Source organism: Triticum aestivum, chromosome 1A (assembly GCF_018294505.1).
Source record: "Triticum aestivum cultivar Chinese Spring chromosome 1A, IWGSC CS RefSeq v2.1, whole genome shotgun sequence".
Classification (NCBI taxonomy): domain Eukaryota; kingdom Viridiplantae; phylum Streptophyta; class Magnoliopsida; order Poales; family Poaceae; genus Triticum; species Triticum aestivum.
This window is the reverse complement of record NC_057794.1, coordinates 125,444,805-125,516,893: the sequence shown is the minus strand read 5'-3', so window position 1 is coordinate 125,516,893 and position 72,089 is coordinate 125,444,805.

The following is a 72,089-nucleotide window of genomic DNA, read 5'->3' as shown; positions in this document are numbered from 1 at the left end:
GTGGATCGCAAGTCTACATCAGGCACATGTCATTTTCTGGGACGATCACTTGTATGTTGGTCTTCAAAGAAGCAGAACTATGTATCTCTCTCCAGTGCTGAATCTGAATACATTACTGCTGGATCTTGCTGCGCTCAGCTTCTGTGGATGAAGCAAACACTCAAAGACTATGGCATTCATCTGAAGCAAGTGCCACTCTACTGCGACAAGGAAAGCGCCATCAAGATTGCCAACAACCCAGTTCAGCACTCGAAGACAAAGCACATTGAGATTCGTCATCACTTTCTCAGAGATCATGTTGTGAAGGAAGATATTGATATCATACACGTCAACACTGAAGAGCAATTGGCAGATATCTTCACCAAGCCCTTGGATGAGAAATTTTTTGCAAGTTACGGTGTGAGCTAAATATCTTGGAATCCTCAAATGTCCTGTGATCAAGCACACATCCTAACACTTATGCATAATGATGACTTAGATGTGCAACACACGAAGTAAAGTATATCTTCAATCAATGAAGACATGCATTCTAAGTGTGAATACATTAATGAGGAATTTGACTTCGAACGCCACGATAATTGTGCGCCGTGTCTGGGTCTAATACTTCCTATACGGTGGGTCACGCCACCACCAAATGTTCTGTTTGAAGTGTTTCACTCATGGCGTTACATTTGCTATGTCTTCACATTTGGTTTGGCTTCAATCTCAACATGTCTTCATGATTATCTTCGCTATGATGATTATATATGTATACTAGTGTTCTGTCCTCTACAGGATTCACTTATAGCTATGTCTTCTTGTTGAATCTTTTGAACTAAGTGAATGTGATCGGACCCTAACCTCTCTATGCTTTCTATCTCAAACTCTATCTCTCCAAATCATATGCATTCTTTTGAAACTGTCAAATGTCTTCTCTGCATCCTTGTCAGCAGAAGATACAGAGACAAACATTAAGTCCGCTTTCAATGCTAATTCCTTCACCTGAAACCCGGAGAAGTGGGAACAACCACCCGACAATCCAGGCGTGCGTGGGACGTGGAACAACCTCCGATATGCTGCATGATGGCCACGAGTTCCTCAGATGTGAATCGCCAGGGGCACCTATGTAATAACACTAAGCCGCCCCTGTCCCTATAAATACACGCCACACCACAGTCATTATCTCTTCTTCCACTCTCGCACGAACCCTAGCGCCACCGCTAGCCCTCGACGATGCCGGCGACGAAGCGCTTAGCTGCCGCAACCTCTCCGACGCCGTCTTCACGCCGACCGCGGACATCGTCTTCTCCGCCATCGCCGTAGGTGTCCTCCGTCGCCAAGTTAGGGCACGGACGATCGAACTGCTCGGTCTCCTCTTCCACTCCGTCTAGCAGTTCCTTGTGTGGTAAATAAAAACCTCCTTTTTACGGCCCCTTTGATCCTACAGATTCGTCACTTTCTACCACAAGTGATTTTTGTTCACACATGTTGGATCCACTTCATACTACATCTCATAATATGCCTAGTATATTCACTTATGCTTCACAAAGTAGTTAGATTCCTCACTTGTGCTGATCCGTGGATGCATCCTGAGCAATTGGCGTCAGAGGACGACCAATGCTGATGAGTTCGCTGTGCGTAAGCACAGGCGATGATACCTGTTGGTGCTCGATCTAAGGAAGAACTGCAATATCTTCAACTGTTGATGTGGGAACTAACCCCTCTGCTGAGGATACCACGTCAGTCATTGCTGATGAGAATGCCAGGTTGAAGACACTGCTTGAAACAGGGATGTACAAAAATCTCACGGGCGAAGCCACTGGCTACTGCACCTCCTGAAGACAGTGTGCAGGCTGAAGATTTGTCACACATCTCCAAGCCCCAGAAAGTCAAGATGCCTCTGCCACATACCGGCCAAAAACTGACAACTGCTGCTATTCCGCGCAACGATGCCATCGATCTGTCCAGTGATGAAGATCTTGCAGATGACGCTCTTGAGCAACTGATCAAGAGCAAGGAAGAAGCAGAAATCTTCAATGATCTGCCTCTCTTTGACGTGGCAATCATACACAACTTCATTGATGAGTGGTTTGACACGCCCAACCTCAGCTTCAAAGATCTGCAACTCCCAATTGGCCTCAGTGTCGCCTTCCATGGCGCCATTGCTTCAGAGCTAGCTCTAGCTCAGCGCATCGTCGAACTGAAGCAAAAGATTGACTTTGAGAAAGCTCAGTTCAAGAAGCATATGGCCAAGCTCAGCGTGCAAGAGGTGAAAAACTTCAAGATTATGCTGCACAAGCTCAAAGAAGCCTTTCTCAAGAAACGTGCAGAAGCTCAAGGTTCTCGTGAGCACATGAAGGTCCTGGCTGACAAGAGTGTGCAAGCCTACAATGAGGCTGAGAAGCGCAAGGCCCTTGGTCGTCCTGGCATCGACCCCAGGATGGCTGCAAAGCAGAAGAAGAAGAAGCCCGCTATGGCCGAACCCGACGCACCAAGGCAGGAAGCAGATCTCATTGTCTTCCCAACTAGCATGACTGGCTCGAAGCCAAAAGCCAGGTCTACCGCATTATAACTGAAGAAGACAAGGACTGCTGAGGCTGAAGCCTAAAAGAGGAAACATTCTGAAGCCTCTGATGCTGCTCCCTCCAAGAAGAAGAGGAAGACCAAGAAGGAACAGGCTGCTCCCACAGAGCCCTTAATTGTTGAACCCATCTCCATGGTTCGCCCTGCCACTGAACACCAAGAGCGCCAACTGACTGTCCATGAGCCTGCTTCCACAGAGGCTCATGAAGCTGAAGACTTTCCAGCAGCTGATCCCACCACTGCTGAAGACATTGGTCACCATGACCATGTTGAAGATGATGCACTTCTTCCTCAGATCGAGCACCAACAGGTATCATCGCCTGTGCTTACGCACAGTGAACTCATCAGCATTGGTCGTCCTTTGACACCAATTCCTCAGGATGCATCATGGGCTGATCACCCACAAGCACAAGAGGAAGATGTATTTGAGGCCCAGCCAACTCCAACTCCACAGGCGTCGCCAGCGTTACACAGGCTTCACAAAGGACCAAGGCCTCCAGTCTCCGAGTCTGAAGCTAAATCTGCTGAAGACATTCCGGCTGCATCAGCCGATGAAGCAGAAACCCCAAGAGTTGCTAGACCCCTGTCTCACCAAGAAGCTGTTCTCGAGGAGAATGTGACTATGACCAACCCTCCAGCTCATCAAGTGGAGGTCGAAAATCTTGAGGCTGCCACCACCAACACCAATGAAGCCACTGACGCTGTCATGGCTGAAGCAAATGTGGAGCGCCCACCAACCCAAGAACCAGAAGTCAGTGAAGCAAATGATGCTACTGCTCCTGTTCCTGCGCCTGCTGCTGGTCCTCAGTTTGACTATCATGTTGAGCATAGGCCTCAGGTACAGAAGCCTATTCCAAGGTTGCCTAGGTTTCCAGGTCCTGCATCAGCACCTGGATCCTTCAATATCAACGGCTTCAAAGCAGACAACACTTTCTTCAATAGCTCCAAGAACCCCTACTCAAGGGAAATAATATCTTCTGATCGGTTCTGGAGCTATCCGCAGCGAAGCTATTACTCCTGCATTCTGTACAATCAAGGTCGCATCTTCCCACATAAGCGTCTTGACACAGAAGCCATAGCTGGTCTGCCCTGTCTGGAAGAAGCTCTGGATTGCTTCAAAGAGGTGGATTGTTGTCGTTTGTCACCGACCAAGAGCACTGGAATGAAGAGTTGCTGCTCCAATTCTATGCCACACTTCACATCCGTGGGTACAACAGAGATCCAAAGACTTGGGTCCTGGAGTGGATGACAGGAAATGTTCATCACGAAGCCAAAGTCTTTGGTATCATTGAGCTCACTAGTCTGCCCACTCCTGGCAATCTCTACGAACCTGGCTGTTAGCTTCATAGTGAAGCTATGGAGAGCATCTTTCAGAAGCCTGAACCAAACATGAGCCAGATACTCAGTATGATGAAGCCCTTGCCACAAGATGCTGCATATCCTAAGGAGCTCTTTGTTGAAGACCTTGAGTATCTACCACGGACTATCTATCACATCGTAAGGCGAACTCTCTGGCCTATCAAAGGACATTCTCCCCATGCCAAGCTGGAAGGTGCAATGAAGACTTTGGTCATCCATATTCTTCATGGCAAATGCTTCAATTCACAAGACTTCTTCATCCGCCAACTTGCTGCATCAGGCTCTGATCTTTTTGGCTTGAAGTTCTACGCTCCATGGATAATAAGGCTGATTAAACTCCACTCCGCTATCTCATATCAGCCCTCTGCTCGCAATCATTGGATCTTTCTGCCTGATGTGGATATGTCCGTTGAAGCTATTTATCCTGAGCCTGCCAAGGAGCCTCTTTTTCTTCAGAATGCAGAGCATCATAGTTTCTTTCAGAACATTGAAGGAGTTGAAGAAGTCACTCGTGTTTATCCTTTGGCTGGAACTACACGTGCACCACATCCTGCCCTTACTGAAGCCACCGAAAGCACAGTTGCCCAACGACCCAAGAAGCGCACTCGTGTTCTCAATGACCGAGAGCTTCTAGTGGCTCTTCATCAGAAACAGGATAGGCATCATGACTGGCTGAAGCGCCAAATGCAAAGCCTCTTGGTGGATGTCAACCGCATTCGCAATCTTGCCACCAAGAATGCCTTTGTTGCACATGAAACCTCTTGACGCACATGGAAAGGGCTGACGCTTATGTGCTCTGAAGATGATCTTCAAGAGGATGGCTTCTCTGAACGCTTCAAGTTTGACTCCACACCTCCTCAAAGGGCAGTGCTGCGACGAACTCCATCTCTTGAAGACTCTGAGTTCTCTTCCTCTGCGGCAACTGTGAATGCCAGAGTGACCAAAGACGAAGACGATGCTACTTCACCGCCCCCTCCTTCAGCATGCTTCAACACTGCTCCGAGTTCTTCTGCACCGCCGAACACCACCGACGACCCTGCTGCTTCACCTACTCTTCATGGGAATGAGTAGATGCTCTATGTCTTCAAACCTTTTTGGTCATTACTGACATAAGGGGGAGAAGCATATGAGTTTGATAGTCTTCAAGCGGGTCCCTATGGGCGGTTGCTTTATATTTTGCCTAGTGTTTACAACTCTCATTTTGATACGTTTGGTTCTTTGAGTCGTAACACTTAAACTCGATGGTCGTTTGCTACTTATTTGCTACATTATGATGCGATGATAAATTCCGCATGTGCGACGATAAATTCCGCACTTCGATCATTTTGCAGACGTCCATTTTCCATTATGCATGTCATTATCTTCACATACCTTCACATGCATAATGAATTGTCATCATAAGTTGAAGAGGATCTCCGTACAACCTGCCATGTGCATTTGCATTCCAAAAGCAAATTACTTATATGCACATCTTCAGGGGGAGCCCTTGCAGCTTATGAAGACAATTCCTTATCCTTTTACAATTTCACATATTATATTCCCCGTTGAAAACTTCAACTAGTTTGTCATCAATCACCAAAAAGGGGGAGATTGTAAGTGCATCTAGTGCCACCCCTAGTTGGTTTTGGAGTATTGACGACAGACCTAGCTGAGGGACTAATGTGTTTGTGAGAATTGTAGGATAACACAGGTAGAAGTCCCTCATTGATTCGATTTTCCTACCAGAGATGACCCCTAAAAATGTATGAAGACATTGATGTCAAAGGTGGTATGTGAAGATATTCACATTGAAGACTATGACAAGAGAAGACACCACATGAAGCCTATGGAGCTCGAAGACTTAGATCTTTCCTAGTTCTTTTTCTTTTGTGTTGATTCATAGGAACCACCGTACTGTTAAGTGGGGTCCAAGAGAACCAGTCAGAATGACTGAAGTGATGCCTAACCATAACCTATGTCTTCGAGTGAAGACTATGAGAGCGAATCTTGTCCAGAGTCGGACAAGTCAGCTTTGCTTGTAGCCCAAGTAAAGTTGTCGTGTGAGTTTGAAATCTTACCGTTGGAACACGTGTCAGTTCCTTAGTGACCCAGGGTCATTTCAGACAAATCAGGTTGGGTTGCCAAGTGGCTATAAATAGCCCACCCCCTACAACCATAAACGGTTGGCTGCTCAGATTGAGAGTACGGCTTTGTCGTTTGAGAGCAACCCACCTCGAAGCCTTTGAGAGAGAATTCCTTGAGGATAAAGCCCTAACCACCCAGAGCCAAAGAGAATTAGGCATCACTTAAGTCTTCCTGTCTATGTGATCTGAAGACTTATTACACTTGAGGACTGTGCATCCTCCAGCCGGTTAGGCGTCGCGTTCTGAGCATCCAAGAGACATTGTGGATCGCCGGTGAACGAAGTCTGTGAAGGTTTGGGAGTCTACCTTGAAGACTTACCAGAGTGATTGGGCGAGGTCTGTGTGACCTTAGCTCAAGGGGAATACGGTGAGGACTGGGTGTCCTGAGCTGCGTGTTCAGGACTGGGTGTCCGGGACTGTGTGTCCTAAGGTTTAAATACCTAGCCGCCCCAACCAGATGTACAGTTGTCACAGCAACTGGAACTGGTCTAACAAATCATTGTCTTCAACGAGTCACTGGTTTCATCCTTCCCTTCCCTTTACTTACTGTTGGTCCTTGTGAAGTCATTGTATGATTGCACTATCTTTTGTCTTCACTGAGTGACTGCTTTTTCTGATTGGCTTCATAATATCTTCCTACCTGATCCTTACTACCTAGCTGCTATTAGTCATTGTGCTTTCACTTCATTGAATACTTGACTATGGTTTGCCTAGTGTAGTCTACCTTCCGCTGCATGGTAATAGGTTTATTTCTATTGTTTGTCTTCGAAACTTCCACGTTTTGAAGACTTTCATAAAAATCACCTATTCACCCCCCCTCTAGTCGATATAACGCACTTTCAACATTGATATCTATTGATGGGCATCTCCATAGCCCGTTGATACGCCTAGTTGATGTGAGACTATCTTCCCCTCTTTTTGTCTTCTCCACAACCATCATTCTATTCCACCTATAGTGCTATATCCATGGACCATGCTCATGTATTGCGTGAAGATTGAAAAAGTTAGAGTATGAAACAATTGCTTGATTTGTCATAGGGGTTGTGCCTGATTTAAATATTTTGTGTGGTGAAGATAGAGCATAGCCAGACTATATGATTTTGTAAGGATAACTTTCTTTAGCCATGTTATTTTCAGAAGACATAATTGCTTTGTTAGTATGCTTGAAGTATTTTTTTTATGTCAATATAAACTTTTGTCTTGAATCTTTCTAATCTGAATATTCATATCACAATTAAGAAGATTTGCATTGAAATTATGCCAAGTAGCACTCCGCATCAAAAATTCTCTTTTTATCATTTACCTACTCGTGGACGAGCAGGAATTAAGCTTGGGGATGCCTGATACGTCTCCAACGTATCTATAATTTTTGATTGCTCCATGCTATATTATCTACTGTTTTGGACTATATTGGGCTTTATTTTCCACTTCTATATTATTTTTTGGACTAACCTATTAACCGGAGGCCCAGCCCAAAATTGATGTTTTTTGCCTATTTCAGTGTTTCGAAGAAACGGAATATCAAACGGAGTCCAAACGGAATGAAACCTTCGGGAACGTGATTTTCTCACCGAACGTGATCCAGGAGACTTGAACCCTACGCCAAGGCATCAGAGAGGTAGTCACGAGGGTGGGGGCGCCCCCTAGGGCACGCCCCTGCCTCGTGGGCCTCTCGGAGCTCCACCAACGTACTTCTTCCTCCTATATATACCTATGTACCCCCAAACGATCAGAACAGGAGCCAAAACCCAAATTCCACCGCCGCAACTTTCTGTATCCACGAGATCCCATCTTGAGGCCTGTTCCAGAGCTCCGCCGGAAGAGGGCCGTCATCACGGAGGGCTTCTACATCATCATAGCCTCTCCGATGAAGTGTGAATAGTTTACCTCAGACCTTCGGGTCCATAGTTAGTAGCTAGATGGCTTCTTCTCTCTTTTTGGATCTCAATACAAAGTTCTCCCCCTCTCTCGTGGAGATCTATTTGATGTAATCTTCTTTTTGCAGTGTGTTTGTTGAGACCGATGAATTGTGGGTTTATGGTCAAGTCTATCTATGAATAGTATTTGAATCTTTTCTGTATTCTTTTATGTATGATTGGTTATCTTTGCAAGTCTCTTCGAATTATCTGTTTGGTTTGGCCAACTAGATTGGTAGTTCTTGCCATGGGAGAAGTGCTTAGCTTTGGGTTCGATCTTGCGGTGTCCTTTCCTAGTGACAGAAGGGGCAGCAAGGCACGTATTGCATCGTTGCCATCGAGGATAAGAAGATGGGGTTTATTTCATATTGCATGAATTTATCTCTCTACATCTTGTCATCTTGCTTAAGGCGTTACTCTGTTTTTAACTTAATACTCCAGATGCATGTTGGATAGCGGTCGATGAGTGAAGTAATAGTAGTAGATGCAAAACCGTTTCGGTCTACTTGTCACGGACGTGATGCCTATATACATGATCATGCCTAGATATTCTCATAACTATTCTCAATTCTGTTAATTGCTCAACAGTAATTTGTTCACCCACCGTAGAATACTTATGCTCTTGAGAGAAGCCACTAGTGAAACCTATGGCCCTCGGGTCTACTCTCATCATATCAATCTCCATCACTTTAATCTTGCTTTGCTTTTTTACTTTGCCTTTACTTTTCACTTTGCATCTTTATACCAAAAATACCAAAAATATTATATCTATCATATCTCACTCTCGTAAGTGATCGTGAAGGGATTGACAACCCCTAATCGCGTTGGTTGCGAGTAGCTATCATTTTGTGCAGGTACGAGGGACTTGAGCGTGGCCTCCTACTGGATTGATACCTTGGTTCTCAAAAACTGAGGGAAATACTTACGCTACTCTGCTGCATCATCCTTCCTCTTCGGGGAAATCCAACGCAAGCTCAAGAGGTAGCAATTGTCAACGTATAATTGTAAGTGCATCTAGTGCCACCCCTAGTTGGTTTTGGAGTATTGACGACAAACCTAGTTGAGGGACTAATGTGTTTGTGAGAATTGCAGGATAACACAGGTAGAAGTCCCTCATTGATTTGGTTTTCCTACCAGAGATGACCCCTAAAAATGTATGAAGACATTGATGTCAAAGGTGGTATGTGAAGATATTCATATTGAAGACTATGACAAGAGAAGACATCGCATGAAGCCTATGGAGCTCGAAGACTCAGATCTTTCGTAGTTCTTTTTCTTGTCTATTGAGTCATAGGAACCACCGTACTGTTAAGTGGGGTCCAAGAGAACCAGTCAGAATGACTGAAGTGACGCTTAACCAAAACCTATGTCTTCGAGTGAAGACTATGAGAGCAAATCTTGTCCAGAGTCCGACAAGTCAGCTTTGCTTGTAACCCAAGTAAAGTTGTCGTGTGTGTTTGAAATCTGACCATTGGAACACATGTCAGTTCCTTAGTGACCCAGGGTCATTTCGGACAAATCAGGTCGGGTTGCCTAGTGGCTATAAACGGTTGACTGCTCAGAGTTAAAGTACGACTTTTGTCGTTTGAGAGCAACCCACCTCGAAGCATTTGAGAGAGAATTCCTTGCGAGGATAAAGCCCTAACCACCGAGACCCAAAGAGTGTTAGGCATCACTTAAGTCTTCATGTCTGTGTGATCTGAAGACTTATTACACTTGAGGACTGTGAATCCTCCAGCCGGTTAGGCATCGCGTTCTGAGCATCCAAGAGTCATTGTGGATCGCCGGTGAACGAAATCTGTGAAGGTTTGGGAGTCTACGTTGAAGACTTACGAGAGTGATTGGGCAAGGTATGTGTGACCTTAGCTCAAGGGGAATACGGTGAGGACTGGGTGTCCTCAGCTGCGTGTTCAGGACTGGGTGTCCGGGACTGTGTGTCCTCAGGTTTAAATACCTAGCCGCCCTAACCAGACGTACAGTTGTCACAGCAACTGGAACTGGTCCAACAAATCATTGTCTTCAACGAGTCACTGGTTTCATCCTTCCCTTCCCTTTACTTACTGTTGGTCCTTGTGAAGTCATTGTATGATTGCACTATCTTTTGTCTTCACTGAGTGACTGCGAGTTCTGTTTGGCTTCATAATATCTTCCTACCTGATCCTTACTACCTAGCTGCTATTAGTCATTGTGCTTTCACTTCATTGAATACTTGACTATGGTTTGCCTAGTGTAGTCTACCTTCCGCTACATGGTAATATGTTTATTTCTATTGTTTGTCTTCGAAACTTCCACATTTTGAAGACTTTCATAAAAATTGCCTATTCACCCCCTCTAGTCAATATAACGCACTTTCAATTGGTATCAGAGCAAGGATAATTAAAGTCTCTGCTGCGTGCCCCGTCTTCGATGGAACTGAATATCCCTACTGGAAGAATAAGATGCGCATGCATCTTAAAGCCATTGACGTCGACCTATGGTATGTCGTTAAGAACGGCGTTCCCAAGGCTGGAGAAGGTGTCACTGCTGCTAACGTCAACAAGTTTGTTCAACTGGACTCTACTGCCAAGAATATCATCTGTGGTCATCTGACCAAAGGACAGTATGGCTGCGTGAGTGCTTTGGAAACATCTAAGCTAGTCTGGGACTGGCTCTCCAAGGTCAACGAAGGCGTCTCAACCCAGAGAGATCAGAGAATCAGTGTTCTTCGCAACCTCTTCAACCGCTTCAAGAGAAATGACAATGAGAATGTCCAGCTCACGTTTGATCGACTCACTGACATCACAAATGAGCTTCAAGCTCTCGGCGCCACTGAGATCACCAAGCATGAAGTCGTCAAGACACTCCTGAGATCACTTGACAGCTCGTTTGACACCCTATCCCTGATGATTCAAGAACATCCGGACTTCAAGACACTCGATCCGTCTGACATACTTGAAAGGCTCGACACACACGAGTTTCAGCTTTCTGAGAAAAGAGACATCTACGGTCCCAACTATGGGCAAACTCGTGCCTTGAAGGCAAAAGTTGTCTCCACATCTGAAGAAGAATCTGACAGCAATTCTGATGATCCTGAAGACATTGGAAAGGAGCTTGCTATGCTTGTGAAGAAGTTCCAAAAATTCACCAAGAAGAAAGGCTTCAGAAAGTCTTCATGATCAAGCTCAAGGAATGGTGAAGCTTCTGCTCATGACTACAAGAAAAGATCATGCCACAAGTGCAAGAAACCTGGCCACTACATCTCTGAGTGTCCGCAGTGGGACAATGAGAACAACAAGAAGAAGAAGAAGAGCAAGGAGTATGACTCCGATGACAAGAAGAAGAAGAAATACTCAAAGTCTTCTTCCAAGTCTTCCTCCAAGTCTTCATCACACAAGAAGAGCTCATCTGGCAAGCACGTGCGTTTGTTGGCAAGGAAATGGATTCAGAGGAGGAGTCCGCTTCTGCGGAGGCGGAGGTGGAGTCTGAGGAGGAGTCCGATTCTGGTGTTGCGAGTCTGGCTACAGCATACGTTGCCAAGTCCATCTTCAACACTGAAGACAATGACTCCATCACCGACACCGATGCAAATGACAAGGACTACTCCGCTCCTACCTACTGCTTCATGGCACATGGTGCCAAGGTAAACACACACACTACTCACTATCAAACTTCTAGTGACGATGACTCTGTTTGTGGTTCTAAACCTAGGTACAAAACACTCGCTAAAATTGCAACTGAACAACAGAAAACCATGGAACACATTCAAAAACTGTTAGACAAAAGTGATGATCTGTTAGATGCTGAAATGACTCGATCTCAGTCCTTAATTGAAGACATAAAAAATCTTCACGTTAAGTATGAGGAACTTGAAAGTCGTCATGAAACGCTCTCAACAGCTCATGAAAGGCTTTCCTATGATTATCTTCAACGGAAGCAAGATCTTGAGAAATTGAGAGCGAGTTATGAAGATCTTCAAAAAGAAAACGAGTCACTTCGTGCCAAACAGATCAGTTCAGCTCAGGAAGGATTTGAACCACCATGTCTTAAATGCATTGAGCGTGATAATGCTACTTCTGTTGCTGAATGTTCTACTGCTGCTACTGTTGCAATATCTTCAACTGTTGATGTGGGAACTAACCCCTCTGCTGAGGATACCACTGCTATTGCTGATGAGAATGCTAGGTTGAAGACATTGCTTGAAACAGGGATGTACAAAAGTCTCAAAGGGCATCAGACACTATGTGATGTCCTCAAAAGGCAGATCCTGAACCGAAACCCTAGGAAAGAGGGTGTTGGGTTCGTAAGGAAAATGAATGCTGATGGCTCTTACTGGAAACCTGAGTAGTACCCCAAAACCACATGGGTTGCTGCAAAGGAACCTTCAGCAGATCCATCCACTCTATCTGGCTTCACTTGTGCTAACCCCATTGTCATTGATGAATCCTTTGATGCAAACTATAAACTGTTTAAGGATCAGAATGGTAAAGTGTTTGCCAGGTATATTGGTACTAACTGTAGGAATGGACCGTCTATGAAGAAGATCTGGGTGCCCAAAAAGTGTTTGGAGAATCTTCCTGTGAATGTCATCATGACACCATAGGTGAAGAAGACAAACCCCAGACCACAGGCTTCATATGGTCCAAAGGCTTCATACAGACAGAGGACTCACCGGAGTCAAACTAACGCAAATGTTTTGCAGGGAAGCCATACTCAGGCCTATGAATATGAACGCGGTTCATCAAACCGCCATGTTCATAAGACCAAGAACTATTCTGCTTATTCTTACGAATACTATTGTCCTCCTACAAGACTTTTCGCTAGGGCTGCAAAGCCAAAGTTCTCAGATGCTGCACTTAGACTCATTGCTTCGAAGCCACCCTTGAAGATGTGGGTGGCTAAGAAAGCTTAACTCTCTTTTGCAGGGAAGGGTCTCCAGCAAAAAACCAAAATCGTCTGACGCTATTGCTAGGGACCTTAAACATCTTGTAGGGCACAAGATCAAATGCCCAAATGGTCTTATTATGTACTTCGTTCCTGAATCGCTTGCTACTCGCCCTATCAGTCCAAATCTCGATCTAAGCTTTCATAACCCACTGGTTCGTCAAATGTTTTTGCTTCACAATTCTCTTCGTGAAGCCTATCCCCCTAACTGCACTGTAGGGTAGGACACCAGTAGCTTCAGAATGGATTATTGATAGTGGGTGTACCAATCACATGACTGGTAAGAGAAGCCTTCTTATGGACTCAACCTTACGTCCATCCGACAAGAGTCACATCACATTTGCTGACACTGGTAGAAGTAAGGTATTGGGTCTAGGTAGAGTTGCAATCTCAAAGGATCTACACATGGATAAAGTCATGCTTGTTGAATCCCTTGGTTTCAACTTAATGTTTGTCTCAATGCTTTGCGATTTAAACATGATTGTGATGTTTGGAAAATATCGTTGCCTTGTTCTAATGGAATCTGACAAGTCTCTAGTGTTTGAAGGGTATAGGAAAGATGATTTGTATGTGGTAGATTTCTCAGCAGGACCACAACTTGCCGTATGTCTTCTGGCAAAAGCTTCAGAATGCTGGCTCTGGCATCGGAGGCTAGGGCATGCTGGCATGAGGAACCTACACACCCTTGCAAAGAAGAAGCATGTTATAGGCATCGAGGGCGTCAAGTTCAAGAAAGATCACTTATGTAGTGCCTGTGAAGCAGGAAAGATGACGAGGGCAAAGCATCCCTCAAAGACAATCATGACAAAAACTCGACCCTTCGAACTGCTCCACATGGATCTTTTCGGTCCCACTCATTACTCAACTCTTACTACTACTGCTTGTCTCTATGGCTTTGTCATTGTTGATGATTATTCTAGATATACTTGGGTGCACATAATCCTCTACAAGACTGAAGTGCAGGATGTCTTCAGACGCTTCGCCAATCGAGCAATGAACAACTATGGCGCCAAGATAAAGCACATCAGAAGTGACAATGGCACTGAATTCAAGAACACTGGCCTTGATACATATCTTGATACTTTGGGCATCACACATGAATTCTCAGCTCCGTACACGCCACAGCAGAATGGCATCGTCGAACGCAAGAACAGAACACTCATTGAAATGGCCCGAACGATGCTTGATGAATACAAGACTCCAAGAAAATTCTGGCCTGAAGCCATTGATACTGCATGCCATACAATCAATCGTGTTTATCTTCACAAGCTTCTGAACAAGATATCTTATGAGCTCCTTACTGGCAAGAAGCCAAATGTCAGTTACTTCAGAGTATTTGGCGCCAGGTGCTGGATCAAGGATCCATATCACACTTCAAAATTTGCACCAAAAGAACATGAGGGTTTTATGCTTGGATATGGAAAGGATTCGCACTCCTACAGAGTCTTCAATCTCTTTCATTATAAAGTTGTTGAAACAGTGGATGTGCGGTTCGATGAGACTAACGGTTCACAAAGAGAGCAACTGCCAAATGTGCTAGATGAAGTTCCATCCAGTGAATCAATCAAACTTATGGGAACTGGAGAAATCATACCCTCTGAAGCTCAACCTGAAGAGGAACTTATTATCTCCGCACCTGATCAACCTGAAGACAATGCTCAGCCTGAAGACAATCCCTCTAATAATGACAATGATCAGCAAGAACAAAATCTTCGCCCTGTACATCCTCGTGTTACAAATGAAGTGCAGATTGAGAGAATAATTGATAGCATCAATGCACCCGGTCCGTTCACTCGTTCAAGGGCAACACAGCTAGCAAATTTCTGTGGGCACTTCGCATTCGTCTCAATAACAGAACCCAAGAAAGTTGAAGAAGCCTTCATGGAACTTGAATGGATTCAAGTTATGCAAGAAAAGCTTCAATAGTTTGAGCTGAATAATGTATGGGAACTGGTTAAGCGTCCTGATCCTCGGAAGCACAATATAATAGGCACTAAATGGATATACCGCAACAAGCAAGATGAGCATGTCAAGTTGTCAGAAACAAAGCTCGTCTCGTTGCTCAAGGATATACTCAAGTGGAAGGGATTGACTTCGATGAAACATTTGCTCCCGTGGCTCGACTTGAAGCCATACGCATACTGCTGGCCTATGCAAATCATCATAACATACTTCTATATCAAATGGATGTGAAGAGCGTTTTTCTCAATGGCAAGATTGAAGAAGAAGTGTATGTTGCACAACCGCCTGGCTTTGAAGATCCAAAACATCCTGACATGGTATACAAGCTCAACAAGGCACTGTATGGCCTCAAACAAGCCCCTCGGCTTGGTATGACACACTCAAATACTTCCTGAAGAGCAAAGGCTTCACACCTGGTTCCCTCGACCCCACTCTCTTCACGAAGACATATGATGGTGAACTGTTTGTGTGCCAAATATATGTGGACGACATTATCTTCGACTGCACCAATCAGAAATACAGTGAAGAATTTGGATATATGATGCAAGAGCAATACCAGATGTCCATGATGGGAGAGCTGAAGTTCTTCCTTGGTCTTTTACGACAGCAACGCAACGACATCTTTATATCTCGAGAGAAGTATCTCAAAGATTGCCTGAAGAAGTTCGGTATGCAAGACTGCAAAGGCTTCACGACGCCAATGCCAGCCAAACATCATCTGGGTCCCGACGACAATGGTAAAGAGTTCGATCAAAAGGTATACCGCTCCATGATTGGTTCTTTACTTTATTTATGTGCATCTAGGCCAGATATTATACTTAGTGTTTGCATGTGTGCTCGGTTCCAAGCGGCACCAAAGGAATCGCATCACTTAGCTGTGAAGCGAATTCTTCGATATTTGGCTTACACCCCAACTCTAGGATTATGGTACCCTAAGGGCTCAAAGTTTGATCTAGTTGGATTCTCAGATGCTGATTATGCTAGTGACAAGGTGGATTGCAAGTCTACATCAGGCACATGTCATTTTTTGGGACGATCACTTGTATGTTGGTCTTCAAAGAAGCAGAACTGTGTATCTCTCTCCACTGCTGAATCTGAATACATTGCTGGTGGATCTTGCTGCGCTCAGCTTCTGTGGATGAAGCAAACACTCAAAGACTATGGCATTCAACTGAAGCAAGTGCCACTCTACTGCGACAACAAAAGCGCCATCAAGATTGCCAACAACCCAGTTCAGCACTCGAAGACAAAGCACATTGAGATTCATCATCACTTTCTCAGAGATCATGTTGTGAAGGAAGATATTGATATCATACACGTCAACACTGAAGAGCAATTGGCAGATATCTTCACCAAGCCCTTGGATGAGAAGAGATTTTGCAAGTTACGGTGTGAGCTAAATATCTTGGAATCCTCAAATGTCCCGTGATCAGGCACACATCCTAACACTTATGCATATTGATGACTTAGATGTGCAACACACGAAGTAAAGTATATCTTCAATCAATGAAGACATGCATTCTAAGTGTGAATACATTAATGTGGAATTTGACTTCGGAGCGCCACGATAACTGTGCGCCGTGTCTGGGTCTAATACTTCCTATACGGTGGGTAACGCCACCACCAAATGTTCTATTTGAAGTGTTTCACACATGGCATTGCATTTTCTATGTCTTCACATTTGGTCTGGCTTCAATCTCAACATGTATTCATGATTATCTTCGCCATGTTGATTATATATATATATACTAGTGTCCTATCCTCTACAACATTCACTTATAGCTATGTCTTCTTGTTGAATCTTTTGAACTAAGTGAATGTGATCGGACCCTAACCTCTCTATGCTTTCTATCTCAAACTCTATCTCTCCAAATCATATGCATTCTTTTGAAACTGTCAAATGTCTTCTCTGCATCCTTGTCAGCAGAAGATACAGAGACAAACATTAAGTCCGCTTTCAATGCTAATTCCTTCACCTGAAACCCGGAGAAGTGGGAACGACCACCCGACAATCCAGGCGTGCGTGGGACGTGGAACAACCTCCGATATGATGCATGATGGCCATGTATTCCTCAGATGTGAATCGCCAGGGGCACTGGTGTTATAACACTGTGCCGCCCCTGTCCCTATAAATACACGCCACACCACAGTCATTATCTCTTCTTCCACTCTCGCATGAACCCTAGCGCCACCGCTAGCCCTCGACGACGCCGGCGACGAAGCGCTTAGCTGCCGCAACCTCTCCGACGCCGTCTTCATGCCGACCGCGAACATCGTCTTCTCCGCCGTCACCGTAGGTGTCCTCCGTCGCCAAGTTAGGGCACGGACGATCGAACTGCTCGGCCTCCTCTTCCACTCCGTCTAGCAGTTCCTTGTGTGGTAAATAAAACTTCCTTTTTACGGCCCCTTTGATCCTACAGATTCGTCACTTTCTACCACAAGTGGTTTTTGTTCACACATGTTGGAACCACTTCATACTGCATCTCATAATATGCCTAGTATATTCACTTATGCTTCACAAAGTAGTTAGATTCCTCACTTGTACTGATCCGTGGATTCGTACAAATCTGGAACCAACTCCTTATCTATGAGTGAATGTCTTCGCACGATGAGGTCAATGTCTTCTAAACTGATTTATCTTCAAAATCTTCTGAGAATGCATATGACCTCTTCCCCTTCCCTCGCACCTTAATGCTGTCACAGGTATATGTCCGTGGGAGAATCCCTTGGTTCTCATAGTCTGCATTCATTTGCAGAATTCTTACAGCATCACATAAATTCTCCCGAAGCCAGTTCCTATTTGTCCAGCAAGCGAAAGCCTTTGAAGTCTTTGAACATGTTGAAGCCATTCAGTTTGAAGTTCATGGCTGCAGAGAAATCAGTGAGGAAGGGTGGCAGACAGCGTCGCGGGGGAACATCAAGAGATTTGCCTGATGACCTCTCAGAGCTTTACAATACAGATCCTGAAGAGGATTACAATCAGCGCAAGACCCGAATCCAATGGATTCGAAGATATTGGGCAGAACAATGGTTCAAATACCGGTTTGTGACCCAGGAATATGCTGAGAAAAATACCATCAAGCGACCTTGGGGAGACATCCTATACAAAAATATTCAACCCAGGTCTAGAGATGAAGCCATTGAACAAGGCTTCTATCCCTGCATGGTCCGTGGGCCACAGCCTGCATATGCACACCCATCATCACTACTATGGTGTCGTGACAACAATCTGTTCAAGCGCAACTTCTAGTTTGCCAAGAACTCAGCGAAGCAGAACAAGAAGTCTTTGGGACTAGACTTCAACCCTGGTCCCTCTGCTCCCCGTGCTGATGGAACTCGCGAAGCTGAACCCAATCTTCTTGGGCCCTTCTACAACTTGGAAGGTCTCATCACTAATCGTGGTTCAAGGGACAGCCGTGAATGAGCCTGCTGATGATGCTAAATCAGATGAAGCGCCTGCAGCACCGAAGCCAAAGAAGTTGAAGCAGCCTAAAGCTTCAAAGACTGCCTCTGCACCGAAAATCTCATGGGCGAAGCCACTGGCTACTGCACCTCCTAAAGACAGTGTGCAGTCTGAAGATTTTTCACGCATCTCCAAGCCCCAGAAAGTCAAGATGCCTCTGCCACACACCAGCCAAGAACTGACAGCTGCTGCTATTCTGCGCAACGATGCCATCGATCTGTCCAGTGATGAAATCTTGCAGATGACGCTCTTGAGCAACTGATCAAGAGCAAAGAAGAAGAAGAAATCTTCAATCATCTGCCTCTCTTTGACGTGGCAATAATCCACAACTTCATTGATGAGTGGTTTGACTCGCCCAACCTTAGCTTCGAAGATCTGCAACTTCCAATTGGCCTCAGTGTCGCCTTCGATGGCGCCATTGCTTCAGAGCTAGCTCTAGCTCAGCTCATCGTCGAACTGAAGCCAAAGATTGACTTTGAGAAAGCTCAGTTCAAGAAGCATATGGACAAGCTCAGCGTGCAAGAGCTGAAGAACTTCAAGATTATGCTGCACGAGCTCAAAGAAGCCTTTCTTAAGAAACATGCAGAAGCTCAGGGTTCTCGTGAGCGCATGAAGAGCCTGGCTGACAAGTGTGTGCAAGGCTACAACGAGGCTGAGAAGCGCAAGGCCCTGGGGCGTCCGGGCATTGATCCCAGGATGGCTGCTAAGAGGAAGAAGAAGCCCACTGTGGCCGAACCCAACGCACCAAGGCAGGAAGTAGATCCCATTGTATTCCCAACTAGCATGACTGGCTCGAAGCCAAAAGCCAGGTCTACCGCTTCAGAACTGAAGAAGACGAGGACTGCTGAGGCTGAAGCCAGAAAGAGGAAACATTCTGAAGCCTCTGATGCTGCTCACTCCAAGAAGAAGCGGAAGACCAAGAAAGAATGGGCTGCTCCCACAGAGCCCTTAATTGTTGAACCCATCTCCATGGATCGCCCTGACGCTGAACATCAAGAGCGCCAACTGACTGTCCATGAGCCTGCTTCCACAGAGGCTCATGAAGCCGAAGACTTTCCAACAGCTGATCCCACCGCTGCTGAAGACATTGGTCACCATGACCATGTTGAAGATGATGCACTTCTTCCTCAGATCGAGCACCAACAGGTATAATCGCCTATGCTTACGCACAGCGAACTCATCAGCATTGGTCGTCCTTTGACGCCAATTGCTCAGGATGCATCATGGGCTGATCACCCACAAGCACAAGAGGAAGATGACTTTGAGGCCTAGCCAACTCCAACTCCACAGGCGTCGCCAGCATTGTGCAGGCTTCACAAAGGACCAAGGCCTCCAGTCTCCAAGTCTGAACCTAAAGCTGCTGAAGACATTCCGGCTGCATCAGCCGATGAAGAAGAAACCCCAAGAGTTGCTACACCCCCGTCTCACCAAGAAGCTATTCTCGAGGAGAACGTGACTGTGACCGACCCTCCAGCTCATCAAGTGGAGGTTGAGAATCTTGTGGTTGACACCACCAAAACAAATGAATCCACTGACGCTGTCATGGCTGAAGCAAATGTGGAGCCTACACCAACCCAAGAACCAGAAGTCAGCGAAGCCAATGATGCTACTGCTTCTGTTCCTACGCCTGCTGCTGGTCCTCAGTTTGACCATCATGTTGAGCATAGGCCTCAGGTACAGAAGCCAATTCCAAGGTTGCCCAGGTTTCCAGGTCCTGCATCAGCACCTGGATCCTTCAGTGTCAACGGCTTCCAAGCAGACAACACTTTCTTCAATAGCTCCAAGAACCCCTACTCAAGGGAAAGAATATCTTCTGATCGGTTCTGGAGCTATCCGCATCGAAGCTATTACTCCTGCATTCTGTACAATCAAGGTCGCATCTTCCCACATAAGCGTCTTGACACCGAAGCAATAGCTGGTCTGCCCTATCTGGAAGAAGAATTGGATTGCTTCAAAGAGGTTGGATTGTTGCCGTTTGTCACCGACCAAGAGCACTGGAATGAAGAGTTGCTGCTCCAATTCTATGCCACACTTCACATCCGTGGGTACAACAGATATCCGAAGACTTGGGTCCTAGAGTGGATGACAGGAAATGTTCATCACGAAGGGAAACCCTTTGATATCATTGAGCTCACTAGTCTGCCCACTCCTGGCGATCTCTACGAACCTGGCTGTCAGCTTCACAGTGAAGCTATGGAGAGCATCTTTTAGAAGCCTGAACCAAACACGAGTCAGATGCTCAGTATGATGAAGCCCTTGCCACAAGATGCTGCATATCCTAAGGAGTTCTTTGTTGAAGACCTTGAGTATCTGCCAAGGACTATCTATCACATCATAAGGCGAACTCTCTGGCCCATCAAAGGACATTCTCCACATGCCAAGCTGGAAGGTGCAATGAATACCTTGGTCTTCTATATTCTTCATGGCAAATGCTTCAATGCACAAGACTTCTTCATCCGCCAACTTGCTGCATCAGGCTCTGATCTTTTTGGCTTGAAGTTCTACGCTCCATGGATAATGCGGCTGATTAAACTCCACTCCGCTATCTCATATCAGCCATCTGCTCACAATCATCGGATCTTTCTGCCTGATGTGGATATGTCCGTTGAAGCTATTTATCTTGAGCCTCCCAAGGAGCCGCTTAGTCTTCAGAATGCGGAGCATCAAAGTTTCTCTCAAAACATTGAAGGAGTTGAAGCAGTCACCCATGTTTATCCTCTGGCTAGAAATACACGTGCACCTCATCGTGCCCTTACTGAAACCACCGAAAGCACTATTGCCCAACGACCCAAGAAGTGATCTCGTGTTCTCAACGACCGAGAGCTTCTGGTGGCTTTTCATCAGAAACAGGATAGGCATCATGACTGGCTGAAGCACCAAATGCAAAGCCTCTTGGTGGATGTCAACCGCATTCTTTGTTGCCCATGAAACCTCTCGACGCACATGGAAAGGGCTGACGCTTATGTGCTCTGAAGATGATCTTCAAGAGGATGGCTTCTCTGAATGCTTCAAGTTTGACTCCACACCTCCTCGAAGGGCAGTGCTGCGACGAACTCCATCTCTTGAAGACTCTGAGTTCTCTTCCTCTGCGGCAACTATGAATGCCAGAGTGATCAAGGACGAAGACGATGCTACTTCACCGCCACCTCCTTCAGCATGCTTCGACACTGCTCCAAGTTCTTCTACACTGCCGAACACCACCGACGACCCTGCTGCTTCCCCTACTCTTCATGGGAATGAGTAGATGCTCTATGTCTTCAAACCTTTTTGGTCCTTACTGACAAAAGGGGGAGAAGCATATGAGTTTGATAGTCTTCAAGCGGGTCCACATGGGCGGTTGCTTTATATTTTGCCTAGTGTTTACAACTCTCATTTTGATACATTTGGTTCTTTGAGTTGTAACAGCTAAACGCGATGGTCGTCTACTACTTATTTGCTACTTTGTGATGCGATGATAAATTCCGCATGTGCAACGATAAATTCCGCACTTAGATCATTTTGCAGACGTCCATTTTCCATTATGCATGTCATTATCTTCACATACCTTCACACGCATAATGAACTGTCATCATAAGTTGAAGAGGATCTCCACGAGTAGAACCTGCCATGTGCATTTGCATTCCAAAAGCAAATTACTTATATGCACATCTTCAGGGGGAGCCTTTGCAACTTATCAAGACAATTCCTTATCCTTTACAATTTCACATATTATATTCCCCGTTGAAAACTTCAACTAGTTTGTCATCAATCACCAAAAAGGGGGAGATTGTAAGTGCATCTAGTGCCACCCCTAGTTGGTTTTGGAGTATTGACGACAAACCTAGTTGAGGGACTAATGTGTTTGTGAGAATTGCAGGATAACACAGGTAGAAGTCCCTCATTGATTCGGTTTTCCTACCAGAGATGACCCCTAAAAATGTATGAAGACATTGATGTCAAAGGTGGTATGTGAAGATATTCACATTGAAGACTATGACAAGAGAAGACATCGCATGAAGCCTATTGAGCTCGAAGACTCAGATCTTTCGTAGTTCTTTTTCTTGTTTATAGAGTCATAGGAACCACCGTACTGTTAAGTGGGTTCCAAGAGAACCAGTCAGAATGACTGAATTGATGCTTAACCAAAACCTATGTCTTCGAGTGAAGACTATGAGAGCAAATCTTGTCCAGAGTCGGACAAGTCAGCTTTGCTTGTATACCAAGTAAAGTTGACGTGTGTGTTTGAAATCTGACCATTGGAACACATGTCAGTTCCTTAGTGACCCAGGGTCATTTCGGACAAATCAGGTCGGGTTGCCTAGTGGCTATAAATAGCCCACCCCTACAACCATAAACGGTTGGCTGCTCAAAGTTAAAGTACGACTTTTGTCGTTTGAGAGCAACCCACCTCGAAGCCTTTGAGAGAGAATTCCTTGCGAGGATAAAGCCCTAACCACCTAGAGCCAAAGAGTGTTAGGCATCACTTAAGTCTTCCTGTCTGTGTGATCTGAAGACTTATTACACTTGAGGACTGTGAATCCTCCAACCGGTTAGGCATCGCGTTCTGAGCATCCAAGAGTCATTGTGGATCGCCGGTGAACGAAGTCTGTGAAGGTTTGGGAGTCTACCTTGAAGACTTACCAGAGTGATAGGGCAAGGTCTGTGTGACCTTAGCTCAAGGGGAATACGGTGAGGACTGGGTGTCCTGAGCTGCGTGTTCAGGACTGGGTGTCCGGGACTGTGTGTCCTCGGGTTTAAATACCTAGCCACCCTAACCAGATGTACAGTTGTCACAACAACTGGAACTGGTCTAACAAATCATTGTCTTCAACGAGTCACTGGTTTCATCCTTCCCTTCCCTTTACTTACTGTTGGTCCTGGTGAAGTCATTGTGTGATTGCACTATCTTTTGTCTTCACTGAGTGACTGCGAGTTCTATTTGGCTTCATAATATCTTCCTACCTGATCCTTACTACATAGCTGCTATTAGTCATTGTGCTTTCACTTCATTGAATACTTGACTATGGTTTGCCTAGTGTAGTCTACCTTCCGCTGCATGGTAATAGGTTTATTTCTATCGTTTGTCTTCGAAACTTCCATGTTTTGAAGACTTTCATAAAAATCGCCTATTCACCCCCCCTCTAGTCGATATAACGCACTTTCAATAATCAACAAGTTGAGACTGGACATGCAGGTATTAGATGCAAGAATCAAAAAAATGAAACAAGACACTAAGGTAACCATGAAGGAATTGGAGATTTTGCAGACTGAAATTTTTGCTATCTGAATCCGGCCAATCCTATTTTCTGAAGAGATTATAGTTCAAATGGAGTTAAGTTGATGCGCGTCCATGATGTATGAGCTGTATTTGCCCAGCGTATGTAATTTGCTGTTTGTGTATGCTTTATTATCACCTGTGCCGAACCATAATGCCCAGTGGGTATAATCGGTTGTAATTTCTTTATTATATAGTGTAGGATTATTCTACCTTTCTATGCCTTGATCTCTTTGTTGTATAGTGTATGCTTTTTAGAGGTGATAGTATTGAGTAGGATAATTCTTTGAATATGCTATATCGTTCAAATGGGGGCCAACTCGCCCGACCATGGCCCTTCACGGGCCGTTGGATCCATGGGCCTTCTACGTCTCGTAGGATCCATGGGCCTTCTACGTCTCGTAGGATCCATGGGCCTTGTACGTCTCGTAGGATCCATGGGCCTGGTACATCTCCTAGGATCCATGGGCCTTCTACGTCTCGTAGTATCCATGGGCCGCTGACTCATTTATGGGTCTTGTACGAGCATTTAATGGGCCGTAGACGGGCCTTTAATGGAAATCGTACGTTTTATGGGCTGACCATAACGGGCCGTTAATAGGCCGTATTTGGTGATGCTATGCAAATGGCCCAACAGACTAACGGTCCACAAACGGGCCGACTGTAACGACGTGCTGAATTTGGCCCACAAGCAGAAAATGATAGTAACAGGTCGTAAGTAACCGAATGCTGCAAATGAGCCCAAGAATAAATGGGCCCTCAAAAGGCCGAAAGTTAACTTGGGCTAGAAACGGCCCAACGGAATAACGGGCCGTTAATGGGTATAAAGTGATACACTGCTCATTACGGGCCAGTTTCACCACGGGCCGTTAATGGGTGTAAAGTAATACACTGTTCATTACAGGCCAGTTTCAGCACGTGCCGCTAATGGGTCAAGAGTTACAAAGGGCCTCATATGGGCCGAAAGACGTCATGGGCTATACATGGGCCAGAAGTGAAAATGGGCTGGAATCATATTGGATGGCCCAGATGACGCTACTGGGCCTAATTCGGATAGGGCGTGATGGGCCTTGGGTTAGTGGGTTGTAAATGGGCTATATGCGAACATGTTGTTAACAGGCTTTCCATGGGCAGGCCCGCCAGTTTTTGACCAAGTCAAATGGGCCGGCCTTTTCACAGGAATGGGCCACTGTTGGGCCGTGCCACATGTCGACGTATCATAGGCGCCTTCTGTCCAGTGAGTGGATGCCATCTGTCCCAACGATGAGCCGACACGTGTTTCCTCTAGCCAATGATGATTTTACACGTGGAAAATCCCCATTGGTTGGGGCTGTTAATGGGTTATCGGATCTAAAACCCGACTCGATAGCTTAACGGCGTTCCGTTACGGTGGATGCCACGTGTCGGTCACCCTTGATGAAAGCACTTATGTGACGCACGATTTATCGTCGTGGAAGTGGACACTTCCATGATGATAATTTTGGTAATGTCATGGAACACTTCTATGACAGCACAGGTATGACTATCTTGATTCTGTCATAAATTTGTCATGGATGTACATGCATGACAAAAAATGCGACCTACTGTGACAAACACGTATCATCACAGAAGTGTATTTTTTTGTAGTGATGCTCTTCGTTTCTCTTTATTATGACTAACTTTATATATAGTATAAAAATATAAAAATTCACAGTGAGGAATAAATATCATTGTGGGCAGCATGCAATGCAAATTAACGTTCATAATCCTCCATATAACTTTGTAATGTTGTATATATGTAGAAATTCTAAAATAATTTTTTGGCCACACTTTATTCAAAAGGAATGTTGTATGCGAAATAAACATGAAGAGATGCCTTTTTAGATCAATGGGGTACGTGATGTAACATGTGTGAATGTTGTAGGATTGATAAGAGGTGTCTAGATGGGGGGTGATTAGACCCTCAACAAGGAAAAGTAGTAGTTTTAAATTTCTTTAAGTTAAGGTGGAGTTTTAGCACAAGTTTAAACATTCACAATACATTTCAAGCAAGCATGGCAAGAGTATATGAGCAGTAGAAAGTAAAGCATGCAACTTGCAAGAAAGTAAAGGGATGGGATTGGAGTGTGCAAACGCAATTGGAGACACAAAGATTTTTGGCGTGGTTCCGAAGGTGGTGCTATCGTACATCCACGTTGATGGAGACTTCAACCCATGAAGGGTAATGGTTGCGCGAGTCCACGGAGGGCGCCACCCATGAAGGGTCCATGAAGAAGCAACCTTGTCTATCCCACCATGGCCATCGCCCATGAAGGACTTTCCTGTTGGGAAACGTAGCATGCAATTTCAAAAAAATTCCTACACTCACGCAAGATCTATCTAGGAGATGTATAGCAACGAGAGGGGGAGAGTGAGGGAGTCCTGGATTAGGGGGTGTCCGGATGGGCGGACTATGCCTTCAGCCGGACTCCTGGACTATGAAGATACAAGATTGAAGACTTCGCCCCGTGTCCGGAAGGGACTTTCCTTGGCGTGGAAGGCAAGCTTGGCGATACGGATATGTAGATCTCCTACCATTGTAACCAACTCTATGTAACCCTAACCCTATCCGGTGTCTATATAAATCGGAGGGTTTTAGTCCGTAGGACAACACATTCATACACAACAATCATACCATAGGCTAGCTTCTAGGGTTTAGCTTCTCCGATCTCGTGGTAGATCTACTCTTGTACTACCCATATCATCAATATTAATCAAGCAGGACGTAGGGTTTTACCTCCATCGAGAGGGCCCGAACCTGGGTAAAACTTCGTGTCCCTTGCCTCCTGTTACCATCCGGCCTAGACGCACAGTTCGGGACCCCCTACCCGAGATCCGCCGGTTTTGACACCGACATTGGTGCTTTCATTGAGAGTTCCTCTGTGTCGTCGCCGTCAGGCTTGATGGCTCCTACGATCATCAATAGCGATGCAGTCCAGGGTGAGACCTTCCTCCCCGGACAGATCTTCGTCTTCGGCGGCTTCGCACTACGGGCCAATTCACTTGGCCATCTGGAGCAGATCGAAAGCTACGCCCATGGCCGTCAGGTCAGATTTGGAAGTTTAAACTACACGGCTGACATCCGCGAGCACTTGATCTTCGACGGATTCAAGCCACTGCCGAGCGTGCCGCACTATCACGACGAGCATGATCTAACTCTGCCGCCGAACAGCGCCCCGGAGGCCGCACCCGCATCGGCTTCGACCTCTAACTCGGAGCCAACTGCGTCGATCGAGGATGGGCGGTTGGACGCCGCCTCAGGGGCTGCGATCCCAACGGCGATCGAGCCAAACACCAGCCCCGCACTCCGCAAGACTCGTGACTCCACGAAGCCGGACTCCTCTCCGGACTCCGAACCCTCCGCGCCCCTGCCGATCGAATCCGATTGGGCGCCGATCATGGAGTTTACTGCCGCGGACATCTTTCAGCACTCGCCTTTCGCTGATATTCTGAAGACACTGAAGTCTCTCTCTTTATCAGGAGAGCCCTGGCCGGACTACGGTCAACAAGGTTGGGGTACGGACGATGAAGAAATTCAAAGCCCACCCACCACCCACTTTGTAGCCACTGTCGACGATTTAACCGACATGCTCGACTTCGACTCCGAAGACATCGACGATATGGACGCCGATGAAGGAGACGATGAAGAACCAGCGCCTATTAGGCCCTGGAAAGCCACCTCGTCATATGACATATACATGGTGGACACCCCAAAAGAAGGAGATGGCGATGGAACAGCGGAGGATGAGCCCTCCAAGAAACAGACTAAGCGTCGGTGTCAGCGGCGCCGATCAAAATCCCGCCAAAACAAATACGGTGATTCCAGCACGGGAGATAATAATACTCTAGAGAGTGCCGAAGAAAACCCCCTCCAGCAAGATTTAGCACAAGAGGATGGAGAAACCAGCCCTCATGAGAGAGCGGCAGATAGAGAGGTCGAGGACGATAATTATATGCCTCCCTCCGAAGACGAGGCAAGCCTCGACGACGACGAATTTGTCGTGCCAGAGGATCCCGTCGAGAAAGAGCATTTTCAACCCAGGCTTATGGCCACGGCAAGAAGCCTCAAGAAAAAATAGCAACAACTTAGAGCTGATCAAGATTTGCTAGTCGACAGATGGACTGAAGTCCTTGTGGCCGAAGAGCATAAACTCGAACGCCCCTCCAATAGCTACCCAAAGCGCAGGTTGCTACCCCGACTAGAGGAGGAAGCACTTAAACCTGCATCACCTGCACTCGATACGGCCGATCAGCCACCTCGTGGCCACGACAGAGAGGCCTCTCGGCCCTCCACTCAAGCCGCACCCCGTACCAAGGCACGGGAAAATGCGCCGGACCTGCGAGATATGTTGGAGGACAAGGCAAGGCAGACAAGATCGATCCACGGATCGCGTGGGCGCCCCACGACTCGAGACGGTAACCGTCACGCCGGCCACAAATTCGGCAGGGCCGAACACAGTAGACAAGGCTCATTGGAGCTACGTCGTGATATAGCCCAGTATAGAGGCGCCGCACACCCACTATGCTTCACAGACGAAATAATGGATCATCAAATCCCCGAGGGTTTCATACCCGTAAACATCGAATCATACGATGGCACAACAGATCCTGCAGTATGGATCGAGGATTATCTCCTTCATATCCACATGGCCCGCGGCGATGATTTCCACGCCATCAAATACCTCCCACTCAAGCTTAAAGGACCAGCTCGACATTGGCTTAGCAGCTTGCCAACAGGATCAATCAGTTGTTGGGAGGACCTGGAAGCCGCATTCCTCGACAATTTTCAGGGCACTTATGTGCGACCCCCAGATGCCGATGACCTAAGTCACGTAATTCAGCAGCCAGAGGAATCGGCCAGGCAATTCTGGACACGGTTCCTAACAAAGAAAAATCAAATAGTTGAATGTCCGGATGCTGAGGCCCTAGCAGCCTTCAAGCACAATATCCGTGACGAGTGGCTTGCCCGGCACCTTGGACAGGAAAAGCCGAAATCTATGGCAGCACTCACGCCACTCATGACCCGCTTTTGCGCGGGAGAAGACAGCTGGCTTGCTCGTAGCAACAACATGACCAAGAACCCTGGTAATTTCGATACCAGGGACAGTAGTGGCAGGTCGCGTCGCAACAAGCAGAAGCGCCGCATTAACAGCGACAACGCTGAGGATACGGCAGTTAATGCCGGATTCAGAGGCTATAAATTCGGTCAACGGAAAAAGCCATTCAAAAGAAATCCTAGGGGCCGTCCAGTTTGGACCGAATACTCAACCGCTTGTGCCAGATACATGGCACCCGCGAAAAGCCGGCCAATCACACCAACAGGGATTGTTGGGTGTTCAAGCAGGCAGGCAAGTTAAATGCCGAAAACACAGACAAGGGGCTGCATAGCGATGACGACGAAGAGCCCCGGCCGCCGAACAACAGTGGACAGAAGGGTTTGCCCCCCCAAGTGCGGACGGTGAACATGATATACGCAACCCACATCCCCAAGAGGTAGCGGAAGCGCACGTTAAGGGACGTATACGTGATAGAGCCAGTCGCCCCAAAGTTCAACCCATGGTCCTCCTGCCCGATCACCTTTGATCGAAGGGACCATCCCACTAGCACCCGTCATGGCGGATTCGCCGCATTGGTTCTAGACCCAATTATTGATGGATTTCATCTCACTAGAGTCCTTATGGACGGCGGCAGTAGCCTGAACCTGCTTTACCAGGATACAATGCGGAACTGAACCTGCTTTACCAGGATACAGTGCGGAAAATGGGAATAGATCCCTCGAGGATTAGGCCCACCAAAACGACCTTTAAAGGCGTAATACCAGGTGTAGAGGCCAACTGTACAGGCTCAGTCACACTTGAAGTGGTCTTCGGATCTCCGGATAATTTCCTAAGCGAGGAGTTAATCTTCGACATAGTCCCATTTCGCAGTGGCTATCACACACTGCTCGGAGGAACCGCATTCGCCAAGTTCAATGCGGTACCGCACTACACATACATTAAGCGCAAGATGCCAGGCCCTCGAGGAGTAATTACGGTCAATGGAAACACCAAACGCTCCCTCCGAACGGAGGAGCGCACGGCAGCTCTTGCAGCAGAAGTACAAAGCAGCCTCTCTTGGCAGTTCTCTAGTCCGGCCATTAAACGTCCGGACACCGTCAAGCGCGCCCGGAGTAACCTACAACAAGACCGACTGGCACGTTCCGAGCAGGCGTAGCAATGTGGCCACAACCCCAGCCCTCGCAAAAATGCGACACCAGTACTTCGCGTACATAACTACGCTCTAGAAATACCATGGGTACAGGGGGAGGGGCACCATCACGGCACGCCCAAAACACGGCTTAAACCGCACCAGGGGCTGCCGATTTTTTAATTTTCTCTTACTTTTAGGTCTCAACTCTTTGGAAGGCCTGTTCGGCAGTTCAATTGCCGCAGAAATGATGCAAGAACCAGGGAAGCAGACAAGCCATGCCGCATTACGGAACTCCCAGGTGGTCTCTATCACGAGCAGTATACCTGTTTCGCATACCATTCTGCAGCCTGCCCCTGGAACGGACATGTTAAAATAGTCCAACCTTTTGCTTATCACATTATTTGTATCATTCTGCTTTGATCACAACCCTTTTTAATGAACAATGCATAGCTTCTGTCTATTTTTGCATTACTCTTTTTTTACAAATATATGTTCCTTAATGACATGTTGCACCCGTGCACTTTGGTACGGCCAAGATACGCCAAGGGCTTTAGTACCCCTCAACATGGTGTGAGAAGTCCGAACACTTTAACAAGTGCAGCACCCCGAACTTATAGCATTATATGCATCGGCTCCGAATCATGTCTTGGGTCAATAGTTGGGTTTGCCCGGCTCCTATGTTTTGGTGCCTTATGTTCCGCTATATCGGCTAAGGTAGCACTAGGAGAACCACTGCGATTGTGCCCCAGTTGAGCTGGGTCAAGCACCTCAGTGGAGAAAGCTAAAACTAACTGTCATGATGAAGCGAGAGCTGGTTGCTGTTCGAGAGGTTTTTCGAGTCCCTAAAGACTTATGCCGCTTAGAGCGAGGAGTCGGCTCTGTCCGACCAAGGTGTGGATAGCGCCCCGAACTCGGTCTTCCGAATACCAGGGGCTTCGCCGAAATTTAAAATTATAGAATTCTATGGCTAAGTGAGAGAATTCATGCATTATAGTCCGATTGCCTTGTTTGTTGGGCTGAGCGCCTCCCTCGAAGGACCCAAACATGGGAAAAAGAGCGCTCAGGTTTATCCCCGAACACCCCAGCACTAGCGGCACGGGGGCAGAAGCCGACGACTCGCCATCTCTCAGAATTGATAAAAAGCCGCACAGAAGGTAATATTTTAAATTCCAACAGCATTGGTTAGCGCATATGAACAAGTTTTCAGCGCACAGGACAAAACGAGCAAGTTTTACTCAAAAATTACATCTCTGGAACATTCATCTGCCACAAGGCAGGCACCCTTTAGAACATCCTTATAATAATTCTCGGGCTTGCGTGCTCTTTCCCCGGCGGTGGCCCGTCCTTCACAAGCTTCTCTGCATCCAGCTTGCCCCAGTGCACCTTAGCACGGGCAAGGGCCCTACGGGCACCTTCAATGCAGACGGAGCACTTGATGACTTCGAGCCTTGGACAGGCCTCCACCAGCCGCCGCACCAGCCCGAAATAGCTCCTAGGCTAAGCCTCTCCAGGCCACAGCCGAACTATGAGGCCCTTCATGGCCTGTTCGGCCGCCTTGTGGAGCTCAACCAGTTGCTTCAGTTGGTCGCTCAGGGGCATGTGGTGTCCGGCCTCAGCATACTGAGACCAGAACACCTTCTCTGTCGAGCAGCCCTCCTCAGCCCGATAGAATGCGGCGGCATCGGACACGCTACGGGGAAGATCTGCGAACGCTCTTGGAGAGCTCCGGATTCGGGTAAGTAACAAGTAACTTACGTTTATGTGCTTGCTTTGCATAAAGAATGCCTTACCTGCCGCTATCTTCTTCACCTCATGCAACTCCTGGAGGGTCTTCTGGGATTCAGCCTTGGCAGACTTGGCATTTTCAATAGCCGCCGCGAGCTCGGACGCTCGCGTCTTTGAGTCAAGCTCCAAACTCTCGTGTTTTTTCATGAGAACCTGGAGCTCTTGCTGCACCTTGCCAACCTGGGCCTCGTACTTCTCCCGCTCGGTGTGCTCCGTGGCCGCCCTCTCCTTGGCCTCGACCAGCGCTTGCTTAAGGGTCACCACCTCAGATGTGGCCCCTACAATAGCCATGATAATCCTGTCATTTTTTGCAATTGCACCTTTTTATATATATTTAAACAAGGTATTTCTTACCTTCATTGTCCTCGAGCTGCTTCTTGGCACGCCCGAGCTCTTGCTCGGACCGCTCGAGGTTCTGCTTTAGCGTGTCCACTTCCGCAGTCAGTGCAGCGGACGCAAGCAGAGAAGCCTGCATATGCATATTGACTCTTTTTTGTTAGACTCCTACGAATTTCATTTGATCCTCTATTCGGCTTTTTCTTCCCGAACGCCAAACAGAGCATCAGGGGTTTACTTACCTCAAAGCCTGTCAAAAGGCTAGCACAAGCTTCAGTCAGTCCACTCTTGGCGGACTGAACCTTCTGGACCACCGCACTCATAATGGTGCGGTGCTCCTCGTCGATGGAGGCGCCTTGGAGCGCCTCCAACAGATTATCCGGCGCCTTCTGTTGGATGGGGCTCACCGGCACGGAGGGCTCGCTCCTCTTGGAAGGAGGTCACCCGCCGGACTCTGGAACCTTTGAAGGTTTCGGAGCGGTATCCGGCCTGGAGCCGAACTTGGAGCCCTGGGAGATTTTATCCCCTTCACCCCTGGAGTCCGGGAGGTCGCCTTGCGGTGCCTCCAGGACCACCTCCTCCTGGCTTGGAACCTGTTGGGACAACACTTCGGCGTCGTCCGTAGGGCGGGGGGAGGAAGCCGTCGGAAGCGAATTCACGTCCGACGAGTCCAGTGAACCGCTCGACGATGCGTCGAGCCGGTCTTTTGGTGGGCTGCATATTCGTATTTGACATAAGGGAAAGCTGTGCAATAAAGGAATACTATGAATTACTCTGGTATTCGGATACTTATGATTTTGCCAGGGGCTTGGCCCTATGCGGCCACTCCTCTTCGCCGTCGTCGGCGTCGGTGGAGTAGTCCGGAGGAAGGGTTTTCCCCTTCTTGGACCCTTCGGCCTCCCCAGTTGGGGCGGCCTTCCTTTTCTTCCCTTCCCCCGCTGGGGGGAGAGGTCTCTTATTCCTCCTCATCTTCATGGGAGGAGTGCTTCTTGGATCCGTCGGATGATGGATCCGACACCTCCTAGCGCCGGGCACTCTTTCGAGTCCCTGCGGCCTTCTTCTTGGCCTTCTTCTCCGGCACCACATAGGGTGCCGGAACCAGCAGCTTCGCCAAACGGGCGTCCACTATGCATTTGGGCAAAGGAGCCGGACAGTTGATCTGTCCGGATGTCTCCTACTAATCTTGTCAAAGGTAAGGGAGCTTCGATCCCACATGGAGTCAATATATGAAAAACTGATATCCTGTAGAAGGTAAAAATAGCTTACCGCATGAGCGTGACGCTGCATGCTGAATCCGCGATCCTCGGTAGCGGATGCGGGGGCCTCGGCGCCTTTGAAAAGCACCTTCCAGGCATCTTCGTACGTCGTGTCGAAGAGCCTGCTCAGAGTTTGGTGCTGCGTCGGGTCGAACTCCCACAGGTTGAAAGCCAGGATGATCCGGCGGATCCGGCGGATGAGCATAACCTGGACTACGTTGACAAGCTTGAGCTGCTTGTCCACCAGGGTTTGGATGCATGTTTGGAGTCCGGACAGCTCTCCTTTTTTACCCCATGATAGGCCCGTCTCTTTCCAGGACGTGAGCCGTGTTGGGGGTCCGGATCGGAACTCGGGGGCTGCGACCCACTTAGGGTCGCGCGGCTCAGTGATGTAAAACCACCCTGATTGCCACCCCTTCAGGGTCTCCACAAAGGAGCCCTCGAGCCATAAGATGTTGGGCATCTTGCCCACCATGGCGCCTCCGCACTCTGCCTGGTTGCCGCGCACCACCTTCGGCTTGACATTAAAAGTCTTGAGCCATAGGCCGAAATGGGGGCGGATACGGAGGAAGGCCTCGCACACGACGATAAACGCCCAGATGTTGAGGACAAAGTTCGGGGCCAGATCGTGGAAATCTAGGCCATAGTAGAACATGAGCCCCCGGACAAATGGGTGGAGAGGGAAACCCAGTCCGCGGAGGAAATGGGGGAGGAACACCACCCTCTCATGGGGCCTAGGGGTAGGGATGAGCTACCTCTCTTCGGGAAGCTGGTGCGCAATGTCGTCGGACAAGTATCCGGGCTTCCTTAGTCTTTTGATGTGTCCCTCCGTAACGGAGGAGACCATCCACTTGCCTCCCACTCCGGACATGGCTGGAGAAGGTTGAGGTGGGGAGTGCGGACTTGGGCGCTGGAGCTCGAGTGCGCGAAAATGGATAGGCAAAGGAGGAAGAAGGCGTAGGTGAAAAGGTGGATCCTTATCCCCTTATATGGGTGGACACGACTATGCATCCCCACCAGCCTGGTAAAACTCGCTTATCTCCCAAGCGCCATAATCAATGGCGCGGTTGGGTTACCCACGCCCCTATTGATGAGAATCCCGGAATAAGGGGACATGATCTCTGCTTTAACAAGACGTGCCAAGGAAACCACCTCGCATAACACGCTGAGATGGGACAGTAAAACGATTCGAATAAAGGCTTGGCCGTGGTGTGATGTCACACTACGGAATACGCCAGCAGATTAGATTTGTGTAAATATTATTCTCTCTATGGCAATATGTGGAAACTTATTTTGCAGAGCCGGACACTATCTTTGTGTTCAAAATCTTCTATGAATTACTTGGAGGAGGAGCCCGCCTTGCAATGCCGAAGACAATCTGCGCGCCAGACTCGTCGTCATTGAAGCCTGGTTCAGGGGCTACTGAGGGAGTCCTGGATTAGGGGGTGTCCGGATGGCCGGACTATGCCTTCAGCCGGACTCCTAGACTATGAAGATACAACATTGAAGACTTCGTCCCGTGTCCAGAAGGGACTTTCCTTGGCGTGGAAGGCAAGCTTGGCGATACGGATATGTAGATCTCCTACCATTGTAACCGACTCTATGTAACCCTAACCCTATCCGGTGTCTATATAAACCGGAGGGTTTTAGTCCGTAGGACAACACATTCATACACAACAATCATACCATAGGCTTGCTTCTAGGGTTTAGCCTCTCCGATCTCGTGGTAGATCTACTCTTGTACTACCCATATCATCAATATTAATCAAGCAGGACGTAGGGTATTACCTCCATCGAGAGGGCCCAAACCTGGGTAAAACTTCGTGTCCCTTGCCTCTTGTTACCATTTGGCCTAGATGCACAGTTCGGGACTCCCTACCCGAGGTCCGCCGGTTTTGACACCGACAGAGAGTGTGTCCACATACCCTCATAGACCGAAAGCGTAAGCGTTAGGTTAACGCAGTTGATGTAGTCGAACCTCTTCGCGATCCAACTGATCAAGTACGGAACATACGGCACCTCCGAGTTCTGCACACGTTCAGCTCGATGACGTCCCTCAAAATCTTGATCCAGCAAAGTGTCGAGGGAGAGTTTCGTCAGCACGATGGCATGGTGACGGTGATGATGATGTGATCCGCACAAGGCTTCGCCTAAGCACTACGTGAATATGACCGAAGGAGTAAACCATGGAGAGAGAAACCACACATGGCATGGAACAATAGGTGTGTCTCTAAGGGGTGCCCTGCCCACGTATATAAAGGAGGGAGAGGGAGGAGGCCGGCCCTAGGGGGCGCGCCATAAGGGGGGAGTCCTACTAGGACTCCTAGTCCTAATAGGATTCGCCCCCTTCTTTTCCTTCTCATGGAGAGGAAAATGGGGAAAGGAGAGGGAGTAGGAGAAGGAATGGGGGGTGTGTCAGTGTAAAAACCGGCGGATCTCGGGTAGGGGGTCCCGAAATATGCGTCTAAGGTCGATGGTAACAGGAGATAGGGGACACGATGTTTACCCAGGTTCGGGCCCTCTCTATGGAGGTAATACCCTACGTCCTGCTTGATTGATATTGCTGAATATGAGTATTACAAGAGTTGATCTACCACGAGATCGTAATGGCTAAACCCTAGAGAGAGGCCTAGCTTGTATGGCTATGGTAATGAATATCTCCTCTCTTCGGACTAAGTCCTCCGGTTTATATAGACACCGGGAGGATCTAGGGTTACACAAGGTCGGTTACAAAGAAAGGAATCTACATATTTGTTCGCCAAGCTTGCCTTCCATGCTAAGGAGAGTCCCATCCGGACACGGGTGCAGTCATTGGTCTTCGTGTTCTTCACAGCTCATCAGTCTGGCCCATGGCTAATAGGCCGGACGCCCGAGGACCCCTTAGTCCAGGACTCCCTCAGTAGCCCCTGAACCTGGCTTCAATGACAAGGTATCCGGCGCGTAGATCTATCTTCGGCATTGCAAGGCGGTTTCCTCCTTCTAAACTCCAGGATAGTCTTCGGACATATTGATCGTGTCCGGACCTGTAACGCACACACCACACACAACCGTAGAGAGAATATAACATTCCACGAGTCCAATCTGCTGACAACTTTTTACAACATGACATCACATCTGCCTGGTCATAATTTCGAACCATTCTTCGTCTGGCGCTCCATGTTTCGAGACGCGGTTGCCATTGGCACGTCTTGTCGAAGCAGAGATCGTGTCCCCTTATTGCGGGATTCTCATCAATACAGGCGTGGGTAACCCAACCGTGCCATTTACACAGCCCTTGGGAGTAGGCGAATTTTAAGGCGAGTGGGGAGGCATTCAATATTCACTACCCTTATAAGGAGATAAGAATCCCCTTTCTTCTCCCACGCCTTCTATCTTCCTCTGTCCTTCCACTATTGAGATCCAGCGCCCAAGTTCTCATCTTCTTCCCACTCAAGCTAGCACTCAGTCATGTCTGGATCTGGAGGCCAAGGCAAGTGGATGGTCTCCTTCGTCAAGGAGAAAGACATTACTGTGCTTCAGGTGGCCGGGTACTTGGCGAAGGAAATCGCCCACCGTCTTCCAGCCCAGGGGCAAGTCGTCCCCATGCCGAAGCCCAACGAGAGGGTGGTATTCATCCCTCGTTTCCTCTGCGGGCTAGGGTTTACACTCCACCCCTTTATCCGAGGGCTGATGTACTATTACGGGATAGACTTCCATGATCTATCCCCGAACTCCTTCCTCAACATCTCGGCGTTCATCGTCGTGTGTGAGGCCTTCCTCTGCATCAAACCCCACTTCGGGTTGTGGGTCAAGGTCTTCAACATGAAGCCGAAGGTGGTGGATGGCCAGCATGCGGAGTGCGGAGGAGCCATGGTGAGTAAGCTGACCAATGTCTCCTGGCCGAAAGTCACTTTCGTGGAGATTGTCAAGGAATGGCAGAAACAATGGTTCTACATCACAGAACCCTGTGGCACAAACTGGGCTGCAGCTGCCGAATTTAACTCCGGCGCTCCTATGCGACTCACCTCCTGGGTCGAGAAGAGCCTGAACTAGTGTTCGCCAGATGAGCTGATAGCGCTGAAGATGCGCGTTCAAAGTATGGTGGACAAGGACATCAAGCTTGTCGATATAATGCAGGTGATGCTAGTTCGCCAGATTCTCCCGTGCCAAAGCCGAAGCCGCCCTCTATGGGATTTCAATCCGAAGAAGCACCATACCCTAAAGAGGCTCTTTGAAACTACCCACGAAGATGCCTGTAAGTTGCTCTTTAAGGGCAACAAGACACCGCCAGCCACAGGTTCGGACCGCGGGCACGACATCAACCACCTCGCCAACGAGGTATGTTATTTTTAACGCATCCCCCACTTTCTTGTTTCAAGGATGATATCTAAACTATTATTATCATTGCTTCTTCAGGACTGGATGGAGAGGGCGAACAAGATCCAGTGTCTGGCTCCGCTGCTTGAAGAACTAGTCATTCCGCGTTTTGCGAAGATGCTGATGCCAGTGCCCTATACGGCGCCGGCGAAGGCCACGGGGAAGGCCAAGGGGGTCTGGAGTGGCCCCCGCCGCAAGGGTGTTTCGGACGCGACGTCCGAAGACAAGACCCGTTCCTCCATCGCCGAAGACGACAACGATGAGGAGGAGGAGAGCGATTCTCCCCCTGATGGGGGGAGGAAGAAGAGGGCGGCCTCCACAATTCTAGAGGCGGAGGCGCCCAAGAAGGGGGAAGGCCCGCTCGCGGGCAGCTCCGCATGGGACATCGACAACAGTCCGGAGCGACGCCCCCACACTAAGCCTCGGGCCGCATCGTAAGTGCTAAGACTCGCATATGCCCATAAATCTAGCCTTTCCTCTTTGCCGTATTGACATGATTAATTATGCTATTATAGTCCGGCCCACGACAGCTCCCAGCGATCCTCATCAAGAGGCTCGTTGGACTCAAAGGAGGTGGCAAGCGGGACACCGCCGGCTGCTTACTCTCTTGAGGCCCAGGGAGACGTCGAGGTGTTGTCCTGAAGGACCTTCCCGGGCCAGGGAAAGGTTCTAGAGGCCATCAAGGCGGCGCCAGAGGGCGATACCTCAGCCGCCGGACACATGGGGGAAGAAGCCCCCATGGAGACTAATGATGGGGTACGTACTCAATTTGGCCCCCCTCTAAGCATGGATCCGGAGACCCATACGGCCCTGGAGTCTGACAAGCAGCCTCCATCGAGAGAAGGAGGCGGGCCCATCCCACCGGCGACCTCCATCCAACTAGAGGCGTCAGATAATCTATTGGAAGCGCTACGAGGCGCTTCCATTGTGGAAGAACACCGTATCCTTATGGGTACGGTGATTGAGAAGGTTTAGTCCGTCAAGAGCAGACTGACCGAAGCCTGCAGCGGCCTGCTGACAGGTTTTGAGGTAAGCGGCATTTAAACGAGAAAATCTCCACATAGACAGTAGCCCCTGAGACACTGTCCGGTGTTCGGAAAGAAAAAACAGACAGAGGATCAACTAAATTTCGGAGGAAACTAACCAAGTGTGTTTGATGTGAATAAGCAGGCGTCGCTACTGGCCGTGACTTCTCATACTGCCGAAGTCTCCGGACTAAAGCAGAAACTGGAGCGGGCCGAAGAAGAGCTTGGCTAGGCAAGGAAGTAGCTAGAAGACCAGCAAGGAATGCAATGGCTCGCTATATATTCGGAAAGAGCAAATGATGTATACTGACTGTAGTGTCATTATATGTGTAGGGGTGACGACCGAGGTCGCAGCCTTGAAAGAGGCCCTGGGCGAAGCCGAGGGGAAAGCTGTCAAGGAGCAGGCCGCTTGCAAGAAGCTGAAGGACCGGCTGAACGAGGTCCAGCAAGAGCTCCAGGACGCGATGAAGAAGTGCGAGACCTTTGAGGGCAAAGTTTTGGCTCGAGATACCGAACTCTCCAAGGCTCGTCAAAGCGCGAAAGCGGCCCGAGTTGAAGCCCAGGGTGCCCTCCAGGAGATCCAAGAGGCCAGGAAGATCGCGGCGGGTAAGGCGTTTAGTATGCAAAGCAAATATATAAAGAAGAAGTATTTCTTACTAACCCGGACTCAGAGTTCTCCAGGAGCCTTCGCAGATCTACCGCGTAGTGTGTCTGACGCCGCAGAGTTCTTCCGAGCCGAAGAAGGGAGCTCCATGAAGAAATTGTTCTGGTCGCAGTATCTTGCGCCAGAGCATCCCATGCCCTTCATCGATCAGCTGAAACAGCTGGTGGAGCTGCATAGGCTGGCCGAACTAGCCATTAAGGATTTGATAATCCGGCTGTGGCTAGCCGAAGCTATGCCCGGCAATTACTTCGGACTCATGAATCAGCTAGAGGACGCATGCCCTCGGCTGCATGTCGTCAAGCGATCGGCCTGCATTGAAGGTGTGTGCATGGCCTTCGCCTCTGCAAAATGTGGTGGGCGAAGATGGACGTCGTCGAGCTGACCAAGGGGCCGCCGGAGGGCAAGGAGCACCACACACCCGAGCGCTATTTTGCAGATGTCCTAGAGGGGTCTTGCATTGTAGCAACGCAATGTTCGCAGTATATTATCTTTGAATGAATGTATTCAAGTTCCTGCTACTTTGTATGATAGAACAAAGTGGGTTTGTGATATAATGCTTGTTATGTTTTAAATTTTACCTCCTGTGCGGCCGTGTTGGATGAAATCTGAGGGTTAACCAGTCGTCGGCTTCTTCCCACACGTAGGTAGTACGGAGGTGTTCAGGATGGAATCAAAATAATCTTGATCCAATTATATGGTACTTTAAGGAGTTGTTTAGTGCAATGAACCAGGCAACCAGACTATGCCTCTTTAACGCCCTCACTTAGCCATAGGAGTCCGACAATTAAAACATGGGCACAGCCCCTAGTATCCGAACTAGAGTGCTATAAGCGTCTAATTGGGAAGTACCAATCCTTCGCGTAATGCGAAAGAAATCTCCAATGATTTACAACCTCCAAACAGTTGACCGGCTCTTGCCGCATCATGACAGTCACTTTGCGGCTTTCTCTACTAAGGTGCTCCTTTGGATAAACCAAGGCACAATCGTAGTAGTTCTCCCTTTACTACCTTAGCCGATATAGCGGAACGTAAGGTAGCAAGCACAGGAGCCGGGCAACCCAACTATTGACCAAAGACATGATTCGGAGAAAATGCATATAATGCTAAATTCGGGGTGCCGAACTATACTTATAAAAAGTGTTCGGACTTTTGTTGCCGTAGTGTTGGGTGCTATGAAGCCCCTGGCAAACATCAAATGTACCAAAGTGTACAGGCACTACCTGATAGGGTTTACCATAAAAGAAAAGACAAAAAAGGAAAAAAAGAAGAACAAGTGATAAGCTAGGGCCGCAAAATTTGAGCCGCAAACTATTCTTATTATAATTTCATTAGTGCGTTAAAGCGAATTTTATACAAGTAATGCAATAAGCAGGAGGCTAGTTACTATGCCTTTAATGAAGGGAGAGCGGCACGTGGGTCCTGAAAAATAGGTAGAGTGATCGTTAATGAAACCACCTAGAGAAGTCCCCCATATGCCTATGTTTCTTGCCGCCTTGGTGTGTTTGTCCTTCAAGAGTACCAATGATTAGGCCATCAGATGGGGCCTGCGAGATTGAAGCCTGAAAAGGAAATGAATAAAAGTGAAAGTATGTGTGTATCCGGTGTCGGTTGAGCCGCACTGTGGATCACAAGCTAGCTATGCCTCCGTCGATGCCCATGGAATTTTGAGTGCGTAGTTATGTACGTGCGGTGCGAATGCCACTGCTTGACCAGGACTAAGACGGAGGCCGAATTGCTAGTCTAGCTCCTCACGAGCCGAGCTGTGCTGCTGCAGGGTAGTTCGGACCCACTTGACGGTGTCCGTGGGCTCGGCAGCCGAATAAAGGTTTTGCTTGAGAAGGCCACTCTGTACTTCTGCAGCTAAGGCAGCTATGTGCTCTTCTGTATGGAGGGAGCATTCCGTATTTCCATTGACTGTTATGATGCCACGTGGACCGGGCATCTTGAGATTGAGATAAGCATAGTGTGGCACTGCATTAAATCACACGAATGCGATCCATCCGAGCAGTGCGTCATAGCCGCTTCGAAAGGGGACTATGTCGAAGATTATCTCCTCGCTTTGGAAATTGTGCGGAGATCCGAAGACGACTTCTAGCGTGATTGAGCCCATACAGCGGGCCTCTACACCTGGTATGACTCCTTTGAAGGTAGTCTTTGTTGGTTTGATCCGTGATGGATTAATGCCCATTTTGCGCAATTTATCCTGATAGACCAAGTTGAGGCTGATGTCACCATCCATCAGGACTCGCGTCAGGTGGAACCCATCAATTATTGGGTCCACGACCAGTGTGGCTGAACCATAGTGACGAATACTGGTCGGATGATCCCGACGATCGAAAGTGATTGGGCATGACGACCATGGGTTAAATTTTGGGGCGACTGGCTCTATCGCGTAGACGTCCTTGAGCGCGCGCTTGCGCTCCCTCTTGGGGATGTGGGTAGCATATATCATGTCCACCGTTTTGACCTGAGGGGGAAACTTCTTCTATCCCCTTGTGTTCGGCGGTCGGGGCTCCTCGTCGTCGTCCTCGGTTTGCGATCCCTTGTCCTTGTTTTCGGCATTTAACTTGCCGGCCTGTTTAAAAACCCAACAATCTCTATTGGTGTGATTGGGTGGTTTGTCTGGGGTGCCATGAATATGGCACAGACGATCAAGTATGCGGTCCAGGCTAGATGGGCCCGAATTGTTCTTTTGAAACGGTTTCTTCCGCTGACCGGACTTATAGCCACTGAATCCGGCATTGACCGTTGTTTCCCCGGTGTTGTCATTATTGTTTCGTCTCTTGTATCTGTCGCGGCGAGACTTGTCTTTGCTATTTTTAACTTTAGGTGTGCCGGCGTCGCTTGCATTGTTTTTGCTACGAGCCAGCCAACTATCCTCACCCGCGCGAAAGCGGGTCATGAGTGCCGTCCGGGCTGCCATAGATTTTGGCTCTTCTTGGCTGAGGTGGCTGGCGAGCCATTCGTCGCGGATGCTATGTTTAAAGGACGCTAGGGCTTCGGCATCCGGACTATCGTGGTATTTCTCACGGGGGTCTTGCGAGTCGACAGATGCCACAAGGGCTTAGTGTGTGGGTAAGACTGCTACTGATAGGACCGGGAGCGGGTATGCGAGTAGCACGCGGTGGTTTACCCCGCTTCGGAGCTCTCCAGAGAGATAATACTCCTACTGCTGCATGTCTGAGTGTATCTATCTGGGGTGTACATCGGGCAGTACAAAGTGCTCCTGGAGCTGTATCTGGGATCAGTGCCAAGTGCATCTGATCTGGTATATGCCTATGTGAGGCATGCTAGTGGCGGGCCATGCTCATGGCCGTGAGCATATGAGTGCTCATGCGTGGGTGTGTGTATCCTGGATGGATGAATGGATGTGTGTGAGGCCTTGTGGCCGTGAGCTAGCTAGCCCTCTTGCTAGCTAGCATGCATGCGTGGGAGTGAATGGCCAAGAGGCCATAGTGGCGCCCCTGTCGTGAGCCTCCCCTGGTGCTCCTTATAAAGGGGAGCCCAGGGGACAAGGGATGGCCCATGTGGCCAACTTCACTATTTGGGAGACAACGATGTGATATCTCACACCTGCTATAGTGTATCACTATTGCTCAGCAGTGTCCGGGTACAGCCATCTTGTCCGCGGTATGGCCATCGTGTTAGGGTCTTGTCAGTGTCGAGTCGTGCTGCAGTCGGCAGCCGGCTGGTTGACGCAGTCGGCAGCCGGCTGGTTGGCGCAGTCGGCAGTCGGCCGGGCAGAGCAGTCGGACGGGAAGCCGGCAGGAGCGGCCGGACAGTCGGACTGAGAGGCTTTGCTAGCCCCGATGTCTTGAAATATCGTCTTGCCGTCCTTGGGGTACCCATGGTCAATTACTCCGACACGGACAGTCAACAATTTGGTTCTTTTTGGTTAGGAACTTAGTCCAGAATTTCCTGGCTGACTCTCCAGGTTGTTGGACTATGTGGCTTAACTCATCGGCGTCTGGTGGCCGGACATATGTACCTTGGAAGTTGTAGAGGAAGGCTTCTTCCAAGTCTTCCCAGCTGCCGATAGAGTTTTTTGGCAGGCTGTTTAACCAGTGCCGAGCTTCTCCTTTAAGCTTTAGAGGGAGGTATTTGATAGCGTGGAGGTCATCTCCGCGGGCCATATGTATATGGAGAATGAAGTCTTCAATCCATACCGCGGGGTCTGTGGTTCCATCGTATGATTCTATATTCACGGGTTTGAACCCTTCTGGGAATTCATGTACCATGACTACGTCAGTGAAGCTGATTGAGTCCGTCTGCGGCTTTCAGCCCGCGCATGACTAAGTTTGTCACATCCGAATAGATGGCCGTCGTCGCGTGTCGAGGCATGTCCTCGCGATCCGTAGATCAATCTGGTATGTCCTACTTTATTGTTCAGGTCCTGCCCAAGGTCATATGTATGGCCGTGGGCTAATTTACCTCTGCCTTTGCGATGAGTTATGGCGGGCTGGTATTCGGCTTGAGTTGCCGTTTTGTCCCGACCACGTCGTGGTCGGTCAGCCGCATTGTGTGATGGTGGTATGTATTCTGGCGCCTCATCATCGAACTGAGGTAGCAATTTGCGATTCGGGTAGCTTTTGGTTGGGCGTTTGAGGCCGTATACTTCTGCTGCTAGGACATCGGTCCATTTATCATTGAGCAGATCTTGGTCAGCTAGAAGCTGTTGTTGCTTCTTTTTCAAGCTCCTTGCAGTGGCTATCAGCTGGCGCTTGAAGTGCTCCTGCTCAAGAGGTTCCTCAGGCACGATGAAATCGTCGATGCCGAGGCTTGCTACCTCTTGAGCATGCATTGGTTTTACCTTGAAGAGGAAAGGGTGATGCAGCAAAGCAGCGTAAGTATTTCCCTCAGTTTTTGAGAACCAAGGTATCAATGCACTAGGAGACCACGCGCGAGTCACCTCGTACCTACACAAACAAATGAGAACCTCGCAACCAGTGCGATAAAGGGGTTGTAAATCCCTTCACGACCACTTGCAAGAGTGAGATTTGATAGAGATAGTGATAATAAGATAAATATTTTCGGTATTTTTATGATATAGATTGAAAGTAAAGATTGGAAAATAAAATAGATTGGAAACTTGTATGATGGAAAATAGACCCGGGGGGCATAGGTTTCACTAGTGGCTTCTCTCAAGATAGCATAAGTATTACAGTGGGTGAACAAATTACTGTCAAGCAATTGATAGAAAAGCGAATAATTATGAGAATATCTCGGTATGATCATGTATATAGGCATCACGTCCGTGACAAGTAGACCGACTCCTGCCTGCATCTACTACTATTACTCCACACATCGACCGCTATCCAGCATGCATCTAGAGTATTAAGTTCATAAGAACAGAGTAATGCTTTAAGCAAGATGACATGATGTAGAGGGATAAACTCATGCAATATGATATAAACCCCATCTTTTTATCCTCGATGGCAACAATACAATACGTGTCGTTTCCCTTTCTTTCACTAGGATCGAGCACCGCAAGATTGAACCCAAAGCTAAGCACTTCTCCCATTGCAAGAAAGATCAATCTAGTAGGCCAAACCAAACTGATAATTTGAAGAGACTTGCAAAGATAACCAATCATACATAAAAGAATTCAGAGAAGATTCAAATATTGTTCATAGATAATCTTGATCATAAACCCACAATTCACCGGATCTCCACAAACACACCGCAAAAGAAGATTACATCGAATAGATCTCCAAGAGAATCGAGGAGAACTTTGTATTGAGATCCAAAGAGAGAGAAGAAGCCATCTAGCTAATAACTATGGACCCAAAGGTCTGAGGTAAACTACTCACACATCATCGGAGGGCCATGGAGTTGATGTAGAGGCCCTCCGCGATCAATGCCCCCTCCGGCGGAGCTCCGGAAAAGGCCCCAAGATGGAATCTCTTGGGTATAGAAGGTTGCGGCGGTGGAAATAGGGTTTCGTGGTGCTCCTGGATGTTTTCGGGGTATGTGAACATATATAGGAGGAAGAAGTAGGTCGGTTGAGCCACGAGGGGCCCACGAGGGGGAGGGCGCACCCCCTGCCTCGTGGCCACCTCGTTGGTTCCTTGACGTCCACTCCAAGTCCTCTGGACCATGTTTGTTCCAAAAATCATGCTCCCGAAGGTTTCATTCCGTTTGGACTCCGTTTGATATTCCTTTTCTACGAAATACTGAAATAGGCAAAAAAACAGCAATTTGCACTAGGCCTTGGGTTAATAGGTTAGTCCCAAAAATAATATAAAAGTGTAAAATAAAGCCCATTAACATCCAAAACAGATAATATAATAGCATGGAACAATAAAAAGTTATAGATACGTTGGAGACGTATTAGCATCCCCAAGCTTAATTCCTGCTCGTCCTCGACTAGGTAAATGATAAAAACAGAATTTTTGATGTTGAATGCTTTCTAGAATATTCTTCAATGCATTTTTATCTATTGTGGCATGAATGTTCAGATCCAAAAGATTCAAGATAAAAGTTTATTGTTGTCATAAAAATAGTAATACTCCAAGTATGCTAATCAAGCAATTATGTCTTATCAAAATACCATAGCCAAAGAAAACTTATCCCTACAAAGTCATATAGTTTGGCCATGCTTCATTTTCTTCACTCAAAATGCTCTCATCATGCACAACCCCGATGACAGGCCAAGTAGTTGTTTCATACTTAGCCTTTTCAAACTCTTTCAACTTTTACGCAATATATGAGCGTGAGCCACGGACATAACACTATGGGCGGAATAGAATATGATGATTGAGTTTGTGTGAGAAGACAAAAAGGGAGAAAGTCTCACATTGACGCGGCTAATCAATGGGCTATCGAGATGCCCACTGATTGATGTCAATGCAAGGAGTAGGGATTGCCATGCAACAGATGCACTAGAGCTATAAATATATGAAAGCTCATCAAAGAAACTAAGTGGGTGTGCATCCAACTCGCTTGCTCATGAGGACCTAGGGCATTTGAGGAAGCCCATCATTGGAATATACAAGCCAAGTTCTATAATGAAAAATTCCCACTGGTATATGAAATGACAAAATAAGAGACTCTCTATCATGAAGATCATGGTGATACCTTGAAGCACAAGTGTGGAAAAAGGATAGTAACATTGCCCCTTCTCTCTTTTTAACTCATTTTTTTATTTGGGCCTTCTTTTTTCTTTTGGCCTTTTTTTCATCCGGAGTCTCATCCCGACTTGTGGGGGAATCATAGTCTCCATCATCCTTTCCTCACATGGGATAATGCTCTAACGATGATCATCACACTTTTATTTTCTTACACCTCAAGAATTACAACTCGATACTTAGAACAAAATATGACTCTATGTGAATGCCTCTGGCGGTGTACTGGGATTGCAATGAATCAAGAGTGATATGTATGAAAAATTAAGCATGGTGGCCTTGCCACAAATACGATGTCAACTACATGATCATGCAAAGCAATATGACAATTATGATGTGTGTCATAATAAATGGAACGGTGGAAAGTTGCATGGCAATATATCTCGGAATGGCTATGGAAATGCCATAATAGGTAGGTATGGTGGCTGTTTTGAGGAAGATATAAGGAGGCTTATGTGTGATAGAGCGTATCATATCACGGGGTTTGGATGCACCGGCGAAGTTTGCACCAACTCTTAAGGTGAGAAAGGACAATGCACGGTACCGAAGAGGCTAGCAATGATGGAAGGGTGAGAGTGCGTATAATCCATGGACTCAACATTAGTCATAAATAAATCACATACGTATTGCAAAAATCTACAAGTCATCAAATCCAAGCACTATGTGCATGCTCCTAGGGGGATAGATTAGTAGGAAAAGACCATCGCTCGTCCTCGACCGCCACTCATAAGGAAAGCAATCAAAGAACACCCACGCTTCAAAGTTGTCACATAACGTTTACCATACATGCATTCTATGGGACTTGCCAACTTCAACACAAGTATTCATCAATTTCACAATTACTCAACTAGCACACCTCTAATATTACCACCTTTATATCTCAAAACCATCTATCAAGCATCCAACTTCTCTTAGCATTTAAAAGTTATAACCAAAGTGAATTACCATGCTGTTCTAAAGGAATCTCAAAATGATATAAGTGAAGCATGATATATCAATTATTTCTATAAAATAGAATCACCGCGGTGCTCTAAAAGATATAAGCGAAGCACTAGAGCAAAAAATTTCCAACTCAAAAGATATAAGTGAAGCACATAGAGTATTCTAATAAATTCCAATTCATGTGTGTCTCTCCCAAAAGGTGTGTACAGCAAGGATGATTGTGGTAAACTAAAAAGAAAAAACTCAAATCATACAAGACGCTCCAAGAAAAACACATATCATGTGGTGAATAAAAATATAGCTCCAAGTAAAGTTACCGATGAACGAAGACGAAAGAGGGGATGCCTTCCAGGGCATCCCCAAGCTTAGGATTTTGGTTGTCCTTGGATTTTACCTTGGGGTTCCTTGGGCATCCCCAATATTAGGCTCTTTCCACTCCTGGTTCCATAATCCATCAAATCTTTACCCAAAACTTGAAAACTTCACAACACAAAACTTAAAAGAAAATCTTCATGAGCTCTGTTAGTAAATGAAAACAAACCACCACTTCAAGGTACTGTAATGAACTCATTATTTATTTATATTGATTATAAACCTACTCTATTCCAACTTTTCTATGGTTCGTAAACTCTATTACTAGCCATAGATTTTTTTAAATAAGCAAACAACACACGAAAAACAGAATCTGTCTAAAACAGAACAGTCTGTAGTAATCTGTCAGTTTGGAATACTTCTGGAACCCCAAAAATTCTAAAATAAATTGTTTGACGTGAGACATTTATCTATTAATCATATTCAAAAATAATTAACTTAATATCACTCTCCAATAGAAAATGGCAGCAATTCTCGTGAGCGCTAAAGTTTCTGTTTTTTACAGCAAGATCAAAAAGACTTTCCCCAAGTCTTCCCAACGGTGCTACCTGGCACACACACTAATTAAACACTAAAAACACAACCAAAATGGATGCTAGATAAATTATTTATTACTAAACAGGAACAAAAAGCAAGGAATAAAAATAAAATTGGGTTGCCTCCCAACAAGCGCTATCGTTTAACGCCCCTAGCTAGGCATAAAAGCAAGGATAGATCTAGGTATTACCATCTTTGGTAGGCAATCCATAATTGGCTCTCGTAATAGATTCATATGGTAATTTAATTTTATTTCTAGGGAAGTGTTCCATGCCTTGAAATTGGAATTTAATATTCCCTTCCTTCATATCAACAATTGCACCAATCGTTCTAAGGAAAGGTCTATCAAGAATAATAGGACATGAAGGATTGCAATCTATATCAAGAACAATGAAATCTATGGGCACATAATTCCTATTTGCAACAATAATAACATCATTAATCTTTCCCATAGGTTTCTTAATAGTGGAATCCGCAAGGTGCATGTTTAAAGAACAATCGTCAAATTCAAGGAAACCTAGCAAATCACACAAAGTTTTTGGGATCATGGAAACACTAGCATCCAAATCACACAAAGCATAGCATTCATGATCTTTAATTTTAATTTTAATTGTAGGTTCCCACTCATCATAAAGTTTTCTAGGTATAGAAACTTCCAACTCAAGTTTTTCTTCGTAAGATTGCATTAAAGCATCAACGATATGTTTAGTAAAAGCTTTATTTTGACTATAAGCATGAGGAGAATTTAGCACGGATTGCAACAAGGAAATACAATCTATCAAAGAGCAATTATCATAATTAAATTCCTTGAAATCCAAGATAGTGGGTTCGTTGCTATCTAAAGTTTTAACCTCTTCAATCCCACTTTTACTAATTTTTGCATCAAGATCTAAAAACTCCAAATTTTTGGGATGCCTTCTAACTAAAGTTGACTCATCTCCCGTCCCATCATTATCAAAATTCATATTGCAAAACAAGGATTTAATAGGGGACACATCAATCACTTTTAGATCTTCATCCTTATTATCTTGAAAACTAGAAGAACACGCTTTCACAAAGCAAGCCTTTTTTGCTCATATCCTAGCGGTTCTTTCTTTGCACTCATCAATGGAAATTCTCATGGCTTTGAGAGACTCATTGATATCATGCTTAGGCGGAATAGATCTACGTTTCAAAGAATCAACATCAAGAGAAATTCTATCCATGTTCCTAGCGAACTCTTCAATCTTAAGAAATTTTTCTTCAATCAAAGCATTGAAACTCTTTTGTGAACTAATAAATTCTTTAATACTAGAGTCAAATTCAGAGGGCATCTTATTATAATTTCCATAAGAATTGTTGTAGGAGTTACCATAATTATTAGAGGAATTACTAGGAAACGGCCTAGAATTAAAATTACCTCTATATGCATTGTTACCAAAATTGTTCCTACCAAAAAAATTCACATCCATAGATTCATTATTATTCTCAATCAAAGTAGAAAAAGGCATATCATTAGGATCAGTAGGAGCACTCTTATTAGCAAACAATTTCATAAGTTCATCCATCTTTTCACTCAAAACATTAATCTCTTCAATTGCATGCACCTTTTTACTAGTAGATATTTCCGCGTGCCATTGAGAATAATTAACCGTAATATTATCTAGGAGTTTGGTAGATTCTCCTAAAGTGATTTTCATAAAGTGCCTCCCGTGGCCAAATCTAAAATATTTCTAGAAGCAAAATTCAATCCGGCATAAATTTTTTGTATAATCATCCATAAATTCAAACCATGTGTAGGGCAATTATGTGTCATTAATTTCATCCTCTCCCAAGATTGTGCAACATGCTCATGATCAAGTTGCTTAAAATTCATAATATCGTTTCTAAGAGAGATGATCTTAGTGGGAGGAAAATACTTAGAGATAAAATCATCTTTGCACTTATTCCATGAATCAATACTATTTTTAGGCAAAGTCGAAAACCAAGCTTTAGCATGATCTCTAAGCGAAAACGGAAATAACTTAAGTTTAACAATATCATTATCCACATCTTTCTTCTTTTGCATATCACACAAATCAACAAAGTTATTTAGATGGGTAGCGACATCTTCACTAGGAAGGCCAGAAAATGGTTCTTTCATGACAAGATTCAGCAAAGAAGTATTAATTTCACAAGATTCAACATCGGTAAGAGGAGCAATCGGAGTTCTAATAAAATTATTGTTGTTGGTATTGGCAAAGTCACACAATTTAGTATTATCTTGAGCCATCGTGACAAGCAAGCAATCCAACACAAAAGCAAACAAGCGAAGAAAAAGTGAACGGAAAGAGAGGGCGCAATGAAAAGAGGGCGAATAAAACGGCAAGGGTGAAGTTGGGGAGAGGAAAACGAGAGGAAAATGGCAAATAATGTAATGCGAAGGATAAGAGTTGTGATGGGTACTTGGTATGTATTAACTTGGCGTAGATTTCCCCAGCAACGGCGCCAGAAATCCTTCTTGCTACCTCTTTAGCATGCGTTGGTTTTCCCTTGAAGAGGAAAGGGTGATGCAGCAAAGCAGCATAAGTATTTCCCTGAGTTTTTGAGAACCAAGGTATCAATCCAGTAGGAGACCACGCGCGAGTCACCTCATACCTACACAAACAAATAAGAACCTCGCAACCAACAGGATAAAGGGGCTGTCAATCCCTTCACGGCCACTTGCAAGAGTGAGATCTAATAGAGATAATGATAATAAGATAAATATTTTTGGTATTTTTATGATATAGATTGAAAGTAAAGATTGCAAAATAAAATAGATTGGAAACTTGTATGATGGAAAATAGACCCGGGGGCCAAAGGTTTCACTAGTGGCTTCTCTCAAGATAGCATAAGTATTACGGTGGGTGAACAAATTACTATCGAGCAATTGATAGAAAAGCGAATAATTATGAGAATATCTAGGTATGATCATGTATATAGGCATCACGTCTGTGAAAAGTAGACCGACTCCTTCCTGCATCTACTACTATTACTCCACACATTGACCGCTATCCAGCATGCATCTACAGTATTAAGTTCATAAGAACAGAGTAATGCTTTAAGCAAGATGACATGATGTAGAGGGATAAACTCATGCAATATGATATGAACCCCATCTTTTTATCCTCGATGGCAACAATACAATACGTGTCGTTTCCCTTTCTGTCATTGGGATCGTGCAGTGCAAGATTGAACCCAAAGCTAAGCACTTCTCCCATTGCAAGAAAGATCAATTTAGTAGGCCAAACCAAACTGATAATTCGAAATACTTGCAAAGATAACCAATCATACATAAAAGAATTCAGAGAAGATTCAAATATTATTCATAGATAATCTTGATCATAAACCCACAATTCATCGGATCTCGACAAACACACCGCAAAAGAAGATTACATCGAATAGATCTCCAAGAGAACTGAGGAGAACTTTGTATTGAGATCCAAAGAGAGAGAAGAAGCCATCTAGATAATAACTATGGACCTGAAGGTCTGAGGTAAACTACTCACACATCATTAGAGGGGCCATGGAGTTGATGTACAGGCCCTCCGTGATCAATGCCCCCTCCGGCGGAGCTCCGGAAAAGGCCATAAGATGGGATCTCTTGGGTACAGAAGGTTGCGGCGGTGGAAATAGGGTTTCCTGGTGCTCCTGGATGTTTTTGGGGTATGTGAACATATATAGGAGGAAGAAGTAGGTCGGTTGAGCCACAAGGGGCCCACAAGGGGGGAGGGCGCACCCATGGGGGGTAGGCACGCCCCCTGCCTCATGGCCACCTTTTTGGTTGCTTGACGTCCACTCCAAGTCCTCTGGATCACGTTTGTTCCAAAAATCACGCTCCCAAAGGTTTCATTCCGTCTGGAGTCCGTTTGATATTCCTTTTCTACGAAACACTAAAATAGGCAAAAAAAATAGCAATTTGCACTGGGCCTTGGGTTAATAGGTTAGTCCAGGAAATAATATAAAAGTGTAAAATAAAGCCCATTAACATCGAAAACAGATAATATAATAGCATGGAACAATAAAAAATTATAGATACGTTGGAGACGTATCAAGGCTCGCCTCGTCCTCAGAGAGTGGAAGATAATTGCTATCCTCTGAGTCTTCGTGTGTGGCCTGTTTTCAAGGGCTAACCTGCCCATCTTCCCGTTCATCTTGTTCAGTAGCTGCGTCAACGGGGTCTTCGTTGTCTTCGTCACCTTCCGGAGTATTATTTTCTTCTGTGCCGGTATTGTTGTCTCTACTACGGCGTGACTTAGAGCGGCACCGCTGATGCTGGTGCTTTGATTGTATTTCGGAAGGTTTATCCTCTACTAGGTCTTCCTTGTCCTCACTGTTGTTCTCCTTTGGTGCATCCACCATGTATACATCATACGATGAAGTGGCCGTCTAGCATCTGGTGAACGGCGGGTTCTGGGCCTCTTCTTCTCCGACATCGTCGTCCATACCATCGATGTCGTCGGAGCCGTAATCAAGCGTGTCGGTTAAATCCTTGACAATGGCTATAAAGTGGGTGGCGGGTGGGAAGCAAAATTCTCCATCGTCAGCCCCTAGTCCGAATCGAACATAGGTCGGCTGTGAGTCCCCCACCAAGGACAGGTTCTTTAATGAGTTTAGCACGTCGCCCAAAGGCGAGTGCTGGAAGTTGTTTGCGGCGCTGAATTTGAAGATCGATAAACGATAAAGTTCGGCGTTGGCGGGCTCACATGGTCGAAACTTATGATCGGAGATGAGTCCGAAGTTCCGGTGACACAGATATCGTGTGAGGTTAAGTCCAGGTGCGGCTCCAACGTTGGGGAATCTGTGGCCTGCGTGTTGGGGTTGAGCCTCCAATCCTTGCATGGAATCGTATGCTCTGGATCTAAAGCCAGAGCGGTTGCAGGAGCTATCTCCTGAATGCGGTCCGATGACATATTTAGGTCATGTTCATTGAGGTGACCAGGAGCGGTCGCCGCAGTCTCAAATCCGGCGAAGATCAAATCTCCACGGATGTCCACGACGTAGTTCAAGCTCCCAAATCTGACCTGATGGCCAGGGGCGTAGCTTTCGATCTGCTCCAGATGGCCAAGCGAGTTGGCCCGCAGTGCGAAGCTGCCGAACACAAAAATATGTCCGGGGAGGAAGACTCCCCCTGGAAAGCATCGTTGTAGATGATTGAAGGAGCCATCGAACCTCTTGACGACGGCATAGTGGAACTCTCAATGAAAGCACCAATGTCGGTGTCAAAACTGGCGGATCTCAGGTAGGGGGTCCCGAACTATGCGTCTAAGGTCGATGGTAATAGGACACAGGGGACATGATGTTTACCCAGGTTTGGGCCCTCTCTATGGAGGTAATACCCTACATCTTGCTTGATTTATATTGATGAATATGATCTACCACGAGATCGTAATGGCTAAACCCTAGAGGCCTAGATTGTATGGCTATGGTAATGAATATCTCCTCTCTCCGGACTAAGTCCTCCGGTTTATATAGACACCGGTAGGATCTAGGATTACACAAGGTCGGTTAAAAAGAAAGGAATCTACATATTTAGTCGCCAAGATTGCCTTCCACGCCAAGGAGAGTCCCATCCAGACACGGGTGCAGTCTTCGGTCTTCGTGTTCTTCACAGCCCATCAGTCCGGCCCATGGCTAACAGGCCGGACGCCCGAGGACCCCTTAGTCCAGGACTCCCTCAGGGTGGCGCCCCCTTCCCTAATCCAATTCGGCCTCCTCCCTTGTAGGGGGTGCACCAGCCCTTGTGGGCTGGTTAGCCTCCATCCTATGGCCCATATTGCCCATATCTTTCCCGGGGGGGTTCCGGTAACCCCTCCGATACTCCGGTATGTACCCGATACACTTTGTAACCCTTTCAGTGTCCGAATACCACCTTCTAATATATCAATCTTTACGTCTCGACCATTTCGAGACTCCTCATCATGTCCGTGATCTCATCCGGGACTCCGAAAAAACTTCGGTCACCAAAACACATAACTCATAATACAAATCGTCATCGAATGTTAACCGTGCGGACCCTACGGGTTCAAGAACTATGTAGACATGACCGAGACACATCTCCGGTCAATAACCAATAGCAGAACCTGGATGCTCATATTGGTTCCTACATATTCTACGAAGATCTTTATCGGTCAAACCGCATAACAACATACATCATTCTCTTTGTCATCGGTATGTTACTTGCCCGAGATTCGATCGTCGGTATCATCATACCTAGTTCAATCTCGTTACCGGCAAGTCTCTTTACTCATTCTGTAATGCATCATCCCGTAACTAACTCATTAGTTACATTTCTTGCAAGGCTTATAGTGATGTGCATTACCGAGAGGGCCCAGAGATACCTCTCTGATACTCAAAGTGACAAATCCTAATCTCAATCTATGCCAACCAAACAAACACCTTTGAAGACACCTGTAGAGCATCTTTATAATCACCCAGTTATGTTGTGACGTTTGATAGCACACAAGGTGTTCCTCCGGTATTCGGGAGTTGCATAATCTCATAGTCAGAGGAATATGTATAAGTCATGAAGAAAGCAATAGCAATAAAACTTAACGATCATTATGCTAAGCTAATGGATGGGTCTTGTCCATCACATCATTCTCTAATGGTGTGATCCCGTTCATCAAATGACAACACATGTCTATGGTTGGAAACTTAACCATCTTAGATTAACGAGCTAGTCAAGTAGAGGCATACTAGGGACACTCTGTTTTGTCTATGTATTCACACATGTATCAAGTTTCTGGTTAATACAATTCTAGCATGAATAACAAACATTTATCATGATATAAGGAAATATAAATAACAACTTTATTATTGCCTCTAGGGCATACTTTCTTCAGTATCCCACTTGCACTAGAGTCAATAATCTAGTTCACATCACCATGTGATTTAACACCAATAGTTCACATCACCATGTGAACAACACCCAGAGGGTTTACTAGAGTCAATAATCTAGTTCACATCTCCATGTGATTAACACCCAAAGAGTACTAAGGTGTGATCATGTTTTGCTTGTGAGAGAAGTTTAGTCAACGGGTCTGCCACATTCAGATCCGTATGTATTTTGCAAATTTCTATGTCTACAATGCTCTGCATGGAGCTACTCTAGCTAATTGTTCCACTTTTAATATGTATCTAGATTGAGAGTCATCCAGATCAGTGTTAAAGCTTGCATCGACGTAACTCTTTACGATGAACTCTGTATCACCTCCATAACCGAGACATATTTCCTTAGTTCTCTAAGGATAATTTTGACCGCTGTCTAGTGATCTACTCCTGGATCACTATTGTACCCCTTTTCCAAATTCAAGGTTAGGTACACAATAGGTCTAGTATACAGCATGGCATACTTTATAGAACCTATGGCTGAGGCATAGGGAATGACTTTCATTCTCTCTCTATTTTTTGCCGTGGTCGGGTTTTGAGTCTTACTCAACTTCATACCTTACAACTCAGGCAAGAACTCCTTCTTTGACTGATCCATTTTGAACTCCTTCAAAATCTTATCAAGGTATGTACTTATGGAAGTCTTAAGCGTCTTGATCTATCTTTATAGATCTTGATGCCCAATATGTAAGCAGCTTCAGCAAGGTCTTTCATTGAAAAATTCTTATTCAAGTATCCTTTTATGCTATCTAGAAATTATGTATTATTTCCAATCAACAATATGTCATCCACATATAATATTAGAAATGCTACAGAGATCCCACTAACTTTATTGTAAATACAGGCTTCTCCAAAAGTCTGTATAAAACCATATGCTTTGATCACACTATCAAAGTGTACATTCCAAATCCGACATGCTTGCACCAGTCCATAAATGGATCGCTGGAGCTTGCACACTTTGTTAGCTCCCTTTGGATTGATAAAACCTTCAGGTTGCATCATATACAACTCTTCTTCCAGAAATCCATTCAGGAATGCAGTCTTTACATCCATTTGCCAAATTTCATAATCATAAAATGCGGCAATTGCTAACATGATTCAGACAGACTTTAAGCATAGATACGAGTGAGAAACTCTCATCGTAGTCAACACCTTGAACTTGTCAAAAACTTTTTGCGACAATTCGAGATTTGTAGATAGTAACACTACTATCAGCATCCGTCTTCCTCTTGAAGATCCATTTAATCTCAATGGCTCACCGATCATCGAGCAAGTCAATCAAAGTCCATACTTTGTTCTCATACATGGATCCCATCTTAGATGTCATGGCCTCAAGCCATTTCTCATCGCTTCCTCATAGTTCGTAGGTTCATCATGGTCTAGTAACATGACTTCCAGAACAGGATTACCGTACCACTTTGGTGCGGACCGTACTCTAGTTGACCTATGAGGTTCGATAGTAACTTGATCTGAAGTTTCATGGTCATCATCATTAGCTCCCTCACTAATTGGTGTAGGAATCATTGGAACCGATTTCTGTGATGAACTACTTTCCAATTCGGGAGAAGGTACAATTACCTCATCAAGTTCTACTTTCCTCCCACTCACTTCTTTTGAGAGAAACTCCTTCTATAGAAAGGATCGATTCTTAGCAACAAATATCTTGTCTTCGAATCTGTGATAGAAGGTGTACCCAACAGTTTCTTTTGGGTATCCTATGAAGACACACTTTTCCGATTTGGGTTCGTGCTTATCAGTTTTGAAACTATTTCACATAAGCATCACAACCCCAAACTTTAAGAAACGACAACTTTGGTTTCTTGCCAAACCATAGTTCATATGGTATTGTCTCAACGGATTTAGATGGTGCCCTATTTAACGTGAATGCAGCTGTCTCTAATGCATAACCCCCAAAACGATAGTGGTAACTCGGTAAGAGACATCATAGATCGCACCATATCTAATAAAGTACAGTTACGACATTCGAACACACCATTACATTGTGGTGTTCCAGGTGGCGTGAGTTGTGAAACTATTCCACATTGTTTTAAATAAATACCAAACTTGTAACTCAAATATTCGCCTCTACGATCCTATCGTAGAAACTTTATTTTCTTGTTACGATGATTTTCTACTTCACTCTGAATTTCTTTGAACTTTTCAAATGTTTCAGACTGATGTTCCATTAAGTAGACATACCCAAATGTGCTCAAATCATCTGTGAAGGTCAAAAAATAATGATACCCGCCATGAGCCTCAACACTCATCGGACCGCATACATCGGTATGTATTATTTCCAATAAGTCAGTGGCTCACTCCATTGTTCCGGAGAACGGAGTCTTAGTCATCTTGCCCATGAGGCATGGTTCACAAGTATCAAATGATTCATAATCAAGTGATCCCAAAAGTTCATTCACATGGATTTTCTTCATGCGCTTTGACCCAATATGACCTAAACGACAGTGCCACAAATATGTTGCACTATCATTATCAACTTTGCATCTTTTGGCATCGATATTATGAATACGTGTATCACTACGATCGAGATTCAATAAACCATTTACCCTGGGTGTATGACCACTGAAGGTTTCATTCATGTAAACAGAACAATAATTATTCTCTACCTTAAATGAATAACCATATCGCAATAAACATGATCCAATCATATTCATGCTCAATGCAAACACCAAATAAAAATTATTTTAGGTTCAACACTAATCCTGAAGGTAAAGGGAGTGTGTGATGGTGATCTTATCAACCATGGAATTACTTCCAACACACATCGTCACCTCGTCCTTAACTAGTCCCTCTTTATCTTGCAACTCCTATTTCAAGTTACTACTCTTAGCAACTGAACTGGTATCAAATACTGATTGCTCTCTGACTATAGCGCCAGAAAAGCTCCTGTCTGCTAGGACTACATCGATATTTCCCCAAAAGAGGAAGGGATGATGCAGCACAGCGACGGTAGGTATTTCCCTTAGTGAAGAAACCAAGGTTATCAAACCAGTAGGAGAACCAAGCAACACAACGTAAACAACGCCTGCACACAAATAACAACAGCCCGCAACCCGACGTGTTAAAGGAGTTGTCAATCCCTTTCGGGTAACGATGCCAGAAAATTGTGGTAGATTGAAATAATAGATCGCAAATAAAATAAAGTGCAGAAAAGTATTTTTGTATTTTTGGTTTAATAGATATGAATAAAAATGCAAAGGAAAAGTAGATCGCAAGCAAATACATGAGGAAGAAGACCCCGGGGCCGTAGGGTTCACTAGTGGCTTCTCTAGAGAAAGATAGCAAACGGTGGGTAAACAAATTACTGTTGGGCAATTGATAGAACCCCAAATAATTATGACGATATCCAGGCATTGATCATTACATAGGCATCACATCCAAGATTAGTAGACCGACTCCTGCCTGCATCTACTACTATTACTCCACACAACGACCGCTATCCAGCATGCATCTAGTAGCAATGATACGTTTGTCTATAGTTCATGGAAAAATGGAGTAATGCAATAATAACGATGACATGATGTAGACAAGATTCGTTTGTCTATTGCGTAGATGTAGATCCCATCTTTTTATCCTTAGTAGCAATGATACGTACGTGTTCGTTCCCTTTTCTGTCACCGGGATCAAGCACCGTAAGGCCCACTACCGGCACCTCTTCCCATTGCAAGATAAATAGATCAAGTTGGCCCAACAAAACCCAAATATCAGAGAAGAAAGATGAGGCTGTAAAAGATCATGCATATACGAGAACAAAGAAACACAAATAACTTTCATGGATATAAAAATATATGACTGATCATAAACTCAAAGTTCATCAGATCCCAACAAACACACCGCAAAAATAGTTACATCATATGGATCTCCAAGAGACCATTGTATTGAGAATCAAGAGAGAGAGGTGAAGCCATCTAGCTACTAACTACGGACCCGAAGGTCTACAAAGAAGTACTCACGCATCATCAGAGAGGCACCAATGGAGGTGGTGAACCCCATCCGAGATTGTGTCTTGACTGGATCTGGTGGTTCTGGACTCTCTGGCGGCTGGATGAATATTTTGTCGACTCCCCTAGGGTTTTGTGAATATTTCGGTATTTATAGAGCAAAGAGGCGGTCCGGGTGGCAGCCAAGGTGGGCACAACCCACCAGGGCGCGCCTGGGCCTCCTGGAGCGCCCTGGTGGGTTGTCCCCTCCTCGGGACTCCCCTAGGTGCAACCAGGGCCCAACATGTTCCTTCCGGTCCATAAAAAATCTCCGTAAAGTTTCATGGCATTTGGACTCCGTCTGATATTGATTTTCTGCAATGTAAAAAGCACAGAAAAAATAGGAACTGGCACTTGGCACTACGTCAATAGGTTAGTACCAAAAAATGATATAAAATGACTATAAAATGATTATAAAACATCCAAGATTGATAATATAATAGCATGGAACAATAAAAAATTATAGATATGTTGGAGACGTATAAGCATCCCCAAGCTTAACTCCTACTTGTCCTCGAGTAGGTAAGTGATAAAAATAGAATTTTTGATGTGGAGTGATGTTTAACATGTCATATCATATTCTTTTCTTTATAGCATGGACAATTGGACTTTTTATGTGATTCAAAGCAATAGTCTAGTGTTGACATAATAATTTGGATACTCAAGCATATCAACAAGCAACCATGTCTTTCAAAATATCAATGCTAAAATAAGTTATCCCTACAAAATCATATTGTCTTGTCATGCTTTGTCTTCTTAACACAAAGTATTTATCATGCACAACCCCGATGACCAGCCGAGCAATTGGTTCGTACTTTTTAACGCGCCTCAGCTTTTTCAACTCTTACGCAATACATGAACGCAAGCCATGGATATAGCACTACGGGTCGAATAGAGTATGATGATAGGGGTAATATAGAGAAGACAAAAAAGTAAGAAAGTCTCACATCGATGCGGCTAACCAATGGGCTATGGAGATACCCATCAATCGATATCAACATGAGGAGTAGGGATTGCCATGCAACGAATGCAATAAGAGCTATAAGTGTATGAAAGCTCAATATGAAAACTAAGTGGGTGTGCATCTAGTCCTATAATGAAAAATTCCCACTAATATATGAAAGTGACAACATAGGAGACTCTCCATATGAAAAACATGGTGCTACTTTGAAGCACAAGTGTGGTAAAGGATACTAACATTGCCCGTTATCTCTTTGTTTATTTGTTTATTTTTATTTTTCTTTCTTTTTTTATTTTTCGTTCTTTCTTTTTTTTTCCTTTTTTTTTTCTTTTTCTCTCATTATTCGGGGTCTCATCCCGACTTGTGGGGGAATCATAGTCTCCATCATCCTTTCCTCACTGGGGCACTGCTCTAAAAATGAATAATGATGATCATCACACTTCTATTTACTTATAACTAAAAATTAAAAATTAAAACTCGATACCTATGACAAAGTATGACTCTATATAAATGCCTCTGGCCTGTACCAGGATGTGCAATGATCTAGCGTAACATGTATGAAAAATGATGAACCATGGCTGAGCCACAAAAACTATGTCAGCTATATGATCATGCAAGGCAATATGACAGTGAATGCTCAAGTCATCAAACAGAAGCGGTGGAAGTTGCGTGGCAACATATCTCGGAATGGCCATGGAAAAGCCATAATAGGTAGGTATGGTGGCTGTTTTGAGGAAGATATAATGAGGCTTATGTGTGATAGAGCGTATCATATCACGGGGTATGGATGCACCTGCGAAGTTTGCACCACATCTCAATGTGAGAAAGGGCAATGCACGGTACCGTAGAGGCTAGCAAATTTCGAAAAGGTAAGAGTGCGTATAATCCATGGACTCACATTAGTCATAAAGAACTCATATACTTATTGCAAAAGTTTATTAGCCCTCGAAGCAAAGTACTACTACGCATGCCCCTTGGGGGATAGATTGGTAGGAAAAGACCATCGCTCATCCCCGACCGCCACTCATAACAATAAAAAATAAATCATGCTCCAACATCATAGCATAATGAGAGATTATACGTGCATGCTTCGGGAATCACAAACCTTAACACCAATATTCCTACTAGAGCATAATTACTCATCAACATAACTCACATATCACATCATCATATCTCAAAACTATTACTAAGAGTCAAGTTTATTTTGTCCAATAATCTTCATGACATTTTTCTTTTCTTTGTCCTTCTTGGATATCTATCACTTTGGGACTAATTTTCATGTGTTGCTTTTCATAAGCTCAAACAAATATAAGTCAAGATCATGAGCATAATATTTCTTTCTCTCAAAATAATTTAAGTGAAGCAAGAAAAAATTTCTTCAAAATTTTACTGACCCTCAAATAAATCGAAGCGAATCAAGAGATCATTTCTTCAAAAATACTAAGCATGGCATGCTCAAAAATATATAAGTGAAGCACTAGAGCAAGTCCCAGCTCATAAAAGATTTAAGTGAAGCATAGAGAGCAATTCTAACAAGTCATGACATAATTTTGGCTCTCTCAAATAGGTGTGTCCACGAAGGATTATGACTTAAAACACACAAAAAACAAGCAAAGACACATGTCATACAAGACGCTCCAAGCAAAACACATATCATGTGATGAATAATCATATAGTCTCGAGTAAAATATCGATAGTTATTGGAAGAAAGCAGGGATGCCACTCGGGGGCATCCCCAAGCTTAGTTGGTTGTTCATTCTTGGATTATAGCTTGGGATGTCGGGGCATCCCCAAGCTTAGGCTCTTCCACCCTTCCTTCATCAATCATAAGATAACCCAAAACTTGAAAACTTCAATCACACAAAACTCAACAAAACCTTCGTGAGATCCGTTAGTATAAGAATAATAAACCCCTACTATAAGTGATGTATCAAACCAATTCATATTTTGTTTTTGTATTTTATCTACTGTATTCCAACTTTTCTATGGCAAAAACTCATCAAAGAAAACCATAGAGCCATCAAAATAAGCACACAACACAAAGAAAACAGAATCTGTCAAAACAGAACAGTCTATAGCAGTCTGACTATTTCGAATACTTCTGTAGTCCAAAAATTCTGAGAAATTAGGAAGACCTGAGAAATTTGTATATTGATATAATGAAAGTGGAATGGGTATTTTATCGCTCTCTGGTAAAAAATAAAAATTAATTTCATGAGCGTCAAAGTTTCTGTTTTTCAGCAAGATCAAACAACTATCACCCAAGAAGATCCTAACGGCTTTACTTGGCACAAACACTAATTGAAAAATAAAAAACACAATGATAACAGTAGCATAATTGTGCTAACACACAAGAACAAGAAGCAAAAAGCAAAAATAAATTTTATTCATTGGGTTGCCTCCCAACAAGCACTGTAGTTTTACGCCCTTAGCTAGGCATAAAGCAAGGATCTAAGTTTTGTCATCTTTGTCCAACTCTTCAATCAAACACTTATAATCCTTCAAGGATTTAGCATAAAGATTTTTAATAACAATACTCCTAGGAATAAATTCAAAGATTTCATTCTGGCAAAAATGATCTCTTATCACTTCAACAAATTTCGGGTGAACACTAATCATCTTAAGATCTCCATTATTACTATTACTAGATGGTGCACCCTTGTTCCTGGACCTCCTACAATTTATGGAATTTTCCTCAGTAATTTTTGTGGTAGTAAAAGCCATGCTTTGATTACTAAAGATTTTTTCGAATTTATCGATCCGAGATGGACTTTCTTATATTCTTTCATGGATTAAGGTACCCCTCTTTTTAACAACTTAAAAATATCTCTCGCTTTCGACCCAAGATGAGTAGCAAAATTATGAATCTTTTTATATATTATTTCGATATGATCTTCGGTGAGCATTTTCTTTTCAATAGCATCTAATCTTTCCATAAGGTGCTCAAGAGTCAAAATTGTTTCATTAACCATAAGAGGTGTTGAACCCACTAAATTTCCCATAGCATTAAGGCATCAAAAGGAGGACTCATTAAGAAATTGCCATCGGTAATCGTATCAAGGACGAATCTATACCAAGTGGTGATGCCAACATAAAAACAACGCAGAAGCACAACGGTAGATTGCTTACTGATAGATCTATTATGAGCATTGCAAATTCTATACCAAGCATCTTTTAAATTTTCTCCTCCCTTATTTAAAGTTGAGGACTTTGTCCTCAGGAGTGCAAGCAATAGAAGGAGAACTATCCATAACGGCAAACGAAGATGCACGCAAAAACAAATCCGGCAAGAAAACGACGAACGAGAAAGAGAGGCGAATAAAACAACAAATTTTTGTGAAGTGGGGGAGAGGAAAACGAGAGGCGAATGGAAAATAATGTAAATTGCCAGGAGATGAGATTTGTGATTAGGAACCTGGTTATGAAGAAGATCCTCCCCGGCAATAGCGCCAGAAATTCCTTTTGATTGCTCTCTGACTATGGCACCAGAAAAGCTCCTGTCTGCTAGGACTACATCGGTATTTCCCCAAAGAGGAAGGGATGATGCAGCACAGCAATGGTAGGTATTTCCCTTAGTGAAGAAACCAAGGTTATCGAACCAGTAGGAGAACTAAGCAACACAACGTAAACAACACCTCGCAACCCGACGTGTTAAAGGGGTTGTCAATCCCTTTCGGGTAACGATGCCAGAAAATTGTAGTAGATTGAAATAATAGATCGCAAACAAAATAAAGTGCAGCAAAGCATTTTTGTATTTTTGGTTTAATAGATCTGAATAGAATGCAAAGGAAAAGTAGATCGCAAGCAAATATATGAGTAAGAAGAGCCGGGCTATAGGTTTCACTAGTGGCTTCTCTCGAGAAAGATAGAAAACGGTGGGTAAACAAATTACTGTTGGGAAATTGATAGAACCTCAAATAATTATGACGATATCTAGGCAATGATTATTACATAGACATCACGTCCAAGATTAGTAGACCGACTCCTGCCTGCATCTACTACTATTACTCCACACATCAACCGCTATCCAGCATGCATCTAGTGTATTAAGTTCATGGAAAAATGGAGTAATGCAATAAGAACGATGACATGATGTAGACAAGATACATTTATCTATTGCGTAGATATAGATCCCATATTTTTATCCTTAATAGCAATGATACATACGTGTCGGTTCCCTTTTCTATCACTGGGATCAAGCACCGTAAGATCGAACCCACTACCGGGCACCACGTCCCATTGCAAGATAAATAGATCAAGTTGGCCAAACAAAACCCAAAGATCAGAGAAGAAATACGAGGCTATAAGAGATCATGCATATAAGAGATCAAAGAAACTCAAATAACTTTCATGGATATAAAAAGATACGACTGATCATAAACTCAAAGTTCATTAGACCCCAACGAACACACCGCAAAAATAGTTACATCATATGGATCTCCAAGAGACCGTTGTATTGAGAATCAAGAGAGAGAGAGAGAGATGAAGCCATCTAGCTACTATCTACGGACCCGAAGGTCTACAAAGAACTAGTCACGCGTCATCGGAGAGGCACCAATGGAGGTGGTGAACCCCATCCGAGATGGTGTCTAGGTTGGATCTGGTGGTTTTGGACTCTGCGGCGGCTGGATGAATATTTTGTCAACTCCCCTAGGGTTTTGGGAATATTTGGGTATTTATAGAGCAAAGAGGCTGTCCGAGGGGCACCCGAGGTGGGCACAACCCACCAGGGCGCTCCTGGGCGTCCTGGTGCACCCTGGTGGGTTCTCACCTCCTCGGGACTCCCCCAGGTGCAACCAGGGCCCAACATGTTCCTTCTGGTCCATAACAAATCTCCATAAAGTTTCGTGGCATTTGGACTCCGTCTGATATTGATTTTCTGCGATATAAAAAACACGGAAAAAACAGGAACTAGCACTTGGGACTATGTCAATAGGTTAGTGAAGGAGTCCTGGACTAAGGGGTCCTCGGGCGTCCGGCCTGTTAGTCATGGGCCGGACTGATGGGCTGTGAAGACACGAAGACTGAAGACTGCACCTGTGTCCGGATAGGACTCACCTTGGCGTGGAAGGCAAGCTTGGTGATCAAATATGTAGATTCCTTTCTTTGTAACCAACATCATGTAACCCTAGACCCTCCTGGTGTCTATATAAACCAGAGGACTTAGTCCGGAGAGGGGGAGATTCATTATCATAGTCATACATGCTAGACTTCTAGGGTTTAGTCATTATGATCTCGTGGTAGACCAACTCTTGTAATACTCATATTCATCAAGATCAATCAAGCAGGATGTAGGGTATTACCTCCATAGTGAGGGCCCGAACCTGGGAAAACATTGTGTCCCATGTCTCCTATTACCATTGACCTTAGACGCACAGTTCAGGACCCCCTACCTTAGATCCGCCAGTTCTGACACCGACATTGGCGCTTTCATTGAGAGTTCCACTGTGCCGTCCCCAAAAGGTTTGATGGCCCCTTCAATCGTCAACAACGATGTTGTCCAAGGTGAGACCTTCCTCCCTGGACAGATCTTCGTGTTCGATGTCTTCGTACTGCGGGCCAACTCGCTTGGCCATCTGGAGCAGATCGATAGCTACGCCCCTGGCCATCAGGTCAGATTTGGGAGCTTCAACTACATTGCGGACATCCGTGGAGATTTGATCTTCACCGGATTCAAGACCGCGGCGATCGCTCCTGGTCACCTCGATAAACATGACCTAAATCTGTCATCGGACCACATTCAGGAGATAGCTCTTGTAACTGCTCCGGCCTTAGATCCGGAGCATACGTCGCCATCTAAGGACTGGAGGTTCAACCCCATCACGGAGGCCACAAATTCCCCGGTGTTGGAGCAGCAAATGGACTTAAGTTCACACAATATTTGTGTCACTGGAACCCCGGACTCGTCTTTGGGTGTAAGTTCCAAACCATGTGAGTCAACGGATGCCGAACTTGATCATTTATCGATCTTCGAGTTCAACACCGTAGACATCTTCCAGCACTCACCTTTGGGCGATGTGCTAAGCTCATTAAAGAACCTGTCCTTGGCGGGGGACTCACAGCCAAACTATATGGTTCGAACTAGAAGCTGATGACAGGGAATTTCGCTCCCCACCCACCACCCACTTTATAGCCACTGTCGAAGACTTAACTGACATGCTTGATTATGGCTCCGATGACATCAAAGGTATGGACGACGATGCCGGAGAAGAAGAGGCCCAGGACCTGCTGTTCACCGGACCTTGGACGGCCACTTCCTCGTACAATGTGTACATGGTGGATGCACCAAAGGAGAATAGCGGCGATGACAAAGAAAATCTAGTTGAGAATAAACCTCCTGAGACACAGCAAAAATGCCGGCGTCCTCGGCGCCGCTCTAAGTCACTTTGTTCAAAGGACAGCAATACTGGCACCGGAGAAGACAATACTCTGAATGATGTCGAAAACAATGAAGACCTTGCTGAGGTAACATCCGAACAGGAGGAGCAAGAAAACGGGCAAGCCAGCCACGACAAACAGGCCAGGCCCAATGACTCAGAGGACGGTAGTTATCATCCGCTCTCTGAGGATGAGGAAAGCCTCGGCAATGAAGATTTCATCGTGCCTGAGGAACGTCTCGAGCAGGAACGCTTCAAGCGCCAGCTAATAGCCACCACAAGGAGCCTGAAAAAGAAGCAGCAGCAGCTTCAAGTTGACCAAGATCTTCTCATCGACAGGTGGACTGACGTTCTGGCAACCGAATAATACGACCTCAGACGCCCAGCCAAGAGTTACCCAAAATGAAGATTGCTACCTTAGTTCGACGAAGAGGCGCCGGAGCCCATACTTCCCTCGCGTAATGCGGCCGATCGAACACTATGCGGTCGGGACAGTGCGGCGGACCGACCACCTCGTGGTCGGGATAGAGCGGTAACCCAAGCCGAATATCAGCCCTCCCCGCCACCAAGAAAAAACAGAGACAAAATAGTTTGGGGTCATACACATGACCTCCAGCAGACCCTGGATAGTAGAGCAGGATATACCCGATTGATTTACGGATCGCGAGGACGTTCCTCAACACATGATGATGGATACCTATTCGGACGTGACAAACCTAGTCACACCAAGCCGACAACCGCAGACGGACTCCATCGAAGCTACGTCACGACGTGGCCCGATATAGAGGCGCTGCACACCCTCTTTGCTTCATTGATGAAGTAATGGATCACGAATTCCCCAAAGGGTTTAAACCCGTTAACATTGAATCATACAACAGAACAACCAACCCCGCGGTATGGATCGAGGATTTTATTCTCCTTATCCACATGGCCCACGGAGATGACCTCCACGCTATCAAATACCTCCCACTAAAGCTCAAAGGGCCAGCTCGGCACTGGTTAAACAACCTGCCTGAAAACTCTATCGGCAGCTAGGAGGACTTGGAAGAAGCATTCCTTGACAACTTCCAAGGTACATATGTCTGGCCACCAGATGCCGATGACTTAAGCCACATAGTCCAACAACCTAGAGAGTCAGCCAGGAAATTTGGGACTAGGTTCCTAACCAAAAAGAACCAGACCATCGACTGTCCGGATGCCGAAGCTCTAGCGGCCTTTAAACATAGCATCCGCGACGAATGGCTCACCCGCCACCTCGGCCAAGAAAAGCTGAAATCCATGGCAGCCCTCACGACACTTATGACCCGCTTTTGTGCGGGTGAGGATAGCTGGCTAGCTCGTAGTAAAAATACAGCCAGTGACGTAGGCCCCTCTAAGGCCGAAAACAGTAACGGCAAGCTCTGACGTAATAGACACAAACGCCAAGCAATGGTAATAATACCGACGACACTACAGTCAATGCCGGATTCAGCGGCTCCAAGTACAGCCAGCGGAAGAAACCATACAAGAGAACAATCAGGGACCATCCAGCCTGGACCGCATACTCGGCCGTCCATGCCAAATACATGGCACCCCAGACAAACTAGCCAACCATACCAACAGAGATTGCTGGGTTTTTAAGCAAGCCGACAAGTTAAATGCCGAGAACAAGGAAAAGGGAACGCAGATCGAGGACGATGACGAGGAGCCCCTGCAGCCAAACATAGGGGGACAGAAGAAGTTCCCCCATTGGGTCAAAATGGTGAACATGATATATGCTACACACATCCCCAAGAGGGAGCGCAAGCGCGCACTCAGGGACGTCTACGCGATAGAGCCAGTCGCCCCAAAATTTAATCCATGGTCATCATGCTCGATCACTTTTGATCGCCGGGATCATCCGACCAGTATCCGTCACGGCGGTTCAGCTGCATTGGTCCTGGACCCAATAATTGATGGGTTCCACCTGACGCGAGTCCTGATGGACGGCGGGAGCAGCCTCAACTTGCTCTATCAGGATACAGTGCGCAAAATGGGACTTCATCCATCACGGATCAAACCCACAAATACTACCTTCAAAGGAGTCATACCAGGTGTAGAGGCCCGTTGTACGGGCTCAATCACGCTTGAGGTTGTCTTCGGATCTTCGGACAATTTCCGAAGTGAGGAGTTAATCTTCGACATAGTCCCCTTTCGCAGCGGCTATCACGCCCTACTCGGACGGACCGCATTCACCCTATTCAACGCAGTGCTGCACTATGCTTATCTCAAGCTCAAGATGCCTGGTCCATGTGGCGTCATAACAGTCAATGGAAATACGGAACACCCCCTCCGTACTGAAGAGCACACAGCTGCCTTAGCTACAGAAGTACAGAGCAACCTTCTTAAGCAGAACCTTAATTCGCTGCCGAGCCCTCGGGCACCGTCAAGAGGGTCCGAACTACCCTGCAGCAGGACAGCTCGGCTCGTTAGGAGCTAGACTAGAAATTCGGCCTCTGTCTCAGTCCTGGTCAAGTAGTGGCATTCGCACCACGCGTACATAACTATGCACTCAAAATTACATGGGCATCGACGGACGCATAGCTAGTTTATGATCCGCAATTCGGCTAGACCGCCCCTGACACTCATACTTTCACTATTCCCCTTTTTTCTTTTATTTTTCCTTTTTTACAGGCCTTTTCTGGCGGCTTGACCATCGACTCTTTTCAAAGGATAGAAACACCAAGACAACAAGAAGCGTGGACGTACTGGAAATATCTTAGGTGGTCTCTGTAACGATCCCTTTACCTATCTTCAGGACCCATACACAGCTCTCTCTTGGTGAAGGCATAGTAAATAGCCTTTCTGCTTATTGCACTACCTGTATAAATGTGCTTTAACGCACCAACGAAATTATAATAGAAATAGTTTGCGGCCCAAATTTTCACGGCTCTAGCTTACCACTGGTTCTTCTTTTTCTTTATTTTTGTCTTTTCCTTTCTGGTAATTCTATCAGGTAACACCTATACACTCGGGTGCGTTTAAATTTTAGGGGCTTCATAGCACCCCACGCTACGACAACAAAAGTTTGAATACTTTTTATAAGTATAGTTCGGCACCCTGAATTTAGCACTATATGCATTGGCTCCGAATCATGTCTTTGGTCAATAGTTGGGTTGCCCGGCTCCTGTGCTTGCTACCTTACGTTCCGCTATATCGGCTAAGGTAGTAAAGGGAGGACTACTGCGATTGTGACTTGGTTTATCCAAGGGAGTACCTCAATAGAGAAAGCCAAAAACTGTCTGTCATGATGCGGCGAGAGCCAGTCAGCTGTTCGGAGGTCGTAAATCATTGGAGATTTCTTCCGCATCACACGAAGGATTGGTACTTCCCGATTAGACACTCGCAGCACTCTAGCTCGGATACTAGGGGTTGCGCCCATGTTTTATTATAAAACTCCTATGGCTAAGTGAGGGCGTTCAAGCCGCATAGTCTGATTACCTCGTTCGTTGCGCTAAACAACTCCTTCAAGGACCATATAATTGGATCAAGATTGTTTAGATTCCATCCCGAACACCTCCGTACTACCTACGTGGGGGTAGAAGCCGACGAGTGGCCAACCTTCAGATTTCATATAACACGGCCGGACAGGAGGAACAAATTAAAACATAGCAAGCATTATATTACAAACCCACTTTGTTTAATCATACAAGGTAGAATGAACTTGAATACATTCATTCAAAGATCGTGTCTTTTGCACACTGATCCACAACAATGCGGGACCCCTCCAAGACATCGCCAAAGTATCGCTTGGGTGTGCAGTGCTCCTTGCCCTCAGGCGGCCCCTTGGTCGCCAACTTGACGGTGTCCATCTTCACCCACCAGACCTTGACATAGGAGAAGGCCAGACGCGCTCCTTCGATCCAGACGGACCGATTGATGACGTCCAGCCGAGGACAGGCATCCACCAGCCTCTTCACGACACCGAAATAAACTGCGGGGGTATAGCTTCGGCTGGCAATAGCCGGATTATTAAATACTTCATGGCCAGTTCGGCCACCCTGTGCAGCTTGACCAGCTATTTTAGCTGATCGCTGAAGGGCACCAGATGTTCTGGCGCAAGATATTGCGACCAGAACAGCTTCTCCGTGGACCTCCCTTCTTCGGCTCGGAGGAACTCCATGGCATCGGTCACACTGCATGGTAGATGAACAAAAGCCCTTGGAGAACTCCGAATCCGGGTCAGTAAAAGATAGTTCTTCTTCACATTCTTGCTTTGCATATTGAATGCCTTACCCGCTCTGATCTTCCTGGCCTCCTGGATCTCCTGGAGGGTGCCCTGGGCTTCACTCCGGGCCATCTCCGCACTCTTATGAGCCTTGGCAAGTTCGGCCTCTTGAGCCGAAGCATTGTGCTCCAAGGTCTCACACTTCCTCACCTCGTCCTGGAGCTCCTGTTGGACTTCGTTGACCCGGGCCTTGAGCTTCTTATGGGCGGCCTGCTCCTTGACAGCCTTCCCCTCGGCTTTGACCAGGGCCTTTCTCAGGGCCTCGGCCTCAGTTGTCGCTTCTGTACATATCATGACACTTCGGTCAAATGCATATCATTTTAATTTTTTTCGAATACATAACGGGTTATCACATACCTTGTTTTTCTTGGAGCTATCTCCTCACCTGGCCGGGCTCCTCCTTTGCCTGCTCCAGTCTCCGCTTCAGTTCAGAGACCTCGGCAGTATCTGAGGTGGCAGCCAATAGTGATAGTTGTGTATTCATTTCAGACAATTTAGTTAGTTTCTTGCAATAAAGGATTGATCCTCTGTACGGCTTTTCTTTCCGAACACCGGACAGTGTCTTAGGGGCTACTGTCTATATTGGGATTTTCTCTTTTTGTGTCGCTTACCTCAAAACCTGTCAGTAGGCTGTTGCTGGCTCCAGTTAGTCCACTCTTGGCGGACTGAACCCTTTCAATCACCGTGCCCATAAGAACACGGTGCTCATCCACAATGGAAGCGCCTCGCAGTGCTTCCAGCAGATTATCTGGTGCCCCTGGTTAGACAGGAGTCACCGGTGGAATAGGCATACCCCCTACTTTCGAAGGATGTTGTGTGCCGGATTCCAGAGCCGTATCAGTCTCCGGAATCGAGTCTGGTTGAGGGCCAAACTGAATACGGCCCTCACCCCCAGTCTCCATGGGGATTGGCTCCCCCTGGTGTTCGACGATGGAGGCTTCGCCTTCTGGCGCCTCCTGAGCCTCTCCCCAGCCTGGGAAGGTCCGTTGGGAGAGCACCTCATCATCTCCCTTGGCCTTGGGAGAGTAAGCGGCTGACGGTGTCTCGCTGGCCATCTCCTTTGAGTCCAACGAGCCTCTTGATGAGGAACGCTGTCACACCCTAGCTAGTTCATGCATTAGAGTGTTGCATCATGTTTATTCTTTCATCAGAAACCTGAAATGGGGATGACAGAACCCCCAGCCCCCTCTGAAACCAACTAGGGTTTACTAAAAACTTTTTCAATGAACCTGAAATGCCCTTCTAAAATGCCCATCAACTTTGTCTTGGTTCAGAACCTCTGCCAGAAGTGATGCACATTTTCCTAGGTCATCTTAGGGTCTTTGAATTAAATCATAGATATTTGAATTTGGGCATTTAAAATTATATAAAATATTTAAATGCTCAAATATCTCCAAACTAAAATGTTTCATGTTGGAAATAATCCAACTATGGACCAGGAGTAGTTTGGTGA